This window comes from Lycium barbarum, chromosome 7 (genome assembly GCF_019175385.1).
Source record: "Lycium barbarum isolate Lr01 chromosome 7, ASM1917538v2, whole genome shotgun sequence".
In the NCBI taxonomy this organism is placed as follows: domain Eukaryota; kingdom Viridiplantae; phylum Streptophyta; class Magnoliopsida; order Solanales; family Solanaceae; genus Lycium; species Lycium barbarum.
Window position 1 is genome coordinate 38,493,753 of NC_083343.1, and position 72,089 is coordinate 38,565,841.

A 72,089-nucleotide genomic window follows, 5' to 3' on the forward strand; every position below is an offset into this window, starting at 1 on the left:
GTGGCAATTTTCAGATTATATGAGAGTTATGCCGTTTCCGGCATACTTCCTGTACATTGAAAATAAGAGTCTGCCCCTTCCGGCAGAACTAAGTATAAAATAGAGTCATAGTTGTTCCTTTGTCCAGCATAACTTTTGTGTTTGGTTAATTTTAAACTATACATTGCTCATAAAACTAAGATTGAAGTGTGTGTTGGTAAAATCTACTTACTTTCATTGTGAGCATAAAAACAGTGTCATAGTTATGCCCTCACCGGCATAATTCCATGCTAGTTAAAATAAGAGTCTGCCCCTTCCGGCAGAACAAAGTATAAAAATAGGGTGATAGTTTTTCCTTTATCCAGCATAACTTTTGTGTTTGGTTAAAATTAAACTATGCATTGCTCACCAAACTAATATTGAAGTGTGTGTTGGTAAATGTACTTACTTTCATTGTGAAGCCTCTACTAATCTTTTCAAGCAGAATCTTTTAAGCCCAACATGTCAGGTCATGGGACGGTCCTGTTGCGTCCAATTTTCTCTGGTAAAACCAATTTTGCAGCTTGTTCTGGATGTAATCAATACATGCCATTATTGGCAACTCCCTTGCTTTCCTCAATACAGAATTCATTGTCTCGACATTGTTTGTTGTGAGCATGTTGTAACGCCTGTTGGTGTGGAATGAACGTGCCCATCTTTCCGGTGGTTCTTCTTCTATGTATTCTGCAGCTTTTGGGTCAATTTGTTGTATCTGTGACATATAGGTACGAAACTTTGCCTGTTTGTAGGTAGTTGTTGCATTGTAGAACAGTGATAGGATCACTTCGGATGGGAAATATTTTTACAAGTTCTTCTCCATGTGGTAGATGCATATTCCATGCTGGGTATCTGGATACAGTTCTTTGATTGCAGTTGCAATTGACGAGTGGCGATCGGAAAGAATTGATAGCTCTTTGCGCGTGCCAAACACCTTTTTCACGTGTCTGAAGAACCACCTGTAGGATTCATTATTCTCAGAGTCTGCAATACCAAATGCGAGAGGAAATATGATGTTGTTTCCATCTTTTGCTACTGCTATCATGAGCACACCGCGGTATTTTGATTTCAAGAAGGTTGCATTCACCATCATTACTGGTCTGCAGTGTTTCCAACCCTCAATTGATGCTCCATACGCGAAAAAAGCATATTTAAACTTATTGTCAGCGGTCTATTTGATGTTAGCAACTGTTCCAGGATTTCTTAATTTCATCATGTGAAGATATTGCGGTAGAAGTGTGTAGTTATTTTCTGGGCTTCCTCTTATGACATTATAAGTGTGTTGGAGGGAACGCCATGCTTTGTGGTAACCAATGTGCAAGCCATATCTGCTTCTCATTTCTTCAATGACAAATTTGGGTGTTATCTCTTGTAGTGTATGGCGTACTAGGTCTGTAATGTATTCCGCTATGACTTTTGAAGTTGCATTCCTCATGTCAGAGGTGATGAAATTTATTGAACAACTATGTCTCTTTTCAAAGTTAACTACTTTGAAAAGTTCTGATCCTCTGAACCTTGAACTGTGGAAATGCAAAATGCAGATTGGATCAACACATCTGATGTAATACCGTTGCGTGCATGACTTTTCTACCTTGTACTGTTGATGACGAGTAATTGCAATGTTATTCATGCACTTTTTCACGGTATCTTTGTCTTTGAATAAAATGTCAACTTCTATTTGATCAATCGATGCACTAGGTGTCAAAATTTGTGTATCATTTTGTATCCTCTTCCTTTTTAGTGTCTTTGTTTTGTTGCATGGCTGTGTTTGTGTCTCTTCAACTGTCATGCTCGGAGTAAGTGATACAACATTCATTGAAGTTGGATGCTGAGAAAGGTCATTGTTTACAACTTGCTCAATGTTTGGCGGTTGCCATTGTAGCTGCTGAGGTGTCTGGTTAGGAGTTACTATCTCGCTCTGCTCAAGTGGAATCCCAAGGTTATGTCCAATAGGGCTGTGTTGTTCGTCATCCAATCCAACTTCAGACATGTCTTCTTCATAAGCAATGCAGAGTTGTCTGTCAATTTCCTCTATGGTTTGTCCTTCTGTCATTAGGATAGATTCATTATGATGTTCTTGTAATGGGTTGTTCTCCGCATCAGCTGAATTGAACTCTAATATGAAACGGGAATTCCTGAAGTTGTCATTGTTGTTGAGCAGGTACAAGCAAGTGTGAAGATCAATGTCGTTTGTTACACGCATCCCTTTGGATGTTTTCTCACTGGTGTCAAACCATATGTTGGCCTCTTTTTGCTGAGTATCTTGTGTATGCCTTGCAAATATTTGTTGAGTGAATTGTTGAAAATTTACACCATCATTGACAAGTATTAGCTTGGTTTCATGATTAACATAATTGTAGGCGGCGTCCCATTTGCCGTTGAAGGCTACGTAGATGCATCTTGGTATCATTTTTTTTGTTAAACTTCCTGCATAAAGAGAGATTCACTTGAGAAAAAATCAAAATGAAATGTATTTAAGTTGTTAGTTTTGAAAATTTAAGTTCTGACCTTCCCAGCAGGCTTTGTATGTAAAGTCATGAAGTATGCCTGAAACGGCATACTCTACCATTTTGTAAACAGAAGTTCTGCCGCTACCAGCATTCTTCAAAAATGGAGTAACTGTTTCTGCAACAGTTATTCCAATGAAATTGCAACAGTTATTTCATGAAACTGAAAAACCTCCTCTGTCTTTATCAAATTTAAATCAAATCCATGCAACAGTTATTCCAATTTAAAATGGACTAATTTATACTTCTATATAAACCAACACAACTTTTGGAAGAAGGAAAAAAAACACTTTACTTCTGAAAACCAGATATAATCACATACAAAATGAACCAAAATCAACATATTGTACATGTTAATGGTGGCCACGGGCAAGCACATGAACATGCCCATCCTCATAACCAAATTCATCCTAATATTGCAAATTTGCAAATTACTCATGAAATTGTTGATATCAAAAGAGACAGAGATTTTCTGAGGGCTCTTTACGGTGCTCTAAGTATAGAAAATGATGATCTGCGAAGAGAATTACGATTTGTAAGGCAGAGGTTATTCCAGCACACTGGCCAAGTTGACGATGGGGCAATTTGGAATGGGTACACGTGAAATTAGAACTGATGATGGTAGTTTGGTACTTATGAAGTTAGGATTTTATGTTTTGTGGATATATATATATATATATATATATATATATATATATATATATATATATATATATATGTTAATGAAGTGTAAGTTTTTTTAGGTTTGTAGAATTTTACTTTAATGGCTTCTAAACAGAAGTATTGCCTTCTACGGCATACTTGTTCAGAAGTTTGTTCAGAACTTTGCCAGTAACGGCATACTCTGCTACTTTGTAAATTGTACTTTTGCCTTCTCTGGCATACTTGTTATGAAATTGGTTCAGAACATTGCCATTAACGGCATACTCTACTCTTTTGTAAATTGAACTTTTGCCTCCGCCGACATAAGCACTTTTTGTTTTGCTGATGATAATGCAGTAACTGTTTTTGGTTAAAAAAATAAAAAAAAATGAAAACCTCCTCTACCTTCATCCAATTTAAATCAAATGTCTGCAACAGTTATTCCAATTAGAGGATTGACGCAACTGGACTAATTTATACTTCTACATAAACCAGAACTTTTGTCTTCTCCAGCATACTTGTTATGAAATTGGTTCAGAACATTGCCGTTAACGGCATACTCTACTCTTTTGTAAATTGAACTTTGCCTCCTCCGGCATAATCACTTTTTGTTTTGCTGATGATAATGCAGTAACTGTTTTTGGTTAAAAAAAATTAAAAAAAATGAAAAACTCCTCTACCTTCATCCAATTTAAATCAAATTCCTGCAACAGTTGTTCCAATTAGAGGATTGACGCAACTGGACTAATTTATACTTCTATATAAACCAAAACTTTTGTCTTCTCCGGCATACTTGTTATGAAATTGGTTCAGAACATTGCCGTTAACGGCATACTCTACTCTTTTGTAAATTGAACTTTTTCCTCCCTCCGGCATACTTGTTCTAAATTTGCACACAGTTTACCGTAATTCAAGTTTAAATCGATAAGCATTGCCTGATTTAAATTGAATTTACTATAATTACAATTTCAAGTAAATAAGAATTGTATACTAATTTAATTAAGGTATAAAGTAATTAAAATCAGAACAAAGCATTAAATCCAATCGATTCTATTTTGCTGATTAATTTTATCATGCGTAATGTTCAATTTGAGTTGTATGTCATCTGTTTCTTAATAATCAGGTCGTAGAAGATGATCTTTTTCAAATATTAACAATCTAAACTCAATAAAATCGTTAAATTGAGTTGAATTAGGATTTGTACCTTTTACTGATGTTGTAGCAGCAAAATCAATGGAGAAATCTGGCTTGAAACAACGATTTGAATAATTGAGAAATCTAGCTTGGGAACGAAGTTGGGCTGGGTTAACGATAGAAGGATTTGAGAATAACGATTTTTGTTGTGTTTTATATGTAACGATTAGGGGTAGTACTGTCTTTTTACCATATTAGTTTTGCTCGGAAAGGCAATAATTAAAGACCACCATTTTGAGGGGCAAAATCTAAAGACCAACCCAAAAGAGGGGCATTCGCGCCAATTGCCCTACTCAAAAAAGCTTAAAACAGCTTATAAGCAACTTATAAGCCAATCCAAACGGGCTCATAATAAAAAATGGTCTGGTAGGAGCATCTGAATAGTGTACAATTTGTGATGTTATTGCTGCTCTGTATTGAATTAGTCAATTTCTTAAAATTGGTCCCCGTGCCTTCTATTTTGCAGCAATTAAACTTATTTTGAATGATTTGGCTCTTATACAAATAGTATTTTGGTATTCGTCACGAAGGGATGATAGTATATATTTTGACTGCAGGAATGAACCACAGAAAATAGAAGATATAGTTAAAAAAATATACTCCCTCTCCAAAAAAAATTATCCTCCTTTCCTCTTTAGTCTGTCCCAAAAAAATTGTTCTCTTTTTATATTTAAAAACAATTTAACTTTATATGATGATTTACAACCATACAAATATCTAAAGCTTGTTTTGGACTACACATTTCAAAAGTCTTCCTTTATTTATTAAATTTTGTATCAAATCAAAAGAGGACAGTCTTTTTGGAACAAAGGGAGTAGTTAAAAAAGTAAGACAATTCTCTCCTTTCCCAGTGTTGGAGTTTGCCGGAGAAGCGTTGCGGCCTCTTTGTCATCAGCATCCAATGAGGGGAAAGAAATAGAGGAGAAAGTGAACAAGTAGGGTTTGACTAAATTTATTTTTATTTTGAGCTAAGAGTTATTTCAGGTCATTTGCTTAAAATTGAACTTTTTCCAGCCTTTTTCTTTTTGCTGGCGGGCTGATGGGCACACCATGTCCTTTTTCCAATCCCAGCACACTATACTGAAATTGTTTTGTGCTTTAGTCAGACTAATTTTTTTTATTTGCAGAGATCTTTTCCAATTACATTTCAAATTACAGCTAAATATTAATAACCGGCTCATAAATTACCAATCCACCTAATTTTCATTGGCCATTCCGCTTTTCTAATTTCACCCACAACCCACTAGAAGTAATAATACAAAATACCTAATTTTTTCCGCTCAATACATTTCAAATTTCCTTCCCAAATAATAGCCTCCATACTGTCCATGGCAACCCCAGGACAACCCTCTAGCAGAGAGAACAAATACCGAAGAGAGGAGTGGGGAGGAACACGATCGCTATTATGAGAGAAAATAGAATTAGTGAATACTTGGGAGATAAAAGAAGGCATAAGACGTTTGCTGGGGGTGGGAATCGGGTATAGAACATATTGACCACAAACTGAAGTTAAGAAAAAGGTTAGGTTGCTCATTGCAATATCAACTCAGAATAATCAACTCATCATGAGTCACCTGAGCAACCCAGGGGGCAGAATAGTTATGCTATCCTCATTAAGCGGTAAATTCATCTTTACAAATAATGGTCTTATTCTATGACACTTTGTCCAAAGCTAGCAGTCATGTAAACCCTCTTAATGAGATTTGGGTAAAGTTACTGCAGGTATCAAATGAAACAAAAAAAAGTAAAAATTGGCACAAGAATTTAAAACCAGGTACCGGAAGAAAACTTTTAAAAAGATTTGAGTACTCGTTGAAATCAAAGTTCCAAAGGTTAAATTCAGTGTAATTTTCCTTTACATAGAAGTACTTATAACCCAACCATAAACATTATTACCTTGTGAATACGTACAGTGAATTCTTTACCACTTTCCACTTCCCGCGTGATGCATTCGACAAATACGTACATGTAACCGGATCCCCATTTGACCAGAAGATAATTACAAGGACCACGTCACATTGCAATATACAGATGAAACACTTGCTATGACAAAACGAAACACTGCTAGCAGTGACAGATAATATACCAGTGCTCTTGAAACGCACGCAACTCCAATTTTAACGTAACTGTATCTAAAAACTGAGCAAAACTTGTGAAAGCAGAAGCTGTCTCACAACTTTTACATTTTGCATAATTATACAACATCTTTACATATGTGAGGAAGGAAGTTTCAAAGAACTAAAGAATTGACCATACATGATAGTGAGGTTAGCAAATCAGAAATGATAAAAGTAACCTAATATACAAGAATGGGCTCTATCACATACTCTAATTTACAGATACCTAGGGCTTCCTTTAACCATATACAAAAGGGTGGTAAAGCTTAATATTATCTCCATCCCCTGCTGTAAAATGATATTGAGGTAGAGAGAGAGAGAGAGAGAGAGAGAGAGAGAATAAAATATCAAACGGGTGAAAATCTCAAAATGCCTATATGGTCATATTCTTGTAGATGTACTCTCAGGAGACCTGTATCTATTTTGTTGAAGTATCAATAGTTCTTTCAATATCAAGCATAGGTTTTATTCTTCTCTCAACCTCATCGCTAAGTAACTTTTGCTCTTCAACAATCATAGAAAAAGCAGCTTTGCAAGAATCCTCATCTCGAAAAGCCAGAGTCCACCGCCCATCGACCAAAGCTTTTGACTTAACTTTAGCATGGGCTGTATGCTTTGCAGCATCTATGTAAGGTAAAGACGATGGACGTATTCGAAGGTGTAACCATCTCATGTGCTTCTCGTCAATTCTGGGCTGAAGTGGGAAAACAAGAAAATGACAACCTTGGACGATATGGATTATAACTACTGTTTTTTTTTTCAAAGAATATTCCAGTCTACCACAGATTGGAAAGTACTCCCTCCGGATCAAAATAAGTGTCCACTTAGCCTTTTTTTCTTGGGTCAAAAAAAGTGTCCACTTATCAAATCAAGAAAGAATTAACCTTGTTTTTCAGATTTGCCCCTATTAAGTGTTATATGATCAAATCCCAATGCCTATTTAATCAGGGGTAGTTTAGTCAAATTACCTATTTTTTCCAAGGAGTTAGTATTTTCTTAAGGGGTGTGCAAATGGCTAAGTGGACTCTTTTTTTTTATCCGGAGGGAGTAATTTGCAAGATTTCCATTTCAATAGATCACTGGAATTAGGGATCCCATTGCAAGGTCGATTTATCAGATTCATTCCTGAGTAGGTTGTTTTCTTTCTTTTCGGTAGTTCTGAAACTACTCAATGTAAGGTCTGAGTTTTATTTAAAGCAGCTGCTTCATTAGGATAAGGAATGGGACCCGCCGGCCTAATCATTTTTACTACAAAATATACCTAATACCACAGGACATAACTTATTTATTAAAAAAGAAAAAAAAAAAAAAAAAAAAAGGAAGATAGCAGAAAGGTATACTTATATTAGGAAAAAAAGAAAAGGTATACTTACATTGCAACCCCCCAGAGGTGCAACTACACGAACCACACCAAAGCTTGGCCTCACAGGTAATTCATCTGCAAGGATAAGCCATCCAGAGGTTCCTACAGAGATGGCCAGAAAGTGGAAATGACGTTCTTTGCCCCTCTCAAATGCTATTCTACAAGGAACCGCATCAACTACAGAACAACAGAGCAAAGCAGGTTTAGAATGTTGACAATAGGTTCCTTCATAGACTAGTTTATATCATACAATTTGGTCTAGCAGTAAAACATGAGTAAGATTTGGTGTGGCGTTGGGGAGTTATGATTTTTTTTTTATTTTTTTTTGAGGTTCAGGTATCCTGTTATAAGAAGAATACAGGAAGAACAAAAAACAGGAACTGACCGAGACTTAATTCAACGCTTGGTTTTGGACCCAAACTATCAACGCCAGCCCTTTTTGCTCGGGCTGTTTCCATGACATCAACTGTAGGATGTATAGGAGGTTGATCGGGCAACACTTTTCCTACTGAAAAACTATGAAGCTGATGCAGTAGTACAAACACCTATAGATTATCAAAACAAAGATTAGCAGGATATCAACTGTAAACCCAAGTTTATAAAGGGAGATTCCCGGTCGATACTGGTTCTCCATCTCAAGCATGTGGAGGCCCCAAGATATTCAGTAAATATCAGCATTCATCTCTACGTTTCACTTTTATTAAACAAGTCAGATAAGATGGAGTCCAACCTTAACTATCTCGCACAACCTTTCACCTGCAGCAAAAGACGATTCGCCAGGAGCAAGTTCTGCCATGGAAAAACAGTACAACTAAATTAAAAGCAGAAGAGTCAGAGCACCCCAATCAAACATACAGAAGACTGAAAATAATTAGAAGTTACTTCTCATAACCTTTAGGTAATTGAAGCCAAAAGATCGAGATAGTAAGAGAGGAACAGCCATACCTTCAGAAAGGGGCTTGTGTGATGGCAAAAGCATTAATTTGGGATCTTTCCTTGGAGAAGATGCTTCAATAGCTGCAATTGACATTCTCTTCACATTAGTTAATCATCTAAAAGGAATTAATAGAACCATTTAATAAAAAAATAAAAATAAAATAAAAATAGAACCATTAAATAACGGAATGTATGGACATAACATACTTCTTTTGCACTTCCTCCACTCATCACAAAGTACCATAATTAGCAGATCAGGCCAAGTTCCTTTCGTTTCATCAAGAATACAGCTAGTACAACTGTGGAATGAATCCTTCACACATTACAAATGCCCACCTCATTAACAACAGCTATAACAGGTTAACCAAGAAGAGACCTATTACAATTAAAGTTGAATCTGTTTTTATCATTTGGAAAAGAGAGAACAAAAGTAGCAACCCTCATATGAAGACCTTTGAAAATTAGAAGTCCAACAAGATACAAATCTTACTTCCACAGTCCCAATTTATGTGACGGTGTTGACTGGGCATGTAGTTTAAGACAACAACAAGAAGCCCAGTATAATCCCACCATGTGGGGTCTGGGGAGGGTAGAGTGTACGCAGACCTAACCCCCACCTTGAAAGGTAGGAGGTAGGGCGGCTGTTTCCGAAAGACCCTCGGCTCAAGAGAGGAAAAACAAGACAAAAGGTTAGATAGGACCAAGCATATCGAAAACAATTTGAAAGCAAGGAATAACAAAAGCGAGCAAGTCATGGTAGAACAGTCCGGAAAGAAAGGAGCATGTAGTTTAAGAATTGAAAGAAAACTTTAACAAAATATATGCGAAGTACCAAAAGTATCCTTTTAAATAAGTGGCGAAGAGAGTTCTCCACAAGTCTTTCCATTTTAAATAAGTGATGGTAAGGGTCCCAACAAGTCAGGCCATTAAGCGTAAATAGGAATAAAATTAAGTAGTTTCAAGATAAAAGTGTCCTTTTTTTCCAGACAGAGTAAAAAAGGAAAGTGTCACATAAAATGGGACCAAGGGAGTGGGGTGAAAGAGGCATAATCCTCATAATTTTGAAAGACTTGCTTTGTGCAATCTTTCATGCTAGAAGTCTTTGTTGCACCAACTACTGCTAACATAAGTAGATAAACAATCAACCAACATAGATAAAATAAATGAAGAAGTACAAGAGGTAAGTTTCTAATTGTTTTGACTTACTTTCAATAATTTAACATGATGACTGTTAAAATCCGCCTCACTGTATGGAAGCAACTGGCGCAAAAGCCAACCACCATCCCACAATGTTTCTGCAGAGATATTTGACCTGCAGAATAGACTGACCAATGCATCGAGTACCTATAAAAGATGGTTCCTTATTTGATGATATTTTAAACCTTAAACTAACATAAATCCAATACCAATTACAAAGAGCTACTTAGTAGAACTGTAACTAAACCTTCAAAACTAAAGATTGAAATTTGTGTCCCGGTACAAGCTAACTCAATGAATCATGAGAACTAGAAAAATTTACGTAGCACCTTTGAATTTCATCACATGTAAAATTGACTTTCTTTTTCTTGCCATATGATGACAAGCTTAAACTAGAACATTGGAATTTCTTAAATATTATCCAGCCTAGATAAACTATACAGCCTTCTATTTGGTGTCAAGCTAAATGTTCATCAACAATAAGGTAAGCTGATACAACAAGCAAAATTTCAAGTACCTGGAGGTTAGGAGACAGACCCTGGAGTTAACGCGAGACTAGAGGTTTGGAGACAGACCTTGAAGTCGAAAGGTTTCAAGTTGAGCAGGACTAAGACAGAGTACTTAAGAGTGCAAGTTCAGTGGCACAGGACGAGGACGAGGACGTGCAGCTATATACTCAGGTCATCCCGAAGAAAGAAAGTTTCAAGTACCTGGGGTCGATCATCCAAAGGAATGGCGAGATTGATGGCGATCACATATCGTATTGGAGCGGGATGGATGAAATGGAAGCTCGCATCGGGGGTGTTGTGCGATAAAGAGGTGCCACCTATACTAAACGGAAAGTTCTACAAAGTGGTGGTTAGATCGACTATGTTATGTGGGACGGAATGCTGGCCAGTTAAGAAACATGTCCAGAAGATGAAGGTAGTAGAGATGCGGATGCTGAGATGGATGTGCGGGCATATCAGTAGAGATAGGATTCGAAATGAAGTGATTCGGGACAAGCTGGGTGTGGCCCCAGTGGTGGATAAGATGCAGGAAGGGAGGTTGAGATGGCTCGGCCATGTGCAGCGGAGATGTGTTGATGCGCCAGGGAGAATGTGTGAGAGGCTGGCAGTGGAGGGCCTGAAGAGAGGGAGGGGTAGGCCAAAGAAGGCCTGGGCAGAGATGATTCAGCAGGATATGGCGCTACTTCAGCTTACCGAAGACATGACCGGTGATAGGAGGGGGTGGAGGTCGAGTATCAGAGTAGAGGGCTAGTAGGGGGCCGCGCGGATTTCTTTCCCGTATTAGGAGTATTATTATCTTTGTTCACTCGCTATTTTTTCTAGATCTCTCATATAGCTTGCTTGTTTCTTTCTTTCTTTAACATCATTTATCCTATTATATGTTGCTACTACTGGCTATTGTTATTGTTGTCTTGGCACCTCATCTTAAGCCGAGGGTCCATCGGAAACAATCTTCCTATCTCTCAAGGTAGGGGTAAGGTATGCATACACTCTACCCTTCCCAGACCCCACCTTGTGGGAATATACTGGGTATGATGTTGTTGTTGTTGTTGTTGATACAATAAGCAAAATCTTTATGTAAGATAACAAAGACGTCTTGAGATGGATCCATAGCTTGTAGGAAATTTATTTCATACACAACTTATAATAAGTTCCAAGGATAACCCAAGATACATAGATTATGTGTAGAGTTTTAGTGTGGACTTCACGTATTAAATGCCTAATTTTCTCCATGGATGGAAACAAGGGTTCAACTTTTCACTTTTCATATGTCAAATTATGATGTTTTCTTGAAAAAACATTTCAACTGTTTGTTTGCAAAACTTAGGAAAAAACAATAAGTCTCTCTGAACTTTGGAGAAAACTTTCAACTTCCTTCGAAAATTGAAAAGCTACATAGGTTTTCCAAAGAAGTTGAAAAAATTCTTCCAAATTTTCAAATAAGCTTTAAATAATTTCAAAGTGATTTTCTAAGAAAAAGGAAAAAACCAACACACACACAGTTTGAGAAACTGAAAAAAGGAAAATATTCTTCAAGCATTTTTCTAGAAAACGCCAAAAACAGGTTTGATTCAACTAGAAACCAACACTTGAGTACTGCTCTCTGTTCCATTTTATGTGGCATGTAGTCTGTCTCAAAAATAATGCCATCTTTCTATATCAAAAAACAATTTAACTTTAAAGTTTCCATTTTACCCTAAATGAGATGATTTACAGCCACACAAATTATTATTTTTCGGATAACAAGGGAACCTACCCTTCGGGTGCGCGTAGGGTAACATGCGCTCATGTGCAATAGCTCGCAAATCACGCAGGAGATATAACCCGCACTAGGCAAGCCCCCATGCAACGAGCTTAACCCAGAAGGCAAATCCCCTACTGTCATGGGCAGGGGGTTTCAAACCTGAGACCTCCATTATGGAAGCCCCATGCTCAACCAACTGAGCCACCCTTGCGGGTATTTATAGCCGACAAATGTCTATGAAAGATAACAAATTTCAAAAGTTAAGTCTTTCTTTCATTCTTTCTTAAAATTCTGCGGCCGGTTCATAAATGGGACAGAGGGAGTAATATTTAACCCGGTGAATAGTGCAAGAGACAAAGCCCGATGATTTTATGGCCTTTAATCAGAAACGATGGCCAATTTTGAAAACAATGTGAGCAAGACTTTCAGAATTTTCATTGGAAGGAGAGCTTGGAAAGGAGCTTTACTGCTGCTACCGTCACAAATTTAATAACTAAACAGAATAAAGCAGAAATGATTTTAGGTTAATTAGCTTACTAGCTAGAATCTATATTATTGCCGAAACACATGCTTTTGTTAAGGGAGATAAATAATGGATGTAGTTCTTTTAGAGCTATACTGCTGCTACCTTTACAACTTCAATAACAAAACAGGAGAAACCAAGGAAATTAGATTTCAGGCTAATTTGCTACTAGGTAGAATCTATAATATTATTGCCAAGAAACATGCTTTTGTTAAGGTAGATAAATAATGGATGTAGTTCTTTTGGCTAATGAATGCCTGGATTCTAGGATGAGGCGGAAGGAAGCCTAAGTTATTAGATGATTGGAATTAGAAAAGCCTATGAACATATCTACTTAAAAGTTTATGAAAGTTATGGGCATTGTAGACAAACAGATGAATTGAATAAAAAATCTAGTGAATCCCACTTACTCCAGAAGTGATTCGAGACAATTCGAGAAGAATAAAATTAGCTAATCTCAAGAACATGTTGACAAGAGAGGGTAGCTCAAGTGGAAAGCACCTCCACCTTCTAATCTTAAGGTTGTCGGTTCGAGTCACAAAGGAGAAAATTACCTAATAAAAGCTAACCCAAGAATATGAAGCTTGACACTATAAAGTTCAATGCTACCACCACATTTCCATTTAAAGGTTCTCTATTCTTATTAATGCCAATCCAGAAATTTTCTTTCTTTCATCCAAAGGACCAATACAGGGCAATCCCCTAAAAAATTCTTATTTCTACTTGTTTGGAGTTTCGAGTAAAAAGGTACACACAACAGCCGAAGATTCTTTATCCAGACTGGATCCATTTCTCGTCTCCCCCAAATTAAAAAGGGGCAAATGGAGAAAAAATACACACATATATATACACACACATATATGTATGCATATATATATATATATATATATATATATGCATACATATATGTGTGTGTGTACATACACACACACATATATACGTATATGTATGTATATATATAGATGTGTGTGTGTGTGTGTGTGTGTGTGTGTATATGTATATGTATAGATATACATGTATAAGGGAAAAACAATAGACATGGAAAATTAACGGGAAAAGCAAAGCTCCTCCATAAGTTGCTTGTTTTGCCTGGGAAACTGCATATGAGGCTTGCCTAATTCAAGACATCTTGGAAAGGTGACGGATGAATATAGCACTAGATGCTTCATATGCTCAAAGTCATTTGAAACTCCAGAACATTTGTCTCTGCACAGTAACTTCAGGTGGCAGATATGGGTTCATTTGTAAATCCTGTGGAGTACAATGGGTTATGCCAAGAACAGTGAAGGATACTGTTGACAGCCTGGAAAGGGCAGAACGAAGCAAGCCATTGGAGACCGTTTGGAAGACTAACGGGGCATGCATTCTACTGAACGTATGGAAGAAATGTAACTGCAAAAGTTTCTAAGAAAAGTCAGAGGCTGTACAAAATGCAAAAGTTTGGGTATAAGATGAACATGTAGCGTTGACACATTGAGCACTTCATTGACTCCTGTGTTATCGAAGGAGCATTGGCCCTTTTCATCTTTGCACCTTCTTGGCCATAATTAATAAGGACCTCCATTTATATAAGATCTAGCTCTCCAGCTTCTGTTGCAGTTGCAGTCAAAGAACTTGCAAATGAAACAGGAAGACAATCCAAATGCAATAATAACTGAACACAACCTCAAGGCAGAGTTATGTCCAATGAACCACTTCTTTCAGTTCCCTTAACCAGCAAACGTTAAACACAATCACTTCTCCGCATGCTTACAATATAGTTACCAAGTAAATTTCCATTTTTAATGATTCATGGAAGACAACATGTGTGGAATGTTGCTAAAGTATATTATAAAACTCAGTTCAAGAAAAGAACAGAAGAAAAATGGGCGACATCAAAAGATAACACATGAGTCCATGGAAAAAATACATACTTGAAGTCTCTGTCTACGAGGGCTCACTGTAACTTCCTTGCACACGCATAACAATCCATATTGCTCCTGTCATAACATCAAGCTAAATACAATTACACATGGCAGCATATATGACAGCACCAAGCCAGACAAACAATAGAGCTTATTTCTTTTTTAATGTCTTCCTCCTAAGACAACATAAGCAAAAAAGCGACTAAAATCTATGTTGCTCGGACTCTTAAAACTGCTGACGGGTGTGTGTCAGATCCTCCAAAGTAGTGCATTTTCGGAGTATCCGACACGCGTGCGGCAACATTTTTGGAGAGTCCAAGGAACATGGACTAAAACAGCTTAGGCATCATGATCTATACTTATTTTATTAATAGGTAATAAGATACTATGATATATACTATGATATATGCTTATTTTCTCCCCAGCTATGTGATGAACTCCTATTTGAGATTAATCGTCACAGCTTTGATCGTAATTCATCAGTCGTAATAAAACTTTTCAAAACCTGATCTCAATCTTAAAAGAATTCTTCAGTCATTTCTATATGTTCAAGTTTTAGTTTTACATTGAAAGTTAATGTCATTAATTCCAACTCAAACCAGGATAGTTTTAACCACAAAAAAACACTATATCACACATGGCAGATGGAACATATTTTTTGTTGTACATCAATGCTCGAGTCAATAGTCCTATTGCTTTGAACAATATTTTTCACATGGATACTATGAAGTAATAGGGCCACAAATTTCAAGCGTTAACATATTCATGAGTCAAGACACTTCTAGATATCTAAGCAGAGCTTACAGATGAAAAAACAGAGTTCCAACATAGAACTACATGGCCATTTGGGTCTTAAAAGTTCACCACTTACTAGTGAAATTTATTCCCTACAAAATAAAAGATTTTGCTTATAGAAGACAGAAATTCATGGTATTGAAACCCAAAGAACCTATCTCTCTTTTGTTATTCTTCACCTTTTAAAATTGAATGTGGAACACTGCATGTCTTCTACTCAGAATAGTTGCACCTTACTACAATGCTCTAGGATTTCCAATTTATTTACTGAAAACAATTGCTGAGACGCATTCAAAACAACAGTAAACAATCCAACCAAATACTAAGGTATCACTTGATATAGTGTAGACTAGCCAGTCAACTAGCTGTCAGAGAAAGTTGAGCTTTTGTGACTCAATCAATCCGTCTACTCCAAAGTACAGACTGGACTATGGATGAGCTGCCCTGGCATATTACATGGATGTCCATCTGTGTGAACATCTTAAGTGAGGAAAACTAAAAAGATTTCATGTTCTCTAATGAAAAGGACCAGGCACTAAGATTAATGGCCTTGGATTAACTATCGGATAATTTCATCTTTTTCATCAAATTCCCGTTAGGTAATCTTTTGTTTTTGGTGACGAGTATACTTCAGTCACACAACAATGAAAGCGCAAGAACTCGCCATATAATTTCGGTGATAGAATACTACATCATTTCCCACATATTCCATGCCTGCCATAGATTGTGATGACATCATTTTATTTATAATGGTTTAATACCAGAGAAAACATCTATAAAACTTGCCTGCCGAAGATTCATCAAGAAAGTGTTTTTTTAATGTTATTGATACTGGTTTAATCCCTGAGAAAACTACAGGAACCGCATGAGTGTTTTAGAACTTGAACGGAAACAAAACCACCTAAAAGGGCAGCCCGGTGCACTAAGCTCCCGCTATGTGCGGCATCCGGGGAAGGGCCGGACCACAAGGGTCTATTGTACGCAGCCTTACCTTGCATTCCTGCAAGAGGCTGTTTCTACGGCTCGAACCCGTGACCTCCTGGTCACATGGCAGCAACTTTACCAGTTACGCCAAGGCTCCCCTTCATCTGTGCAAAATTAGTTCTACCCCTAAAAGGCACTCCTATTCCTTACATCTAAGTTCTTTACAAAAAACGCCCAAGACATCTATACTACATGAACCTCATGAGATACCAAACTGGACTACCCTCTCAAAGGCTCTCCTATTTCCATCATTCTAAGTACCTGTATAACAGGAAACGACCAACATCTCATGCTCAATATTTGGTGAGCCAAGTGGGGAAGGACGAAGTGGAGGGAGCAGTTATGGATTATTATGAAAATTTGTTGAAAGAGGGAGCAGAGTGGAGGCCTACTATGGAGGGTTTGGTGTTTAATCAAATCGGAGGGGAGGAGGGTGAGTGGTTGGAGCGGGCATTTGAGGAGGACGAGGTAAAAAGTGTGTTGGAGTGTTGTGCGGGTGACAAAGCTCTGGGCCCAGATGGTTTCTCTTTGGCTTTTTTTTCAGTATTGTTGGAATACAGTCAAATTTGATGTGATGGATACTATTGCTGAGTTCCAAGATAGTGGTGAAATCGAAAAAAGTTTGAATGCCTCGTTTATTGTCATCATTCCTAAACGGGAGGGAGCCACGAGCATGAAGGACTATAGACCTATTAGTCTAGTGGGAAGTATCTACAAGATTATTTCTAAGGGGCTTTCCTTTAGACTTAAGAAGTGTTGATGGAACTGTTTCTACTTCACAAAATGCCTTTGTGGAGGGCAAACAGATTTTGGATACAGCATTGGTGACAAATGAAGTGGTGGATTCAAGGAGAAAGCAAGGAGTACAAGGTGTGCTATGCAAACTTGATATTGAAAAGGCATATGATCATGTGAACTGGAAATTTCAAGATTCCATCTTGTTTCAAATGGGATTTGGAGAGAAATGGAGGAAGTGGATCTATTTTTGCATTTCTTCGGTGAGGTTTTCCATGTTGGTGAATAGTAATCCATGCGGTTTTTTTGGGAGCGAGAGGGGTTTGAGACAAGGAGACCCTCTATCATCGATGTTGTTTATTTTGGTTATGGAAGCTCTGAGCAAGATGATGGATAGAGCTGTCCTGGGGGGTTACCTGAAGGGTTTTGATGCGGCGGTTGGGGGTGTAGGGGCAATATCGGTGTCTCACCTATTGTTCGCAGATGATACCTTGGTTTTTTGTGATGCAGTTGAGACCCAATTGGACTATTTAGGCCAAGTTCACATCTGGCTTCAGGCGGTATCAGGACTTAAAATTAATTTGAGGAATTGTGAGATTATCCCTGTTGGAGAGGTGAATAACATTGGGCTCGAATTTGTCATTGAGAGGAAAAGGATTAAATTCTTTTAAGAAATAAAGTTTTTGATCGGAATACGAATCAAACTGAAGGACCCTGGCTCAGGATGAACGCTGGCGGCATGCTTAACACATGCAAGTCGTTTCGTTTGGTCCCCTGGGTACCTTCTCCGCACTTATAGGTAAGCATTTCAAGTAGATAAGATCATAAAAGAAGAAATGGGAAGGATGCCATTATGCTGAATCACTCTCTCTGCCCTACTTCATGCCAATCACTCTCCTTCCTTCCCCAAGGGCCAACCATGGCATTCGATGCATCAACAATTTCATTGCCTTCCTCTAGAGCATCGGATTCAATAGCAAGGGTTATTCAACTAACACCGGATTCTGTAGCAGAGGAGAGCAGGAAAGAGACAACAGCGGTTATTCTAATTGAATGTCAACCCGCGTATTCTGATTCACTTTACCCAATAAAGGGCTATGCGAAATAGGGATTGCTGCTTCCACTGCGCTACCTTCCTAAGCCCTTACTCTTTTTCCTTTTGCACCTGCCTTGTCGAAGTAGAAGATGTGGCATTAGTTTGAAAATACTTTCTTAAAGTGGTGAATCGGCTTCTCCCTAACAGGGCATTCTATGCATCTTCAGCTAGCTTTCCCCCGGGTTGCTTGCTCGTGTCTTGAATTGCAGGGTTGGAGCTCTGCCGACTACATACCTCGGAGTACCGCTAGGTGCCTCGAACAAGGATCTTACGGTGTGGAATCCGGTTGTTCAGAGGGTCGAGAAGAGACTAGCAGGGTGGCAGAAAAGATATTTGTCCAAGGGTGGGAAGGAAGTGCTTATTAAAAGCACATTATCGAGTATTCCCACTTATTATTTGTCTTTATTTCTTGCTCCAACTTCGGTCATTAATAAGTTGGAAAAGAGTCAGAGAGATTTCCTTTGGGATACGGCGGATGAGGCAAGGAAGTTTCACTCGGTGGGGTAGGACATTGTCACGTCTCCTAAAAAATGGGGAGGCCTCAGAGTTAAGGATTTAAAGTCTTTAATAAAGCTTTATTGGGCAAATGGATGTGGAGGTTCAGCGTGGAGGTACAAGCTTTGTGGAGGGGGGTGATAGTTGACAAATATGGGATTATGGAAGGGGGCTAGAAAACTAGAGATACTGTTTTGCCTTTTCGTTGTGCTTTATGGAGAAATATCATGAAGGGATGGGATAATTTTGTGAAAAATATCTCATTCAAGGTCAGAGATGGGAAGAGGGTATATTTTGGGGGGCACAACTGGTGTGGGGACATATTATTGAAAGATGATTTCCAGACTTTGTATAGAATATCTTGCCAAAAAGATTTGACAATTCAACAGATTAGGGGAACTCAAGGTGGAGAGACTTTTTGGGATTTGAGATTTAGAAGGGATTTTCAAGATTAGGAAGGGGAGGAGTTTCAAAGATTGATAGAATTGCTTCATAGACAAGTCAACCGGGTGGATAATCCCGATGTGTGGTGTTTGGCCCAAGGAAATAATGGAGTGTTCTCGATGAAGCCTTTTTATGAGAAACTTTTGGTTAGGGAGGGAGTTGATTTCCCATGTAATGCAATATGGGTTCTAAGTGTGCCGAGGAAGGTGTATTTCTTCACTTGGCTAGCCACTAGAGAAGTGATTTTGACGGCGAAAAATCTTAGAAAGAGAAAGGCTATTTGCGTCAATTGGTGCTACATGTGCAATGAGACGGGGGAGGACGTGAACCATTTTCTTCTACATTGTAGGTTTACCATGGGACTGTGGTGGAACATGTTTGGGTGGTTCAACACTTCTTGGGCAATGCCAAGAACTGTGAAAAAGTTGATGGTCAGTTGGAAGAGCAAGAGAAGGTGGAGAAGACAAAGGGCTTGGAACATGGTTCCTCTTGCATTGATGTGGGTAGTTTGGAATGAGAGAAACAAGAGAGCTTTTAAGGAATAGAGTCAAGCTTTTCTCAATTGAGGAGTAGTCTTCGCTCCCTTATTTTCTTTTGGTGCAATCACGAAGTTCCTAGTTGTATAGAGGATTGGGTGGAATTTGTACAGTATCATATTTTGTAGATTCTTTATCTTTTGGTACATCCCTTGTATATGGTCGTTCTTTGGCCATGTTTATGAATGAAAATACTTTTACTTGATCCAAAAAAAAAAAAAAATTGGTTGAGAATTATTCATTTCATGTGGAAATGTTAATATTTTTATTATGGAAACTTCATTATTTCCCTGGTAAACTGAATGCTAAAGTAAGAAAAAATGACACTCACACCTAATGAATAGATCACTTCAGTTCATGAAATGAAAATGAGTTTGCAATTCGCTATCTTACCTATAATACAACTGACAAGTGTTGGCTTCTTAAGATCACATATCACTTTACTCCTTTTCTTAAAAAGAATTGATAAGAAAATGGGTCTTGGGCCTAATTAACCACAAAAGCTAGCTCACGAGGTGAAAATTGTCCAAGACCGTATAAGGAAAAAATTACAACATTCCACACCAATGTGGGACTCTAACAAGTATCATACATCACTACTCTAAAGGAACTTTCAAAAATAATAACAGTTTCATAAATTAGAGAGGATTTCAAAAGCTTCAATAGAAAAACTAACAAGTAAAGATTTAAAGGTTAGATTTGCAACTAAATAGGAAAATAAAAGGACAACGATTCAGATTATTAAATGTCTACAATAACACTTCCAGCAGGGCGAGATGAATTTGGAATTCAAAATGGGTTGCTAACTCATGGTTATTCTCCATATGTACAGGAAAGCACCAAATATAAGAAATTGAAAACAAGAAAAGATGAGAAAGAGAGCCAATACTGCAATAGTACCTTCAACTTTTGGAAGTAGCAATCCGTTTCACTACCTATTCCATCCTTTACCATATTTTCTGAGGAAAAAAGTTGCTCTTCAGCAGATCCTTCACCAACCAAAGCTTGCTGTAGTCACAAAACAAGGCAAGGACTATACTTACAAATAATCAATCAAGTTGTTAAGCAATACATTCTTTACCACAAAGTGCATGTCATATCGAACGGAAACAAATAAGGATGAACTAGCTAAAGAAGGCACAGACAAAATGTAGCCACTGGCGTACTGCTAAGCAATAAGTTAGGTCAGCTTTTTGATTTTTGAATAACCAAGAACTCTCCGAGTGCCAGCAGCGCACAATTCGAAACTCAGTAGATAATGGAATACCGGCCCTTCTCCACTTAAGTAACCCCCCCCCCCCCCCTTCCCTGCGGCAGGGTTCAAAGCCATGTCATGCGCCTAATCCACACATCACACATTGCACTCTTAGCACTAGACCAAAGCCCTGGAGGCTTATTGATTCTATCTCCTCAAACTGGATTTTAGATAAATATGAGGAAGAGATTTCAGGAATGCTAAATTGAAAGATCTCATCCTGGTCACTGCCATCAAGAGAACTGCCAGTGGAAGCATCTTTACAACACAAATGCTCAATAGTCTCAGCTAGAACATTGTACAGACCCTATTTTCTAGTTGATGTTATTATTTTTTGCATAAATCAGTGTTGAATGTCTACCTCCCACAACATACATAGATAGCTAATCATAAAATTTGGTTCCAGAGCAAGAGGTGATAGAAGCTAAGTCTCTACTTTCTTTTTCTTTTTTTTTGCAAAGTTAAGCTACAAATTTAATCGAGTGAATCAGTTAAAGAAACCCTTAACTATCATCGTTTTGCGAGTTTCATACGTAAATTATTGGGTGTTCACATAACCTCCCTGGACGACCATGAACTCATACTAAAATACTCCCAGAAGGAATATGACATTCAACATTCAAAGAGTTCCAAGTGGCAATACACATGGAAAAAAGAAAAAGAGTGAATAGGTTTAAGAAAAATCTAAACTATCACCATTTTGCGTATTTACAAAACCCCTCTGAACTCATCGTGCCAGGTGAATTCATTTTTAAGACTTTTTTCATCTATCACGTGCCTCTCCACAAGTTATCCCTAATGTTTTATCACATATTCCATTAGGGGATTCTTGATAAGGGAGTTATAGTCCGGGGGTAACAACCACATACCTAGTGTATTCCCACAGGTGGGAATAGTTTAGGTATGAAACTCGCAAAATAATGATAGTTTAGGTGGGTTTAAACCTATTCACTCAATTTTTTTATTTTTATTTTTTGTGTGAGAATGGTAATGTTGTATTCCTCAGCATTAAGGACATGCTGGAGACCTCCAATAAAATCGGCCCAAAACGACAAGAGAAAACTAAAATAACTATAGAGAACCTAAAAAATCTACTAACTGTTCAGCTTCTTCTAAACCTTCCACTTTACACCAAAAGTAAAAAATATTGATACAATTTTCTTTGATTTTCTAGATTGAACTAGAAGTATCCTCAAAACATTTGTTTTTTCTTTCTCTCCAAATTGACCACTTAGTTTGAGACAAGCAGAGGAATAGTGACCATAGCTGTGCTATAACTTTGCAAGGGAGAAACAAGTGACTGTTGGTTTCCTCAGTCTCCTTGCAAAGGAAACATCTAGAAGCAATATGGAATCCTCTTCTTTGTAATTTTTCATGAGTGAGACATGCTCTTTTAGCCACCAACCAAGCGAAACACTTTACTTTAGTTGGGACTTATACTTCCACCCCCGGGTTGTTCCACCACTTCCTTTTTATATAAGCCTGCCCACAGAGAACTTTCCATCGCTATCAATGGACCTGATATACCCCCGGGTTGTTCCACCACTTCCTTTTTATATAGCCTGCCCACAGAGAACTTTCCATCGCTATCATACTTCCATCTTATTGTATCTGGTTCTGTAGAAATGCCTTTAACTCCACTCAGCCCTTGTAGTAACTCAGCAACTCTACCCACTTCCCAGTCATTCAAGTTTCTTCTGAATGTAAGATTCCAACCTTGAGGGGACCAAGTGTCAGTCAGCTACTGATGCTTGCTGCAAAAAGAGAGCAAATCTGAAAATGAGTTCATCAGAGGCTCATGTCCAATCCAGTTCTCCTTCCAAAAAAGGATCTTGGTACCATTGCCCACCCTGTAGAGAACACTTCCAGCCAGCTTAGTCCGGAGATATCTCATTGTCCTCCATACTGAGACACCATCGGTGCTAGACACTGTTAGAACACCAATGAACACTCTGCCCATATTCGTTGATAATTACTTCCTTCCAAAGTGCATGATCCTCGTAAACAAACCTCCACAGCCACTTTGTCAACAAGCATTCATCCTGTAACCCCAAATTTCTAATGCCAAATCCACCCGAATGTCTACTTAGCTTAGCAGGGCAGTTTCCCATTTCATCAAATGCATACCTTTGTTCTCTTTATTGCCCCGCCGTAGAAAATCTCTCCTCAATTTATGAAGTCTTTCTTCCACCTTAGAAGGAATGGAGAATAAAGACATGACATAAGTTGGCAATGAATCCAAAACTGAAATAATTAGAGTGACCCTTCCTCCAAGAGATAGATATTGTGCTTTCCAGTTAGCAAGTTTTTTCTTTAATCCCATCCCAAATTTCCAGCTCCTTATGTTTGTTGCCAAAAGGCATCCCCAGATAAGTTGTTGGAAAATTCTCAATTTTACATCCCAGAATGTTGGCCAGACTTTGTATTTGTGGGACTTCTTTAACGGAGAAAATGCTGCTCTTCCTCAAGTTAACAGCTAAACCAAAAATAGCCTCAAAGATCCCCAAAACCAGCTTCACAGAAAATAATAGTGTCATCTGCATAAAGCAAGTGACAAATCTGCATCTCCTCACCTGCTTGATTGCCTATCCTGAAACCTTTTTAACCAAAAATTCTGAATAGCCACCCTCATCATACTGTTGAAGCCTTCCGTTGCTAATATGAAGAGAGAAGAAGAAAGAGGATCTCCCGGTCTGAGTCGTCCTCTTTCTGAGGGAAAAAAACCAGCAGATTCTCCATTAACCAGAATTGAGAACTTGACAGTTTTAATGCAAAAACCAATCCACTTCAACGACCTCACCAAAACCCATTTGTTTGAGAATATTGAGAAGGAAATCCTAATTGACATGGTCATAAACTTTCTCTATGTCTAGCTTGCACATGATCCCTGGATGTTCATCTCTGAGTCTGGAGTCCACACATTCAATAGCTATGAGTGTTGCATCCATAATTTGTCTTCCTTTTATGAATGACATTTGATGCCTATTGACTGGCTTGCTTACCACCCTCTTCAACCTCTCTGCTAGAAAGTTTAGCAATAACTTTATAGACTCCACCTATGAGACTTATAGGTCTAAAGTCTCTTAGTTCAGTAGCCCTTGTTTTCTTTGGAATAAGTGCCACATAAGTAGAATTGAGGCTTTTTTCAAAGACCTGATGAGCATGAAAGTGTCTGATAGCATTCATAATATCATCTTTTAGCAGATCCCAAAAATTTTGATAAAAGCTCATTGGGAACCCATCTGGGCCTGAAGCCTTATCACTAGCACAAAGTTTGATGCAATCCAACACTTCAGTTTCATCAAATTGCCTTTGTAACCATTCCTTTTTCCTCCATATTAATGCTTTCAACCCCTTAGAGTGTAAGCTCAAGCCTCCAATGTACAATGTCTTTGTATAAATTCTGGTAGAAACTGATGATTGCCCTTTTTATGTCTTTTGGTTCTGATACAGAAGTCCCATCCACTACTAGAGTATCAATAGAATTGAACATTTTATGTGTTGTGGCAATTCTATGGAAGCATTTGGTGTTCTTGTCCCCCTGCTTGAGCATTACACTTTGGATCTCTGTCTCCAAGCTATTTCCTCATTTCTGGATATTTCCTCAAATTCCATGGATAAGTGGATTTTTTGGAGAAGTTCATCCTCAGATAGGATTCTCTGCTCCTAGACCTCTTCTAGGCTAGATAACTGGTGCAAGACATCCACCTTTTTCGGTTTCCAATTTTTCCTATCCTCCAAACCCCATACCTTCAGTTTATCTTTCAACATCTTCAACTTTGTGGCCAGAATGAATGACCCTGTTCCGGTTACACTAAAAGAAATCCACTATTCCTTGACCTTGTCTCTGAATCCTTCCACTCCCATCAACCATTTTTCAAATTTGAAGTAAGATTTCTTCAGACTTAAATCTTCACAAGATAGCACTAAAGGATTATGATCTGAGTATAGCCTTGGCAGAAGATCTTACTTGATCTGTGTAAAGAGTTCCTCCCACTGATGAGAATATATGAATCTATCTATCCTGGAAGCTGTCATATGATTCTAACCCCTTCTCCAAGTGAAGGACCCTACAAATAAAGGAGGATCCAAGAGCTCCATCTCATTTATCAAGTCAATGAATTCAGTCATGGCCCATGTAATTCTTTACATTCTAAGCTCTCATTTGGCTATCTTGTGACATTTGAAGCCACGACAAACCACCCATGGTCCATCACATAAACTCCTTATAGAAGCCAACTCCAACCAAAGCTCTCTTCTGATAATTATATCACAAGATGCATAGACTGCACTAAAAAACCCGGCGATATCCTTGTTAAGACCCTTAAATTTACATGTAATCACTTGATTACCAGCCTCCACCAGCTCCCCTTTCCATAACCGTGTCCCCCATCACCACTATCCCACCACTTTTTCCGATAGCATCTAAATGTATCTCCCCCAGCCATCTATTATGCCATAGTTGCTTGATCACTTGTGCCTCTGCCCCCATCAGTTTAGTCTCTACTAAAACATAAACATCAGCCCCCTGCTGCTGAATTAAACTCCTAATTAGACTCCTTTTGCTCTCCCTATTCACCCCCCTCACATTCAAGAGAGAATTATAACCTTCATTGCGCAATGCCAGGTGTTATCCTCCCCTGTTTCTTGGTTCCCCATTTTTGAACTTCACATGAAACTCCAGGTTTCTAAGCTCCTTTGGAATTGTGTTTTTATTATTGTTATAGTCTTCTTTGATCTCTTCTGTTTTCTGTCTCAGCAATCCCCTATTTCTGGTCAATTTTTAGGAAAAGCTCAAAAGCCACTTTGTCACACCCCCCAAACGCCGCGTCAAACAATTGACTGAGACTAAATACATTACATTACACCATAGTGAGGCTCTATCTTCAATTGCTTGCTCCGTTAAGGAACCATTAATTTGGAGAGGAAGAGGATTGTCATCAAATGCCATCTGCCCATTAGAGTTCTCACCATGGTGAACTCCTCCCCTTATACTGCCTTTATAATTGTCGCCAGATATTGTATCCGCTAGACAGGCCACTTGCAAACCAGAATCATTAGTATCAAAACCCTCGCTCCCCCCAATATGTATTTGTTCCACTACTTGAAGAGACTTTGTCGCCCTCATAAGTGTTTCCAGCTCCTCCCAAGCGAGAGACGGGCATGTTCAAAAATTTGATCAACAAAAGGTTCAGCAGTGGGATCCCTTTCTTTTGGCTTGGTTGGAATATGGGCTGCACCAGGCCCATTGCATATCTTGCAGTTAAAAAGGCCCTACCCCTTTTCAATCAAATCTAGGACCAAATTTCAAATAAGAGTGACCACGTGACTCTCATTAATGAGCACGTGATCACCTTTGTCCTTTGGGTCTGTATCACCAAAAGAAGCAATATTCAGAGGGATTAACACTTTGCTTCTTTGCCCAGAACTCTCAGCAGTCTCTATCACCAGCTCCATGTCTCAAGGAACAGCCTGTTCCTTTTCTATCATCATACTGACACCTCGATTTAGGTGCTCACCTTCCTTTTACTTTTTGAATCTGGCCGGAGCTTCACACCAGACCCGCAATGAGAAAACAAAGTCGCCGTCATTGACTTCAACATGCGATGGTATTTTTTCCATCGGCCCCTTTACCCGCAAACGAGCCCACCTCAGGTGATTTTTCAGTTGAGTTTCCTCCTCTGTCTCGATCCACCCGCCACATTACTCACCTATTTCTTTCATCACCTTGTCGGACCAAAATTGTAGTGGGAGCCCAAGAATGCGAGAACCCAGAACCAATCAAATTGCACATGCTCTGGAATAGCTCTAGTCGTTGGTGACCACCAGTCCAGCTGCAAGTGATGATTCTTCCTCTTCCAATCACCCATTAATGTGTTCTGCATCCCTTCTTGACTGGAACTCAAACAAAAATTGGATCCCGTTCATATCAAAGACCTGAAGATTATAAATCCTTCCCCATGTTTGTTGGGCCCAACGTCTGACGTCATTGCGGGTGGGTATTGCGTCACAGTATGGGAATCTACCAACCAGACTTCTGCTCAGAGGATCTTTGACTTCAAGAACTTTGTTCACCACTGGATTCTGGGCTGCCAATGTGTGGTGTTCAGTTGGAGGTCACCTATTCTTCTGTTTGCATCCTTATATCTCCTCTCTCCTTTTAGTCCAAAGTAATAGCTTCCCCTTTACCTGTGTTCAGATCCTGTAGCTCGGAATTTTTATTAATGAAGATGTCGATTTTTGAAGTGAGTTCCCCCCACCCTTCATTAAAGGCATTTTCCGGAAGGATGATCACAGATCCCGGATCACCATTAACTATAATAACCAACACAAATTTACCATATTTATTGAACTTTAAGGAGCAGTAAATATAGGTAGACAAGTCTCTGCAATTCCAGGATTTAAAGGTTTTGCCTTTAATATCAGATGCTTCTTTAAGCCCTCTGCACAGCCACACAAGCACCCCTCTACACAGTTCATCCTTCTCATGTAGAGTCTAGCACTCTCCACCCATTCATACCAAATTTCAGAAGAAGATTTGGTCTCAGTAAGGTCATATGACTTCCCCCCTAGTCTGAAATAAATTCTATTCTCCATGAAAATCAGAGAAGAAGAAGAAAGGAAGAAAAAAGAAAGGAAAGGGACTGTTCAGGTGAAAGAAGTTCACCAAAAAAGGAGATCCCAAAGGCCAGTAGGCCCTTAGGAGGATGTTGCCGGAGAAGACAGAAGGTGGTCAGAATGTTCTGGGTTGTGGTCGGAAATTTCTGTGTTGTTTCGGAGTGTAGGTAATTTGTTGTCAGAAGAGGTAAAGTTCAGGAAAGGTGTACTTTGAGGAGGACAGAGATCGAGAGAGGCTGGGGGAGGGTCTGGAGGAGATTTGAGGAGAGAAAATGGTTGGGTCATGTCGGACGAGGGGTTGGGTCGATCGGAGCAAGGGATCGAGGAGAGAGAAAGATGGAGAGAGTTGATTTACGGCTTACCTTGATCTGCGTGCCTGAGAGAATTGTCTCATTTCTACAAGATAGATAGATACTTGATGATACTTCCCGTTTGGACAATATATGGTTAAAGTTGAAACAAGAGTATTTGATGTAGAATTTGAAAATTAATACTCCCCTCTGTTTCAATTTATGTGTCTTAGTTACTATTTGGAGAGTCAAAAAATATTTTCTTTGACCATGATTTTTTCAAATATTTAAAAAATATTTTGAATTGTTAATTATTGGTACTTTTTTTGTGACAACGGAACCCGCAGCCACTATCCTGCAATATCCCGCAAACCACACAGGATAGACAACCCGCACTAGGCAAGCCCCCGTGTGATGAGCTCAACCCAGAAGGCAAATCCCCTGTTGTCGTACGCAGGGGGTTTCGAACCTGAGACCTCCATTATGGAAGCCCATGCTCAACCAACTAGGCCACCCTTACGGGTTGTTAATGATTGTTTCTTATAGCACTTTTTACGTAGTTTCTAAAATAAATAGATTTTATTTCAAATAAATTGAAGATCCTATGTCCGAATTTACAAAGAATAGTTAGTTTAACCCTAGTACTCTAAATCAAGCCACATGAATTGAAATGGAGGGAGTACTTGGAACTCAGTGTTTGGACATAACTTTCACTTGGAGAAAACGTCAAAGTTTTGTCTGTGAAAATCATTATTTCACTTGAAATGCATCTCAAACAAGTTTTCCAACTTCAAATTCACAATATCCAATTGAAATAATGGACAAAATGGTAAAATTAACATTGATTTGCAAATACTATTTCATTACTTGCAAATAGTATTTGGTTTGAAGTTATGTCCTATCACCTTAATAAAACAGTTAGAAGAACGATAAAAGGCAAGATTCTGCACCATCTAAAAAGTATTCCTGAAACATTGAAGAGTTCAGAAAGCTGAATTTGTTGTTTTTCTTGAAAGCTGAAATAAAAAAAGCACCTGATCGGTAAAAGATATTCTAACCCAAATCCAGCAACTATGCAAAAAGGGTGTACATGTATGTTCACATAAATTCTAATTCTTTAATATTGGATCATCAAGATGACTGGAGGGAGACTGATCAGGGCCAAATGACTAATGGAAAATCAGTGGGACTAAAGCTCCCTTCTCTCGCCATTTTTCCTCAAAATTTTAGGATGCTGAAAGTTATGAATTTATAAACTATAAGAGTTTATCGAGGATTATCCCGAAAATATGCTTTAAGCATGTAACTACACTCCAATCAATAGGTCTAAACCTGCTGAGTAGATCTCCAGAAACTTAGTTGAGGATAAGAAAGTTTCTTGTTGAATAAAATTTATCAATGCTGAAGAATACAAATTACCATTTTCCTAAAAAAAAAAAAATAGTTATCAATGTTTAAGATGCATACGCGGTAAACTTTGAAAGTAACAATAGCAATTAATTGGTACCGTTACCAAGGATAGTAAAGTGAAAAAACTAGTGGCACCAAAAATTTATCCTCTATTACAGGAAACAAGATATAATAGGACAAACAGGACACTCAAAATATTTTATTAATAATCTCAATATAGTATAGTGGGTACCTCCAAGACACCAAAGTTGTGGTGTAAGATTCACGATAACTGAGTTCGAACTTCAGGGATTCTAATACTCTCTGTTCTTAAAACGTGGGGACAGGTTTTCCTCAAGGGAAAAAAAAACACATTCCATAAAGCTCATCAAAGATCAGGAATTGAGAAGTTTCAGAGTAGATTCATGTCAATGCATATTTAGTTAAACTTTTATCTTAATCAATGTAGCACAACCCAATCTCCAGTTAAACAATTGTAACTAGATTCAAGGATCGATTTTTATTTATTTATTTATTTGACAATGGTAACAAAATTCACGGATCGATCTTAACAATTTTGAAATGTTAGTTTCACATGTAGTTACAACTCTGCCCAAGTGAGCTTCCTCACATTGCCAGTCCGAAACCCGGATAAAGGACGAGTGTTGTAGTAGGCTGGTAACTAGCATAAAATTAGAACTCTCACAATACAAATATTGTTGGGCATGCACACCTACGCACGCGTTACACTAAAATGTGATGGAAATAGGAAAGGGGCTCCATCACCACGCTACCTGGGTGTGAGGGAGTATGAGAAGGCTTCCCATACCATGGATGGGTATGGGTAAAGAAGTTAGTTATGTCACATCAGCCTGGATGTGGTGCAAAACCGGAAATTGTTCCCACAATATGGACGGGTATGAGTAAAGAAGCGGGTAAAGATAGTGACGGTTTTGACCAAGTACACGAGGGATATGGGTATGACACAAGAAAGGATTGAGTAAAAGCTATCCTAAAGTTCACTTTAGCTTATGGTTTGGTGGTAGCTAACCCATTTAAAAAAAAAAAAAAAAAAAAAACGAATTCTCAGCTATTAACACTCAAGAATGGGCGTAGCCTTAGTCAAATAGTTTTTATCCAAACTACAAGACGGATAGCATCTCTCATGTAGGATTGTATGGTTATACAAGGAGAAGCTCTAACCACCCATCATAGGTTGTTGGTATTGCATGCATAGGGTAAGGGAATAGTGAGAAAGGAGAAAACTTGCAAGCAATCGAGAATTTGGTAGTGTGCATTAAAGGGTGCTAACTAGTTGGCGTTTCAAGAAAAAACTATGGGAGGAGTGAGTATGGGACTTAGAGGGGGACACAGACATCCTGTGGAAGAAAATGTCAAGTTGCATTGAAAGAGTAACACACGAAGTGCTAGGTGTGTGTAAAGATGTAGGACCTCGACCCCAAGAATCGTCGTGGTGAAATGAGGAGGGGCAAAGAGTTATTAGAGCTAAAGAGTGCTATAAAATGTAACCAAAAGTAGAAGATGGAAAAGCCTTCGAAAAGCATAAGAGAGTTAAGGATGAAGCTAAGGCTATTAGTAAAGCTTGAGGGGAGCCCTAGATGTCTTGAACCAAAAATTATGGACAAGAGAAGGGGAGAAATAAAGTCATAAAATAGGACGAGCTAAAGAGTGCTATAAAATATAACCAAAAGCAGAAGATGGAAAAGCCTTCGAAGAGCATAAGAGAGTTAAGGATGAAGCTAAGGCTATTAGTAAAGCTTGAGGGGAAGCCCTAGATGTCTTGAACCAAATATTATAGACAAGAGAAGGGGAGAAATAAAGTCATAAAATAGCACGACCAAGAGAAAGAGAAGTAAGGACTTGAATCAGGTAAAGTGCATTAGACGATTCCCAACAACGGTTAATAGAAGATAATGAGATAAAGGAGAAATGGAAAGGCTATTTTCATCAATTATCCAACTCGAACCACGATACTGACTTTCTGGATCTCTAAACATTTGTGCACAGTAGGAACTTTTGCTACACTCATAGAATTAGACTGGCAAAGGAAAAGGATGACAAGAAAAATATTAGGAGCATAAAAGTTTGCTCCCCAAATAGTATCTTCTTAGAGGTTTGGAAGTGTCTTAGAGAGGTTAGAGCAGGATAGCTTACCAAGCTATATAGATACTAAGATGTGATAGGATGCCCATCGAGTGGAGGAAGAGCACCCTGGATCAAATTTATAAAAAGAAATGAGACATCCAAAGCTGTGCGAAATATCGTGGCATTGAACTTATGAGTCATACAATGAAACACGAAAAAAAGTGATAGAACGTAGACAGAGAGACATTACAAGAGTCACAATGATCCAGCTCGGATTTATGCCTGGTAGCTCTGTAACAAAAGCTATGTTTTTGCAAAGGAGATTGATGCAAGTTTATTGCAAGAGGAAGAAAGATTTGCACATGGTTTCTTGATCTAAGGAAAGCATATGATAGAGTATCTAAAAAGGTTCTTTGGTGGGTATTGAAGAACAAAGGAATTCACATTTTAAATATATAAATGCCATTAAGGACAAGGATGAAAGAGACGTCACTAGCGTGAGAACAGTAGTAGGAGATACAAAGGAATTTCTAATAATCGTGGGTTTGCACCTAGGATCAGTATTAAGCCTTTACTTGTTTGCCCTTGTGAGGGATAAGCTAACTAACACAATACACGATGAAATTCCATGGTGCATGCTATTTGTCAACGATATTGTGCTAATTGATGAAACCAACAAGGGTGATAAAATGAGAGAAGGTCATTGAGATCATATGGTCATGTCTTGCGCCGATCCCTGAATGTACCAGTCCGTAAATTTAAAGCCATGGTTAGTGAAGATATTGAAAAGGGACAAATAGACCAAAATCACTTGGAAAGGAAATTATATCGAATCACCTACAATTGTAGGATTTATGCAGACATGAAAACGATAGGGCACAATGCATCGTTGAGAATTGTTATAGCCAGAGGCGGATTTAGAGCATGCCGAGGGTGTTCACCCAAACACTCTCGGCAAAAAATTACAGTGTATATATAGGGTAGATTTTCTGTGTTTATGTACATTTATTAACTTTTGAACACCCTGAATAAATGCAAAAGTTTAGCTCAAGCGGTCCAGGGTGTTCAAAATTGTCATTGCGTCCTAGGTTTGATTCTCATTGACAACATTATTTTTTATATTTAGCTTTTGTTGTTTTTTCCAACCCCCTGAGTGAAAATTCTGGATCCGCCACTGGTTATAACCACATTCGAACTTCTAATTTGTGTCCTATACTTCCCTAGGAGTCGTTTAGTCTTTCGGAGATTTATATGTTAGTCGAAAATTTTAAAGAACTTCTAGTGCTTCTTATGTTTATTTTACTTAATATTTTTTAAACTTCATTTTTTTTTTTTTGGAACTTTTATTTTATTAGAATTTTGACCAGAGAAGAGTATGATTGAAGTAACATGGAAAATGGGAATACATATAGCCGACCACTACTTGCTTGTAACTGAGATGTTGTTGTTGTAATAGTTTCACATTTAGCTACACTCTATTATTCAAAAAAAAAAAAAAAAGGTAAATCGGTTCGATGAATGATTTTGTTAGTCAAGTGATAGTACATTCATATACAGGCAATAATTATTATCTAACATCATAAGGTACCTAGATCTTAAACTACGTTATTGTTGGATAGGCTTTTCATATTCAGACCTTTCACATTCCAAAAATGGCATGAGACCTACTTTAATAGCAACTAGTGGAAAACAAATCTCCAACTTAATTTCAGAAAGGTCATTTTCCATATAATGATTACTTTACAGCTGTAACATACCAACAAGAGTTTCTTCTGTTGTTTTCTTTGTGGAAGAATTCCAAGAGCGTCAAGCATTGATTCTTCCAGCTCTGCAGGCATAAAGGTTCTTATAAGAGTCAGGCAAAGCATCTGAAGGAAAAGAGCAATAAACCACTTATATAACCTTTAGTCTGCAACAGTGTAGCCAGCACGCTTAAAGAACCCGAAACTTGAACATCGTCACCAGCAGTAATATAAGAAAGTAAGGCCTCCCTACAGAACAGAAAATTAGCAGGAAAAGCAATATGTTTAAGTGATTTGGCTGCTCGCTCTACTGGTTTACAATGTATTTCTACTTAATGGTGTAAAGACACAACGAAAGAACCAAAGCGTTCAAGAAGTTTTACACACTACTTACTGCTAGACCATCTAAATAAAGAGTAGAAGATAGAAAGAAACAAGAAAGTAAAAGAATGAGAAAAGAAAGACATCTGTTTTTCAGTCAACTCATGCTGAGCTGGTGCTAGTGAATATCATTCTAAACAATAACATCTACAATCCTATAACTGTTGCATAGAGTAGAGAAACAGAGAAATATCCAGAACACAATGATCAAGAAATCCTACAGACAAAAACATGCTGATAAGAAGTAACGAGATATGACAACGATTAAATTATCAAAAAAAGCTAAATGGTTAACAAAAGTGAAGTGGAAATCTAAGTAGGGGTTCAGCCAGATTCCAAATATTTTTCACTTTATTTGGATTTTATCATTTTATGAGGTTAGAGTTGAAGATGGAGTTGTGTTTGATTATACTTTTTGCAAAGAATATTTGGAATCATGTTCATGTTTGGATGTGCTTTTTCTTAAAAAACATGAAATATGATTTATATCCCATAATTTCTAAAAACTAGCAAAACCACTAGACTAATTTACCTGAAACAAACAACCCAATCTGCTTTAAAAGAGTAATATCACATAACGTCATAGATTGCATTTACAGAATTACACTATTACAGAAGTTAAAACAGCAGCTGCATTAACCATTTGGATCCCACATACGGGCTACCACATGCTATTACACTTTGTCAAGTTTCAAATACTATTACAAAGATCCATTAGATGGGGTTGTATTTTTTTTTAAAAAAAAAAGGATGAATTTTCCAACGGTAAAAGGGGAGTTGGAAAACTGAGTTAGAGCAGTTGTTCCAATTTGAAATCCGCTCCGAGTTGAATTTGGAAAAAATGGACAATTTCATAACCAAACACTAATTCTGGAAAAAGTGAAAAATTCTCATGGACAAACAGGTCCTAAGATTCGATGACTGAGTTAAGGTCAACTGTCTCAGAAGTTCATAGAATTTGATAATCAGACAGGTTTCAACTATTTATTAAACAAGACTCGAAGAAGTTATTGGTTTAACCATGAGAATCAGGATAGGAGGTTCCAAAATCTTGCCAGAAGTCGTGACTTTTGATAGAAATTCTTCTTGAAGCCGAGGGCTTAAGTTTGTTCTTCAGTAAACGTTACATCCCTGTAGTTATCGGTTACTGTTCATCCAAGACAACAATATTGGTCACGATATGCTTTAATGATAGTTCCACCTAGTGCAGTGTTAGCAAACTTTGCTTTGCGTCATGCATCTAACAAATGGATAGCTCACCTACTTGACAAAACAACAAAAAATTAAGAATAAGAAGTGGAATGTGAATTACCTTAATGAAGAATATGTACTCCCATGATCTAGTTGTGGAACGTCATCTTCTGGGTGACTATTTAAAGAGCTGGATATGTTTGGAACCAAAACCCGTAAACTTTGACCATCAGAATCTGATCTGAAGCCACCATTTTCTGAATCTTGATTTCCATGTGACATACCATTGTTAACCATGAAACCATTCAGTTTAGCTTCAGACCTTGGGACGAATGTTTCTATATCACAAAGAAGAACAGCAGCAACAATATTCGCCAAATCTTTTATCTTAACAATGCGCAAGATGCAACAAAGTAAATACAAAGAAGTTGCGGTTCCAATTCCTGTATCCTGCATTAACAAAACATGAAAGTTAATAATTAGACGTACATAAGCCACAAAAAACTATCAGCAGATAAAGTGCCAGCAACCAGCATAAAATGAGAACAACAAATGCCCAGGGAGGAAAAACAAGAAACCAAATCCCAAGGGGAAAATCATCGAAACCCCATAACCTACAGCTCCTTTATCTCGTGTCACTAGCCCCTTGAGCTTGCACTGTTGCCTAAGTACAGCCACTTCTATTTACTTCCTTTAAAAGAACTACAGAAGCTTTACATTTTAAACCCAATCCCAAACTTCTATTACATCTTAAAGTCACTTTTAATGCTCGGATAACAACTTTGATTACGAAGTGAAGAACTTAACTGCGATCATCAGTTTCAACTTTAGCAATTCAAAGGAGGAACAAGATTAAGGATAAAAGGGAGATAAACCAAAGAAAAAGGAAATAAATTGCTTTGGTGCAATTCTCCCCTCACTTTCTATTTTTCCATTTACCTGAACTGTAATAATAAACAGAAATAAGACTTGCTTCTGACCCTTAAGATACTACTTTTTGTTTTAGTTTTGGATAACCGTGGTATCCGGGATAGCTTGTGTGCACCCCGACTGTTCCACCGGGTACTTGCAACCTCCCACCAGAACAGGTACAAGAAATTGTTTGCCAAAAGTGAAAAACGAAAATCTGTTTGATTTGCTCCAAATGTTGGACATGTTTGATCTTAGAAAATATACAACAGAGAGAAAATAGAAACTCTTGAAATTTTTCTAATGGAATTAAAAAAAAGGCTAAGGCAAAAGTGTTAGTGTTGTGGTGTGACCACCTATCTAAAAGCTCACACACTTTAACATGGTATTAGAGCATGCAGAGGTCCTGGGTTCGAGTCTCACATCAAAAAGAATTTCCATGTGCTTGGCCCAAAAGAATCAGGGTCTCATGTGAGGGGGCGTGCTGAAGACATAATTTGATGAGATGGTCACACACTTCAACATGGTATCATAGCACACTTTTATCTGCTTAATTATATCTCAAACGCCAAGCACGTGGTCCTTACGCTGGTACCCCTTGGCTCTAGTTATTGGTCGGCAGAGGGTGCTTGGGATGACCGGGATTGTGGAAATTCTTTTGATAATGCGTGACGGTAAGACTCAACACCAAGACCTCTTCCTGTATTGATACCATGTTGAAATGTGTGACCATCTCATATAAAAAACTTTTTTTAATATGGTAAACCACACCCATCCTTATCGCCCTACTAAGGAGCTCAAAGGGTGGACCTTTACCACTTTGCTCACTTGATGACTTGATCCTCATCTTATGATTGGAGATGAAGTGTCCCACTAGGCAAAAATGCTAATTTAGAGGCCTGATCTGTAAAGGCAAGGACCTTATGTAAACTTTCTAAATGTTAGGACTTCTATCTTTTTCACTACACATGTAAAGAAAGAGAGGGGGGTTTAGACCATTACACTATCTTTAACTACTTCCATCCGTAACGAAGGAAGTATTGATGGAAATATCAGCACCTTCAACATGAGGTCTGTTATTAGCCTCCCAATGTCTGGAATCCCTGCTGAAATAACATCACTAAAATAATAGAGGTTATCCTCAATCTCATCAACAGAGGAATGGATAGAACCACTGGTATCAGGACCTAGACACCTGCATCATAAATACATGAGTCGCACAGCAAATAGGTTATGCATAACCAGTTTCACAGGACAAAATAAAAATAAGAAACTACTTACTTTGAAGCATTAACCAACTTGTCCAAGTTGATGCATTGCTCCCCGAAAAATTTGACTAAATTTGAGAAATAATCAGCATGAGGATCACTGGCAACAAATTTATTAACAGCCTCATCGCCAACTGTGCACACGTTAAAGATTATTGAATATACTACCAAAACCACTGCGAATGAGGGAGAATATAGAGAAATTTAGAAGAAGTATAACAAGGAAGCTCACCATGATAAACATTGAGGGTCAACGCACGTACTGCAGTTCGAATCATGCTTTCTTCATGAAACGCAAAGCGTATTGCCTCAACATAGAGCGGAAATGAGACCACTTCTTCCTATTCAAAGAGGTAGACCAAATGAAATGCAAAAGATGAGAAATACAGAAGATAAAAAGAATGGGATGGATGTTATTTTGGAAAAGAAGATAGAAGAAAATGATTGAATTCCAAGTTCAAAACAGATTGGTAGAATATATTGAACTAAGTTAACAATCAGCAAAAACAATGCAAGTCAAAAAAATTGCCCTGCAAAAAGCGGACAGTGCACCTATTCCACCGTTCAAACTACAGTTTCCAAGCAGAGGAAAAATCAAAGATGCAAGAGAGACCTCTCCTCCAATTCCCTCATCTTAGCTCCCCATCTATCATATTTGACTTTCTCCACTCCTAAAGCTCCCAGTTTTTAAGTAAGGACCTCTAGTATGCCCATTTATTCACTTTGTTCTTCTAAGGTCCACAATGAGAAAGCAAACCAGCAAATTGCAGCACAGAGATCTCTTGGGTTAACAAGTAGGGCCTGAACGAGCTGAGTTAAGTCGAAGGATATTATATTGGCATGCCTAGAATTCAAACAAACAGCAGCACAGAATTCTCTTGGGTCAACAAGGAGGGCTGTGAACTAGTTGAGCTAAGTCAACGGCTATTATATTGGCATGCCTAGAATTCAAACAAACAGGATAGTAACCTCAAAACTTAGGGAAGCTGTTCTTTACAAATTAAACTTACATTATGAGTCTTCACAAGGAGGGAAATGGTGTTTTTGTTCAACTTTCCACTTATTGCTCTTTGTATATGCATGCATCCAGAAAACCAGCGTCAGGGAGAAGCATTTTGACGAGAAATGTATTTCAAAGTAAGGAAGCACCTCTAAAGTGGCTAAGGTTTAGGAATCACACCTCAGAAAGGATATGTAATAAGACAAAAGCTCTTCATTACGAAAGTCAAAAGAATATGTTATAAGGTGGTTAATGTGCTCATTACTAAACATGTAATCTGCAAAATTTGGGAAAAAGTGTCAGACTAACAAAATGCGTGAAGGCAAGATTATCGATTCAACACAACACATTTCAACAGTTTACTTACAAATAGAATGCTCATTTTTTAAGTTCTGGATCACAATACTCATCGTCTGCAGCAACTGAAGCGAAACAATAACAGTTCTACTAATTCTTAATATACGTACAAACTCCCCCATCACCTGCTTCTCCATGAAAAACCTGCAGAAATGCCCAACATTACATCAAAGAAAGCTTGTTAGGTCTACCTCAGGCTAAAATAATTACTATTCACCAAAAGGGGAAATCCTTAGTGGAGACATACTCGAAATAAGCCACATCATGCTGATCACCATATGTTATCAACTCTGAAATTGATCTTAGCGCCTCAATCACAAAATCCTTCATGTCACAAGAAAAGATTTAATTGTATGAAGCATAATCATACCTTATGGCAGCGCAGCATAAAATATATAGTTACAGAAACCAGAGATAAGGAGGAGATGAGAAAGGTAAAGTAATTACCTTGTTGACTTCATTAACAACTTGAACTTTCATCAGCTGATCAGTCAAAAATCTGCACAATAAGCAGGAATGCAGCTTAAACCTCAGACTGATCAGAGCTGTTATAGTAAGATGGACAATCATCTGAGCATCATGTACTAAAATTCTAAGGACTACTTTTCCACTGCAACTTAAGCAGCACAGTTTGTCCACACGTATTATCATGTTTACCGAAACTTCATTGATTAGAGCTAGCTCACATTGGCAGTCCCTAACCCAGATAGAGGAGAAGGGTTGTGCCATTGCCGTAAACTGATATAAGCCAATTCACGATGAAACCTCACACTACAAATATCATCAGGCGTGCTCACCGAAGCAAACGTTAGTGGCACCCAGATGTAATGAAAAATAGAACAGGGATACCATCACATCGCCGCCTGGATGTGATGGAGTATAAGCTAGGGTCATCATATCATGGATGTGTATAGGTAAAGAGGCTAGTCACGCTACATCAGCATCCAGATGTGGTGCAAAATGGGAAAAGGTCCCCACGTCATGGACCAATGTGGGTCGAGAAGCTAGTCACGCCACATCAGCGTCCAGATGTGGTGCAAAATGGGAAAAGGTCCCCACGTCATGGACCAATGTGGGTCGAGAAGCTAGTCACGCCATCTTTATCAAAAACAAAGAAGTCAGTCTCGACACTTCAGCGTCCGGATGTGGTGCAAATTAGGAAAGGGTTCCCTATCCCTCATCACAAAGAGACGAGGGTAAAGAAGTTAATCCTAGAGAGTCAGATTTGGAAAGGTAGCTTGAATATGGGCTCTTTGACAAGAAAGTCGATTGAGTTAATGGATACCATTAAAAAGAGGAGAATTAGTCTACATGTCTGAGGAAACTAAACAGACATGCAAAAGGTTAGAGAGATGGGCAACACGGGTTATAAATTATGATATCATGAGATAGATAAAAATAGGAATGGTGGTAGGAAATGTTTCGAGCTAGGACTTAAGAACGGGGTTTTAGAGGTAAAGCAAGTTGGAGATAGGATTATCTCTTCATTTTTTTTTTATTGGTAAATATTATTGATGTTAGGAAAACCAGCACTAAAAATGTGCTATGGTTACACCCATAAGTGCATAAAAGAAGACAACAAATGATACAGGCCCACCTCTCAAGACTTATTATAGAAGAAAATATCGACCAGAGGATAAAGAATTGAAGAGGTCTTGATAAAGTACAACTTCTGCAGTTTTTGAAGTGCAAATCTGCAGAAACCCAACCAACAAATGCTTCCTAAACCTGCTCCAACAGTTTATTCTATTCCTAATTTTAGTTGTCTGGTCTTATCCTATTCTCTGTTCTATAAATATGTAATTAGGACTAGTTATGTATTTTGGAGTCTTGTCCTCTCCATGCGGACAACTTAATTGTGGTAATTGTGTTTAAGATTCTTGCACAAATTATTGCCAATAATTACCTTCTATTGTTCTACTTCTTATATTCTCTACTTCTAGTTACTATTAGACTTGGTATCAAAGCAAAATGATCAAAAATGGTTCACACCAGATCTTCTAATTCTCAAGAATGACACGCCCAACGTTGAATCTATTGCCCAACAATTATCAGCCATATCAGCAAAGCTTAACACAATAAATCCAAAGGCAGCAGAAGTTGTTATATTGAAAGCCCAAATTAGCCACACCCAACAAGAGGAAACCAGTTGTTGAACACGTGATGGAGGACTATCCGCTTGGCAAGAAAACGACGACATTGACAGTCCGCGGTGGTCCTGGAGGCTACATACAAAGATGGAATTTCCCAAGTTGGAACATGGTGACCCTAAAGGATGGATTTTGAAGGCAGAAAAATATTTTCGTTACTATCAAACTCCGTATGATCATAAAGTCGATATTGCAACGATGTATCTCGGAGGAGACGGTCTTGACCTCTCCTCTTGGATTAATCGAGAGCAAACTTTGTTTATTTGGGACGAACTTGTTAATGAGTTGCAAGAAAACTTGGTCCTGCGGAGGTCAAAATCCGGACAAGCATCTCTATAGTATCCAACAAACATAAGTACCATCAAGAATTTGCAAAGTGTCCGTCAAGAGTCACAAATTGGCCAGATCATGTCTCTTAAGTGTGCTTTTAATTGGGTTATAAAGGAATTAAAACCTTCTGTAAGAATTGACAAACCCAGAACAGTGTACAAGGCCATGAGTTTAGCCCTTGAATTTGAACAAAAATTAGGCCCACATTGTAGCATCAGAGGGCTCAAGTGAAACACACTCAGTAGACCCAACCCATAAACACCTTTTGCCAAAAAACGTACCAATAACCACCAAATCTCCTTCTTCCACAAATCAGCATGCCAAACCAACCAGCCAGACAACATGCCAACCCCCAACAGGTTTGAGTATGGGATGCTGAACGGCAAAATCAGATAGCCAAAGGACTCCGTTACCGATGTAATGAAAAATTTGCTCGGAAACAATTGCAAATCCAAAACTTGTCACTAATGGAGTTCAGGGATGGCGAACAATTAGACGATGATGTTGAGACTAATGTTGACGATGCAGGACCACCAAAAAATGACTGTTGAAATTTCTTTTCATGCAATTTTGGGGAACTTCTTTGGTGCTAAAATGAAACTTCAAGGATCAATCAACCGCACCAATTTTGTATTCTTGTCGATAGAGGGTCGATGCATAATTTTGTGGAGGAGCTTACAATTCCAATAGAAATCATTCCAACCTGCAATGTATAGATTGGAACGGAGATATAATTCACTATGTTACTCGGACTATTCAAAAATATTGGCGGGTGCGTGTCGGACACTCCAAAAGTAGTGTCTTTTGGAGAATCCGACACGGGTGCGGCAATGAAAGTGAAGATTCCGCGCAACTTAGATAATTCGCTGCAACAATGATTGTCGAAATTTGAAAGTTCAATTACCATGCCTAACCATTATGCAAAATCACTACCCTTTTTCCATCAAGGGTGCTGATTTGGTCTTTGGTATAAAATGGTTAGCCTCGTCAACACTTTGCAAGCCAACTGGGAGGACATGTTCATGATTTTCAACTAGCAAAGGAAATGTTACAAGCTGCAAGAAGTCAGGTCGGCCAACTCAGCAACAACTACACTTCAATCTCTTAATAAAGTTTAAGTGACACCAAGTAACCAAGTTTAGTCACTTTTCGATGATTCCAATATGTGCTCAATGAGCCAACTTCTCTCTGGCCATTTAGAACACATTCTCACACCATTTACCTTGTTATCAAATTCCAAACCTCCAAACATTAGACCTACTCATTACCCCCATGACCAAAAGACTAGAGAACCAAGTAGTTGCTTTACTGGAATCTGACTTCATTCGCCCAAGTTCAAGCCCCTTTGCAAGGCCAAGCCTACTAGTTAAAAAGATGATTCATGGAGGTTCTGTGTTGATTATCGTAGCCTTAAAAAAACTACACCAGACAAATATCATACACCTAATATCGATGAGTTACATGGGGCTACTATTTTTTCAAAGACTGACCTCCGTTCAGGGTACCACCAAATTCATGGCCAGCCAACTGATATCCATAAAACTTTTTTTTTTCGAACTCATTTTGGGCATATGAATTTCTTGTGAAGCCTTTCGGACGTACAAATTCTCCCTCTACCTTCCACTCCACAATGAATGACCTTTTAGACCATATCTCAAAAAATTCATCTTGGTTTTCTTTGACGATATTTTGATCTTAGCCCTAACCCCTAGAAACACCGTCAACACCTCTAGATAGCACTTCACCTCCTTTCATCAATTCTTATTTCGTTAATATTTGTCCAAAAACCTTACTTTCCTAGCAGTCCCCAATCATAATTGAGGTCTTGGATAGAAAGGAGGGCCACTGTGACTCATATGCCTCCAGACCCATATGAATTAGAATATTACGGTTGTTTCGTAATCCATGGTTGAGAAGTCCATATCTAGCAATAATAACATCTCTCCATAAAGCCCACTTCTCCCAATTAATTCTCCAAAGCCATTTGTGTTGGAAGCTGATACTTTGAACCCTCAATTCTTTGATCCCCATGGCCCCAACCTTCTTTTCAGTAGAAACCATATCCCATTCTACCAGGTTGAAAGACTCATTTTGTCTATTCCCCTAGCCACAAAATACCCCTTCATAATTTGTCCATTATTTTTGGCTGACACTGATGCAGGCAATGGGAACGGAGACATAGTATATTTGGATACAAAATCTAGCACACTATTGATTAGTATTAACTACCTCTCAGTGAGAGATACTTTTGATATTTATGTCTATCCATTTTATGATTTTGATCACAGATTTATGAATGAAACAAATGAAATATAGATTTATATGTTCTTTAAACCCGAACGCAGTATTTCGTATATGATTAAAAGTATGACTTTTAGGAGGAACCGTAGATAATTGAGAACAATATTCATCTCCCCAAGTTGGGTGGCTTTTAACCAGAAACCATATGTAGTGGCGTAGGATTATAGTTTGAGTTATATTATGGCAATCTATGACGAGTCACATCAAGGTCGCGAAAAGTCTCGGGTTTGCTAGCATACCTTGTCTTATTCGTACGGCTAGGGATGTTAAAGAAAACCAACAAACCGCACCAAACTGGCAATTCGATTCAAACCAGAAAAAAAATGGATCAGAAGTTCGGTTTGATGTGGGATATCACTGGGTATGTTGTTGTTGTATGAAAGTTTTGTGTGTTGAGACATATGGCATATATAGACTGTGACAGGGTTATGTAATAGGAGCCGTTTGCCGATCATGGCCTCCTGGTTTTTGAGTCGTCACATTCATCGTCCAAGCTATGTACATGTTGTTTCACTCTCACAATTTAAAGGAACAAACAATACTTGTTCCTTGTAAAAGAGGTAAAATGCAGTCAAAGAAGAGGGGCAAAAATAAGCAGAACTGTATAACCACTTTGACTTGAAGAAAAGAGGGTAAATCCACTTTAGCTCCACAGTGTAAAACCAGTTTGACTTTTGTTCACAGTATTACCTTCTTTGTATATATAAATTACAACAATTATACACTTAAATAAATTCTCCATATGAATCTAGAACATTGCAAGGATCAATCTATAATCCAGTACTAGTATTCCAAGGGAGTGAGAGTTACCTGAATTCATCCAAGGAGAACCGGTCTCTGGATCTCCAAAAGGAGAACCACATGGCGTGACTTCTAGTCTAGCAGTAACAACAATTAGCAATAAATTATTCGCCACAGCTCATACCGTGACTTCAATTGAAGAAGAAGTCACAGCGTCTTCCGATCATCGATTACCTCTCTTCTTCACTGTAATGTAACACAGAGGTATAAAGATGGAGATAGCCCAAGAGAGGGGGTTAGGGTTTGAGGAAATTTGAGACACAAACACCCACAAGTGTGTGTGTGTTTGTGCGTGCGAGATCGGAGAAGAAGGGGAATATGTCAATAGAGGAAATTCTCTCCAAGTGTGGAGCTTTCAGCCTTTTCTCTCTCTCGCCTGAATCCCCGTGTGGATTTTACTATTTCCCAATTATTTTGCATTTCGGATTCGGATAGGAGCTGGCATAAACGGTATTTGCTTCGGGTTATTACTATTACTACTATATTAGAAACCGGTTGGTCCCTTTTCGTCGTCCGTTGTGGTATTTACGTAAATAAGTTCAAAAGTATGGATTAGTTACTATTCCTTTTAAAAGTATGATCCCACTTGATTTTTTTACTTTCACACGCTTAGTACTATTCCTTTTAAAAGTGTAGGCCCACTTGATTTCTTTACTACCATTTGACAATTGCTTTTTGGTCACGTGGGCTTCACTCTACTTTGCAATTACAATTGACAATTTTAGCTATTGTCAATTTTGGTGCTTCCTCTTTTAATCGTTAATTTACTTTATGCAAGGGCTACACAATCTTCCTTTTTCATTTGACGAAATTTAGTTCTACATTAATAATATCTGTTTAGTAAATTCTTTTTATTTATTTCAAATTCATACTTATAAATAATTAAATTTAGAAACATGTTACTTATTGGAGATTAAAATTCATTTTGAGGGCATTTATTTAAGCCATAAGAAGTCATGTGTGGGGTCCTCAATGATGTATTGATATTTTGCGTGGACCGGATCATTACTGCTCCATTTATATGAGCATAAAATAATAAATATTTATGGTAAGATTTTTTATTTATTTCTTTTGAAGAAAAAATTTCAAATATAAGGTATGATTAAATTTTACTTCCACATTTGGTTATTGTACAAAATAAACAAAATATTTAAAAAAAAGGTGTTAATTAATATTTAAAAGATTTTTATATCTTTTAATAAAATAAAAGTAAATTATGTTTAAAGTGTAGGAAATTATTACTAATAGTCTGGTATAAAAAAAAAAGTATGGTCCCCATATTAAACACCAACTAATATTAAAAAATTCAAAAAAACACCAACCAATTAAGAATTTTAAAAAAAAAGTGTGGTCCCCATATTAAACACCAACCAATATTAAAAAAAAAAAAAAACACCAACCAATATTAAAAAAAAAAAAAGTAAATAAAGTGGAACCCACCATCTCCAAACTCACGAGAAAAAAAAATGTGGACTCCTTATTAACAAAATCAAGCAATATAAAAAAAAAAGATGAATCCCATATTAAAAAACAAACAATGTCAAAAAAAAAAAAAAATTGCAGACTTTCTATTCATAGCAAACACTAATATAATAAAGTTTTAGATACAGAGCACAAACTACAATGTTATATTAATCGTGTTTTGAACACAGTATCCCATATTGACAAAATCAAACAATATATAAAAAAAAAAAAAGTGAATCCCATATTAAAAAAATATACAATGTCAAGAAAAAAAAGTGCAGACTTTGTATTCATAGCAAACACTAATATAATAAAGTTTTAGATACGGAGCTCAAACTATAATGTTATATTAATCGTGTTTTGAACATAGTATATATATATATATATTATGCATAAAAATAGTGCAAACTAATAATGTCCAAAAGGGTGGGCCCCATACTAAACAACACCAAGCAATATAAAAATAAAAAAAATATATACACGGCCAAAGGGGTTCTCCAAGAACTCTCTTGAACTTTTTATGAAATTCCCATTTTGCCCCTAGCCTTCCACAATATTACCATGAACCATTTTGCGAATTTCCCTTAGCCTTTCTCAATATTTCCATACTACTAATGTTCATAAATAATATCCATAACCAACTTGTACATTAGAATAATTTCGGAAAATAGTATTGCCCTTAACTTACTACGACTACCTTGAAATATCCGAACGTACAAAATACGGGATATAACATCCTCCCCCCCTTTAGAACATTCGTCCTCGAATGTTCAACTGATCTTATGGGGTCTTGTAACACTTCGGGGGGGGGGGGGGGGGGTCCCTTTTATAGTCGTTCTTCTCTTCATGCCCATTCCTTATCTTTCACCCTATTCTCCTTATACTCGAACTCCTGGGTCTTTACACGAGTCCTCATTCCACGTCATGGGTTTCCTTTTCTGGTACTTGAAAATATTGTGATCCCTTTTTGGCCTAATATAATATGGTCTCCCCCCCCCCCCCCCCTTTAAGGGGCTCCTTATATGCCAACAGTCCTTTTATGAAATCTTCGTTTATACCTTATTCCTCATCTCGCTCTGTGCATAACATATCGAAACTTCTTATCCCAAGTTTTCTTTTACTTCCTGTCTATGTCATCATTTTGTCCACATTTCCATACCCTTCCATCCACTATTCGTCCTTTCACTTGCTTAGCTCACTTGCTCGTAATTCTTCTTTAACTACGTGTTTGTGTTGTAGCTGTGCGTCCATATTTCTCAAGTGTCCCGCTACTTTTGTTCTTAGCACAGAATCCTTACAAATTTCACTCTCCCTATCCTTGTTCATCGAACCTTTAACTACATTAATACAGCTACACATTTATTCTTTTATAGATCTCTCACCTCAACATCATCGCAAGCCTAAGCATTCTTTCTCTTACTTCACGTCCCCCTATCCTAGTCACTATTCCTTTAGCCCCACTTATTGAAACCGGTCCTCGAACCTCCTACACTCCTCTCCTGTTTCCTTTTACCACACTCTATCCCTTTTCACAGGCCTACTTTGAGTTCTTACCCAAATAGTCTCGTGTTTTGCCGGTAGTTTCTCTCGGGAGCTTCACTCACTGAGGTTTCTTACCTTTTACCTCCTTCCGACACTTTGATCTCTTTGTTTTCCATCTATTCACTCTCTTTCTTTTTCAAATATCGTTATACTAGAATTTCCAATCTTAACCTGTAGTAAAAATAATAGCAGCTCACCTCGTAACACTGGTACCATTTATTTTTATCGTCCCTCGAATTTCGGTACCCTTGCGTGATTAATGCCTTCCTTACCGTAGCGCCGGTTGCTGGAACTCACATATCCACCGATACAATCATATGTGGGATATCCTACACATTCATATATATATATATATATATATATATATATATATATATATATACTATCAACTAGCCCACAAAATACTTCCAAACGCTATTCAAGCCTATCCAAATTTCCAGAGCTGTGGCGCACTTTCTGTCTCTTCTCCAGTCTAGCCTGCCTTGTCTTACGCAACCTCTTAAGGTTTCCAGCCATTCATATACTCTAGCTTATCCTTGGGTTACTCTAGCTTCTCATTTGTCTCTTATGTCTGGATATATAGAATTTCTTGCATACTTCCCAGGGGATCACCCATCCTAGAATTGCTCCCACCTTAGCACGCTTAACCTCGAAACTTTGATGGAATCCGGTGCCTTAATGCTGATATAATCGCGTCCGCTTCCTTACATGACCTCCATTACATAATCTGGAGCAAGTCGAGGTCTTATAGATTCCGAGACATTCCCATAACACGTCCTTCCCTTTACAATTACTATTTTACCCTTCACCTTCGTGTATCACTACCTTTCGTCCTAGATTCCCAGATTCCTTATGGTAACGAATATACCTTCGTCGCCGTTACTTACGCATACCCGATTATCAGCCAGTTCGAACTTCCACTCACCATCCCTACCTAATAATCCACAGCAAAACTAATTGTCGACTTTCTCTGAATCCTTTAACAGACCTTACTCCTACTAAGCCTCGAACGTTATTCATTTTAATCCTCTGGGCTACTAATCGTCTTTCTCGCTATTATTCTTCGTGTCATACCAAATCCATAACCTTTCTGAAACAACTCATCCCACTTATCGTCCGTTTATGATATTTCCTTTCCACACTTCCTTCTGTTGGACGTACTTAACTAAATGACCTGATTTTTGAACAATTCCGACAGAATCTCCTTTGCAATCCTTACTATTCCAAATCTGTACGCAGCAAATATCGACAATACCTTACAGGGCATACATACGTATACGACACATCTCGGCCATCCAGAGCCTCCAGTTTCAGGTAACAGAACAGAATATCAATACTTACCCCTGTGACTTTCCATATCGCTTCTCACCTTCTTCCGTCGTATATAAGGCTTATGTAAGGAATTTCTTTTTCCTATGACTTGGCTCTATCGCACGATCTAAGACAGAAAGAAGGTCAACAATCCCTAGATGCCCTACAGCCTCCTGTTTATAAATGTGGCCGGCTTCACACCCATAAACAGGACTCTACTGGACACGACTTTGCAAACAACCCCTAGGACGACCTGCTCTGATACCACTTTGTCACACCCCAACCTTACTAGGGTGTGATGGGCACCCGACCCCATATTCGGAGCCGAGCGAACCCGCTGACTCTTATTACATACATAATCTTTTGGACCCCTTGAATTTCACAAAAGTGAAATACATACAAAGGGCTTCCAGAACATTTTTTTTTTTCCGTCAATCTCAAATCAAGTAACATCTGTAATCATATGAAATTTATAACATAAGGCGAAAGGACACATCGGCTGACGGAGCCGCTCACAAGACTGACATTCTATACCCTCGACTCTGTTTGCAAAGCCTCTAACTTCGAACAAGACATCATAGCATAGTACTCTGACCCGGCAACACTCCAGGGCAAATGGAGCTTGCCAACTCCGCTGGAACATCTTCTATACTAGCTTTAACTCATATGGGTGTACCTGCGCGGCATGAAACGCAGCCCCCGAAGAAAAGGGGTCAGTACGAGCAATGTACTGAGTATGTAAGGCATGAATAGTAACATAGCAAGAGATGTAATTATGAACAGTAACAGAATAGAGATATAGAGCATATCATGAGATAAAAGAGTAACCTGTACATCTGAGTGCCTCTTAGGCGGATGTCATGCATGCTTGGCTTTCTTTGAAAAACATTTCTTTTCATATATATAGAAAATAGAACATGTCATATCATAGCGCCAAATACGTCGGCTCCCCCACATATGTCCCGCGTCCGGGCATCCCGCGTCCGGGATGATATTACGCCAACTGACCAGGTGGCAATGCGTCTATAGCGCAACATATGGCCCTTTCCCCATATCCCCCATATACATATACATATACATATATCATAGACATATATCATATAAGCAGCATGCATGAGTGCCCAAAGAAAGTCATGTATCCATCGGAGTGACGTAAGGTCGGTAACCTCCGATTACATTATGGAATAACCATGGCCGCTTCGTCTCACCTTGAAGGAACAATTATTATAAGATGAGACGAGCAACGAATAACAACATACATAAACCAACACCTGAAGACTCAGAAACAAGTTTCGGGTTGATCCGACTTAGTATAAGAAAATTATGAGCGTTTGAAGTACAGAACCTTTTACGAACGTTTCGGAAGCTAGTTTTGGAAAAATCAAAGCAATAACCATATCAAGTACCTTTAAACATGAGATCATTCTTACCATAATCATCTTAGAGATATTCTCATCCTCGACATCATCAATGTCATTGTAAAACATATCCATCGTTTTTGTCATAAAAGCTTACAATACCATAAACCTTTGTTTTGGAAAACTACGGACATTTTTGGAAAACATTAACGGGTTATCGGAAAAGAATCATGCCTTGAAATCATAACCATTTAACTTTTGAAAACAAGGAGAATATGGAAGCAATTTTGAAATCATAGCATCGGGATCATTCCTTTGAAAGAAATGGACAAGCCTTAACATACCTGCTCCACGTCCTATTAGCTAGTCTACATTCAAGAAGATTGACGCAACATTAGATTCATTACCATATACTTGTCTTAATCCTTTAAATGAATTCACTTATGATCTGCCGAAATTTCGGCAGCATCTCCCCTGTAAATACACCATCCCCGAGAATCTAACTCGGCCCAAATCATCAATCAACAATCCGAGAATTCAACTCGGCCAAACTATCAACAACAATACCAACAATCATGCCAACAACATCAACAACCCATTCAAGACGCATTCTAACATTAACAACCTTTGTCATACAATTTAACGACATTTCATTTATATTCAATTCAATTCACATAACATTCAAAACGACTCAATCAACACACTACTTCACCCGACACCTTCCAAATTCAACAAGAACAATAACAACATATTTCCTTCTTTCAAATTCAATCACAACAACCCAACTTACAATCTTCCAAACAAATGTCTCACTTCCAAGTTCATAAACTACACCAACAATCTATACTTTAGCAACATCACTCATACAAATGTAAGAAACCATACTAGTGTCACTTTATCTCATTCAATAATCCCACAACAACTACAAATTCATTTCAAGTCATCAAACCTTTATTCTCTTCATGAAATCCACAACAACAACAATCAAACTACTAACTAAAATTTAATTCATCACATCCTACCATCATCACTCTCATTCGACCATGGCACACACATACCTATTTCATGAATTTCATTTATTTCCCAATACTATAACATGCATAAATCATTCCTACAAATATAAGAAACCATACTAAGGTCACACCAACTTCTTCCATAATCCACAAACAATCACAACTTCATTTCAAGCCATTAAATCCTCATTTTACATCATAGAATCCACAACGACAACAATCAAAATACTAAATAAAATTAATTCATCACTTCTACACAACACAATACATACACGGCCAACACCAACACATACACGGCCACAACAAAACCTCCATATTTTCATGAATTTCATCCATTTCTTCACTCTACAACATATACAAACCATCCACAACATATAAAAGAGGATCAAACCTTACCTTTTCCACTTAGTTCTTCAACTTGGCTAGAGTTGTGCCTTGCAAGAATGAATGGTTTTCTTGTTCCAACAACCACTCCACGTTTAAGAGGGCCTTCCACTTAGTAGAAATGTTAGAAGAAAATAATTTTTGATCAAATTCTCTCCAAGGTTCTTGTTTGGTTCTCCATGGCCGAATGGCCTCTATTTGTTTTGTTCTTGAAATTTCTTGAATTGTAAGGATAAATAATGGTCTTGGTTTGGTCATCTCTCTACACACACACACACACACACACATATATATATATATATACACGACCAAAGGGGTTCTCCAAGAACTCTCTTGAACTTTTTGTGAAATTCCCATTTTGCCCCTAGCCTTCCACAATATTACCATGAACCATTTTGCGAATTTCCCTTTTTGCCCTTAGCCTTTCTCAATATTTCCATACTACTAATGTTCATAAATAATATCCATAACCAACTTGTACATTAGACTAATTTCGGAAAATGGTATTGCCCTTAACTTACCACGACTACCTTGAAATATCAGAACGTACAAAATACGGGATATAACAGACGTAATCTGGATATATATATATATATATATAAACGCTGACTATCTTGTCTAAACTGGGCACACACACACCCAAAATATATATATACACAACTGAGCAAGACGACGAAGCTGCTATGTATGTTGTACAACAAAAATGAGAGCCGACAAGGCTACATAACATCCCAACTACGTACTACAGTCTACCGACTTCTAGGGAACACGAGCTGTTGAAAGGATAGGACAAGGCCCCATCATACCCATATATAGGTATCAAAAGAGCATACCAGAAGGGACTGTAGCTCCCAACCAAGTGGAGCGCCCTGACTGCAGCTGAGTGGAAGACGAGCATACCAGAAGGGACTGCAGCTCCAAACCAAGTGGAGAGCCCTGACTGCAGCTGAGTGGAAGACCTACTGAGCTGCATCGTTTGTCCGGCTACCTAAACCTACGGGCATGAATGCAGCGCCCCCAAGCAAAAGGGACGTTAAAACGAAATAATGTACTGAGTATGTAAGGCAATGGAACAACTAAAACTGAACTGAAAATAATACAATCTGGAGGCCAAAGAATGCCCTGAAAATCTCAGCTAACCTGTCTCATATGAAATGCAATATAATACTATTAAATATATCTCACTGACCAAGTGGCCAGGCAACTATAAAATCTCACTGGCCAAGTAGCCAGGCAATATGTCTCACTGACCCGTCGGCTAGGCAATTTGTCTCACTGACCCATAGGCTAGGCATATCTGTATCACTGACCCGTAGGCCAAGCAATCTGTCTCACTAACCCGTAGGCCAGGCATATGTGTCTCACTGACCCACAGGCCAGTCATATCTCTCTCACTGACCTGTAGGCCAGGCAATCTGTCTCACTGACCCGTAGGCCAGGCATATCTGTCTCACTGACCCACAGGCCAGGCAAAATAAAAATGTCTCACTGACCAAGTAGCCAGGCTAATGAAAAATACATATGTATATCATGCATACGCTGAAAAACACTGATACTATAACATGTCTCTTCTATCTCTTTATAAACTCAAGGACATAGGGAGTGGATATGGCCCCTCGGAAAGAATAACATAACACTCAGAAACTATGCAATAATATGACAAGCTCTACTTTTACAAATCCCTAGTCATAAGGTTCATTACACTCTTACCACATATGGAGTCATGCCAAGAAAATAAAGAGCAGCCTTAACATACTTGAAGCTTACTTCCCAACTTTCCACCTACTTCATGTCTCGTAATCTACATAAGATCATTCGCAGTCTCGCAATCTACACATATAAAACCATTCATACTATTGTTAGACTTATCGTTATGTGCTTATCTTAAGCCTTCAAATTAGATTCCTTTTAGAATCTGCCAAAATTCGGGCAGCATCTCCCTGTTTATATCCTTAGCCCAAAATCACAATACTAATAACCAACAATAACAACAACACTAACATCAACAACATCATCATCAGTACCAAAATAATCCATAAAACATCCCACACGATGTTTATCCGATTTCTCAACCAACATATTCATTATACGGTCATTTAATAGCTCTATCTTCGTAGATAAACCTAAACCAATATCAATAAGGAGAGATTCATACCTTGTTCTCACTAGACCAAAAATATCTTCAATATTTTCTTTGAATCCAAGCTAAAATCCACCGCAAAACGATACTATAATCACAATTACACGTTACCCAAGCCTCAATTTAATACTCCGCCTCTTGAAATCACTCACAAACCCTCGACTTTATGATATACACTCACCCCTATATGTTTGCTGAGCTTTGGGAAATATTTTGGGTGAAAACAAAAGGGGTTTGCCCCTTATATAGGGTGTTTAAGTTGGTTTCCACCGACTTAAAATTTGCCCTTCGCGTTCGCGGCCTCAGGTCGCGTTCGTGAAGGGTTAATCCCTTCTCCTCTTCGCGTTCGTGGCCCTTTGGTCGCGTTCGCGAAGGGTTAATTTTTGCTCTGGCATCCTAACTTGTAACGTCCATAACTTTCTACTCCGATGTCCTATCGACGAATGGTTTGTTGCGTTGGAAACTAGACTTCATGAACTTCAATTTAGGGTTTTGCTTTGCTCCAAAACTCCTCATATACTAAAATGTATTCTTTCTCCAAGTTGGACCAAAATTGCCCCTCATATTTTCTCCAAAATCCAACAAACTTAATTTTCTTGATTCACTTGCCCTTCAATCCTTCCGTAGCTTATTATATGAACTTAAACCCTCATAACAATAAGATAAGCGCATGTAATATCATATATCCTAAAAGTACTCCAGTATCCACAATTACACAGCTAACACCTAACGAATCTTAGTATACAAAACTACGAGGTGTAACAATAAAATTGGAATTTTATTTGAAAATTGATTTACCCATAAATTATATAGTCTAGATCCAGAAAATCACCTAATTCCACCCATGAATCGATCCCCAAATTGAGATTTTTCATTCTTTTATCTTTTGGGCTCAAAACCCCAACTTCTACAACCCAAACACGGATAAAAACGATAACCAACAGAAATAATCATAGGGAAACAACAAAATAAAGGTTAGATACTTATCACCTCGTTGAGACGAGGACAACGCCGTGAAATCACCTCAAACGGAGCTCTAGAAATCAAGATGTGATGAAAATACCAAACAGACTAAGCCTGAATTTTTAGCACAGGGATCTTTGCATTTGCGACGGAATTTTTGCATTTGCGACCATCGTATTTGTGACCGGATTGTCGCATTTGCGACCACACCATAAACCAACAATTTCTCTGACATTAAAATGGTCATAACTCCCTCATATGATGTCCAAATCCGACGATTCTTTTTGCTATGGTTTCGTAATCATGATACAGGTCTGGTGGTTCAATCGAAACACAAATCAAAGATAATTTTCCAATATGATACCCTTTTGGCCAAAGAAACAACGCTGAAACTTCAAACACGAGTGCAACACAACCCAAATCCATCTGGAACTCATCTGAATCTCTCCAAAACTTGCAGACTAGTCCAAAATCATCAAACAAACTTGTTGAAACTTTCAAAACATCGACATGGGGTCGTCCTGACCTGATGTTATTAACTCGAAATAGTATCAAAAGCTAGAATTTCAACCAACCACCTAATCACACCCGGACCTCTCGGGAACCGAACCAACGACTAAAATAAGTCACAAATCACATTTCTAGTCTAATGGAGTCAATAAAACTTCAAAAAAGACTCATTTACCCTGGTGTTGACTTTGGTCAACTATTCTCATTTCTTGACTTAAGGTTTTTCAAAATATTCTTTTCCTTACCCATAACTTACCCAAAAGCTTCGGGAATCGAGCCATCCATTCGCGTAAGTCATAACGTCATTGTCACGACCCAACTAGAGGGCCATGATAGGCAGTGTATATGTATATGTATATATATATATATATATATATATATATATATATATATATATATATATATATATATATATATATAATGTTGAGTTAAAAAGTTAAAGTTAGCATTCATGGTATCCGCCTTATGAGGCAATCAGATGTACATTATCTTTTTATTTCATGTTATGTTCCCTATCTCTTGTTAGGTTGCTATTCATGCCTTACATACTCAGTACATTATTCATACTGATGTCCTTTTGTTGTGGACGCTGCGCTCATGCCCGCAAGTAGGCAAGGAGATGGATCAGATCCGTAGGTGCTTTATTAGCGGATTCTAAGGAGTACTCCACTTACTTCGGAGCTGCAAGCTATTGGTATTGGTCTTCATGGTCACTTGTATTCTATGTAGAGGCTCGTAGACATGTGTGTGTACAGTTAGATGTTTCATAACCCTAGCGGTTCACATCGTTATATAATACTTTAGTAGCCTGGTCGGCTGGTGATGATGGGCATAATTGTTGAAGATTATATATAGATGTGCAGTTATGTTGTGATATATGTCCTTACAGATTATGATATCTACGAGTTATCTTTATGGTCCACCCAGAAATGATTATGAGATGTATATTCAGAGGTGCTCGGTGGGTTAGCTCCGAGTGTCCGTTATGGCCCTTTAGTTGGGTCGTGATAGTCATTGTGAAGCTAACAAAACCAACAAATTTCCAATCCAGGTCTTATTTCTTCCCGTGACCATCTTTTCGCCATAAATAGGCATATTAAATGCAAAAACCGGCTTAATTGTCAAAAACCAATGGAATCTTCATATCGCCAATCAGAGCACGTTTTCCCCAGACGATCAATTCATCCATATAATTAAATACCGGCATTTCCCAAACGGAACCTTTTCCCAAAGTGGACCAAATGATATTCGTTTGACTTCAAATTTTGCAACCAAGTCAAAATAATTATTACGGAGCTTTTGGAATAGATGACACGTAAAATAGAGCATCCATTCTCAAAACGACCGACTGGGCGATTACATCATCTACCACTTAAACAGACATTCGTCCCCGAACTTATAGAGAAAGAAGGTATCTGAACTATCGAAAAGCTGGGGATATTGTTACACCTTGGGAATTCCCCCGTGAACGTACAGTGAATAGACTAACGAAGAATACGAGTATATGATGTTGTAATAAGAAGGGAACAACGTTTGACGACCCTAAGTAAGATTTCAAAGGCAATTGCAATGAAAGGTAGGTTATGCTCCACAATGACTAATTATAGGTTTTGGAAATGTGAAAAGTTGCAGGTTTGCATTCTGGCCAGTTGGTCGTAAAATGAAATACGGGCCGTAAAGTGGTATACGGTCCGTAAACTGCCATGTCGTATTTCAGCTTCCAAAAACTTCAACTTTCTGTCAAATGCTGGAATGGTTAAAAATGACTTGGAATACGGACCGTAAATTGAAATACGACCCGTAAACTGAGTCGTAAACCACCATGTCCTCAGCCTGACTTTCTGCTTCTGTCATCCTTAAATACGACCACAAAACACGGTCCGTAAACTGGAATACAGACCGTAAACTGTGTTTACGACCACTGTGCACTTTCGACGACTGTTCATTTAAGATCAGATTTTGGGTTATTAATAAGAGATCAAGTTCATTATTTCATTTCCACATGACACCCCCTTCTCTCTAAAACCTCTCTCTACATTTATTCCACTAGGATTTAAGGATTATTAGTGAACAACAACATAAACTAAGTGAATCAAGTATAAGAAAACCCATTAAGGGTCGTACAAGTCAAGAAATCTCATTGGAGATAAACTAGGGTTTTGCTCAAGTGGAGTATTATCAACCAAGGCTTGTTCCTACGACATCTAAGGTAAGATTTATGACGTTTCTATGTTGTTTAAGGTATTTAAGAGTTGAAATGCTTGGATTGTAGAGAGTTATGGCAAAATGGGTCATGAATGTGGAATAGTGCCATTTTAGAAATAGTTTGAATTGAGTTATGAGTCTTGATGTATTGTGATGTAAACGTGTTATAAATGATGTTGAGAACATGAGATGAGCAATGTACGTGAATGGACATAGTTGTGTGTTATAGCCATGGATATGAGTAATTGAAAGTAAGTCTAGAAATGTGGATAATGTGGATGAATAATGATTATTGTTATGGTATTGTGAATGCATTATTGACGTTTGGGAGTTGATATACACTACGGAGGAATGTCGTATAAATAAAGGAGAGGATGTCCCATTTTCTCTAGTTTTGGTCAGATATGCTAGCTATCGATTCTAATGATAGTATGACTTTAATGAAGGTAGAAACGCTAGCATTGGAGGTGAACGCGTAAGTGTAAAATAGTGAACGGAAAGGTATGTAAGGCTAACCCTTCTTTCACAAGGCATGGTTCTTTGGCCAAATATCTAAATCTTCTATGAGACTATGATATCCTTCAAATGATTTGATCGTCCGAGCTAGTAAGCTCACGATTCGTGATACACCACGATTGGACTAAATCCCTCGTATGACGAGTAAGCCTATAGAGATAAATGTGATGAATGACGATAATAGTAATAATGATGTTGATGACGATTATCATAATGATGTAAATAGTAAAGATGCTTATGAGCTATTATGTATATGTGTCTATGTATGACTATTATAGAACCCCGAGCTTATGAGGCCGGGTAAGATATGTAAATAAGTATGTATATGATTACGTAATGCGCGCACACCTCTGCAGATGGTACGGATAACCCTGACGCCTTGGTAGGGCCAGGTAGATGTGACCCTGAAGCCTTGGTAGGGCAAGGTAGATGTGACCCTGAATCCTTGGTAGGGCCAGGTATGAGTAACCTTGAGCCTTGGTTGGCCAAGTACGTATGAAACACCGATCCTCCATGGTCGGGTATGCTATGTAAATACTATGTATATGATATGATGATGTATATGATATAGAAATGAGTATGAATATGAATATGACACGGCATGGATATGAATATGATACGATATGAATGTGAATAAGGTTATTTATACGAATACGGGTACTAATATGGAACAGATACGATTATGGATACGAATATTGATGTATGAGCACAAATACACATTTGAATGGAAAGTTCCTATGAAAGGCAAGTAAGTGCCCATGACGATGATATTACCATCTCCCATCTTGTGCTACTTTTCATGATGTTCATTACGCTTCTATATTAGTATTGATCATGCTTTACATACTCAGTACATCCTTCGTACTGACGTCCTTTTGTTTGTGGACGCTGCGTCATACCCGCAGGTGCACAGGGAGACAGGCTTGATCCATAGCTACATTCTCAGAGGCTACATAGCAGGGCTCCACTTCATTCGGAGCTATAGCTTTTGAGTACTTATTCTTTTGTATACATAGTTATGGGCATAGCGGGGTCGTGTCTCGCTTATGTGATATGTTATACTCTTCTTAGAGGCTCGTAGACATGTGAATATGGTTAGATGTGTCCGGCCTTGTCGGCCTATATTTTGTATATTATTTTGATAGCCTTGACGGCTCATGTACATCGACGTGGTATAGATGCCAACCATGATATGAAAGCATTGTCGTCCAATGGGACTAGCATGAATGGTGATTAGAAATGTATGTTTAATTATGTGGCTCACCTAAATGTAAGTGAAGTGTAAGCCAAGGGGTGCTCGGGGTGGGCTAGCACCAGGCGCTCGTTGCGGCCCTCTAGACGGGTCGTGACAGATATCCACTCCGCATGTCCGACTCGGTCTCCCTAGTAGCCTCCTTGACCGGATGATGCCTCTATTGAACCCTCACTTAAACTATCTCTTTGGATCTCAACTTACGAATTTGCCTAAACAAAATGGCTATTGACTCTCCCTCATATGTCAAATTCTTACCAAGCAACATTGAAACTCATTGAATCACATGAGTACCTGAATGGTACTCCTTGAGCATCGAAATATGAAATACGAGGTGCACACCCTACAAACCAGGTAGCAAAGCTAACTCATAGGTCACCTCGCTAATATGTTGAACAATCTTAGAGGGACCAATATACCTCGAGCTAAACTTGTCCTTCTTTCTGAACCTCATCACACCCTTCATGGGTAAAACCTTCAAGAAAAACCCACTCGCCAGCCATGAACTCCAAATCAAGGACCTTCTGATCCGCATAACGCTTTTGCCTATTCTAAGCAGTGAGAAGCCTCTCTTGATTCAATTTGACCTTGTCCAAAGAATCCCTCAACAAGTCTGTACTCCAAGGACTAACCTCAAACACATTGAACGAACAACCGAAGAACAACGACATCTCCTACCATGTAATGTCTCAAATTGTATCATCTCAATGCTCGAATGGTAGCTATCATTGTAAGCAAACTCTTCCAAAGGCAAGAACTGATCCTAGTCAGGGGTGGCTCTAAGGCTAGGCTAGTGAGGCAGTTGCCTTAGGCTCCACAAATTTGAAGGCCCCAAATTTATTTTAAACTCTTATATAAATAATTATTATAGTTAAACGTGGTATAGTATATATTTTTTGGTATTTGTTTGAGGTTATTTTATTCCAATAAGTTCATAAATTATGATATTTTTCTTCACTTATTAATTAATATATGTACTTGACTCTTCAATTTTATTTTTATCCTTTTTATATAGGAATTAAGTTATATACATCGACAAAATAATTAATTTCTTTTACAATCTTCTCTGAAACTACATGAAAACAAAAGCATTCATGCACTGGTATCCTTTTAGTGTAATTCATCATATTATGTTAGGTTATTCACAATTTATTTTTATATTCACCAATGAGTGTTGCTTAATTGAAGGAACTACAATTATATTTTAAATTGATCAGAAGGTTTAATATTTTTGACACTGTCAATGCTCAAAACTCAAACTATTCTACGTTATGTACATTCATTTCTTTTTCTTGTTTGTGATGAAAGTCAAATCAAAATTTTCACTTTGAGTTCAGGACTCAACATTTGATGATCCACCACTTTATTTTTTGTGCATTTTTTCCTAGCTTTGTTTTTAAAAAAAAAATGCTATTTTTTGTCTTAAATGATTAATTTGTTATTTTTTTTTTGTTTTTTTAGTTTACAAATTTTATAAAAAAATTTAAAGGCCTTTCAATATGATTTCACCTTAGGCCACGAGATCCATTGAGCCACCCCTGATCCCAGTGACCACCATGGTCAATCATACAAGCCCACAACATATCCTTAAGGACCTGAATAGTCCACTCGGACTGGCCATATGTCTAAGGATGAAATGGCGTGTAAATTCCACCTGAGTTGTAAGTAGTATGATCCGGTATGAAAATAGATGACTTATTCAAACGTTCTACAATGACCCAAATAATCACCAAAATTCCTCGAAGTCTTTGGTAATCCAACCACAAGTCCATAGCAATTTGCTTATTCACTTAAACCGCCAAATCTTCCTTTAACTTAGCCCAATAGTCTGATCCTCACACATTTGATCCGGCTCCACTTGGACTCTGAACTCAATTGGCTAATTCCACAATTATCATCATAGTTGCCACGATCCTTTAACTGAAGCCACAATCCATTATCAAGCATGTACCCATAATGCACGCTAATTCTACTTATCTTTCATCCACACATTTCAAAGTTGTCTTTAGTACAATTAATCTATAGAAAATATCATGTCACACACTGAGAGTCTAAATCATGATTCCCTTTTACCAAAAAAGAATTTGTGGTTGTACTGAGCCATTTCCAAGCATTTCCGTAAAAAACTGACATTAGCGAGCCTGCGAGAAAATGGTCACAAATGTGACTCCACTGGTGCAGGAAAAAGGTCCGAAAATGTGGAAATCACTAGGTAGAATGCATTTAATTCCCCATTTCGAACCTAGACATTTCATTCACATATTTGGAGCTTGCGACCTCAGTTTATGGAGAGTTTTTAGGGGAATTGCAAGATTCATCGTGTTGGTAAGTTTCTAATCTTCCTATTTCCATTATATCATCCATTATTAAGGAATGCCATGCTAGAAATCATGATTTAGAATTGGGGAATTGGGGGTTTATGAACCCTAAGTCTAAAATAAAGATTTCTTCAATTATGAAATTGATGTTGGATTTGATTGATTTTTGGTACCTAGACTCCATAGACCATGGATAAACTATTTATGAGTCGAATTTACCATTTTACCCTTCGGGGCATGGAATCCTATTTTGCAGTGACTTTTAAGCCCAGAGCTAAAGTATAGAAATATGGGTATCATTGGATTCGTATAACTTCCTAGAATAATAATTTGACCATATTGAATCCGATTATAAAATGAATGGTTTTGACCTTCAAGGTTTGGAACAGGGTTTTTGGTTAACTTTCTAGGCCTAAATCTTTTATATGGTAATATGGATACCGTTTGACTCATATTCTTATCAAACACTGTATTGAATAGATTGGGATCGTTCGGAGGCTATATGAAAAGGAAATGCTTTGTTGTGACCGTGGGGCTTTAATTTAGGAAAGTTGAGACTTTTGACCTTTATTATGGCATCGTGGCTGGTCTAATTGGATTAATAAGAGGTGATAATAGGGTAGCTAAAGGGGTCCCGATACTTGTGAGATGACGAGCACTTGTATCGGGTACCGGTGCCATGATATGGGTATTTGTGTATTTTCAATTGTATAGTCCGGTCCGAATGCCATGCTTTGGGCATTAGCTGATAGCATAGATTGATTGTATCTATGATTGGTATATGAGGTCCATTAGTTATTGCTTCGTTGCTTATTACCTGTCTTGTGTGTGATTGCATGTTCTCATCACTCCTAAAAATACTTATTTAAAAGTGGAAAAGAGCTAAAGATTGAGTCTTTATTGCTTAACTTGATTTCTTATGGTTTTACATGTCATTCATGCTTTATTAAGTATCTCATGTGCATTTGAGGATATGTGTGTAAGGTTCGAGGGGAAATGGTTCTGGATGGAGTGATGCTGGTGATATGAGCCAGATTGGCTAAGTGACAGGTAATGTGAGCCTACAGGCTGAGTTTGATGATTTGGAAGCCCTAAGAGGCTAGGAACCCGAAGGGAAATGATGTCGGGTTGGTATATGGACCTTGCGAGTCCTACATGGGTCACGATTCATAGTATTTGAACGTGTGTGTATCGAGTGATGGAAAAGGCCTTGCATTGCATAGCATTTGCATATTATGTTATTTCATTGGTTCCTTTTTTGTATGACTTACTTGAGTTGTTATTTTGATTGTCTTAAATGCTTTTTTGGATAATTGACGGACTTGAGGATTTAGAAGCTTTTACCTAGGCTTGTAACCTAAGATTATTATAATTATTATGATTATTGTTATTGTGGACAAATGGCGGTTAAGTGTGGAAGTAGTACTCGTACACCAACCCTCGTCTCTATTTCCGTTAGGGTCGGTCGACGATGTTGCTGAGTACACGTTGTTTCCCGTACTCACGCTACACTTACTGTATCTTTTTGTGTGCAGATTCTGTGCCCGGTAGGAGTGGATCTCGAGATAGGCGGTTGCTCATTGAGGAGGTCATCCATAGAGTTTGGGGTGAGCTACATGATTATCTGTAGCATCGAATTATTCTTCTATCATTTACTTTCTATCTTTTCCTTCTAGACAGTTTTCGGGTTGTATCCCAAAATTGTATTTTCTTTAGTCATTCTTGTACTAGTGACATCAGTGTTTTGGGGTTGTACCACCTTACTTATGTTTTTATGATTATAAGACTTTAAAAATAACTTGCATGATTTTTTGCATTTATTTTCTTATTGAATTGTTCTAAATGGGTTGTGGATGGTTTACCGACTTGGTAGGAGTTAGTGCCTTCACGGATTAGTAATTTGGGTCGTGAATGTATCAAAGCTTTAGGTTCATTGGTCTCACAAGTACAAGTATAATGTCTTGTAGAGTCTTGCAGATCGGTACGATGAGTTCCGTACCCATCTTCGAGAGGTTATAGGACATCTAGGAAACTTCTAATCTTTTATTCCTTATCATGCGTACTTGATTCTAATGGATTCTAACAATTTCTTTGTTTCACTCTCTCACAGATGGTGAGGACACGATCGGCTGCAGTTGGAGACCAGGAGCCTGCATCCGCACCCATACCCTTACCTGCTGTCACAGTTGATCAGGGGAGAGGTGGGGGATGTAGTAGAGGGTGAGGCAGGGCTAGAACCCATATTGCTACAACAGCTAGAAGCCAAGCACCAGTTGCCACTCAGGCCCATGCTAGGGACATGACTCTGGACCTAAAGGAGATTTCAGAGGACGAGCCGATTCAGGCGGAGGAGCTTGGACCCACCTAGGCACCAGTTGGATACATTGTTACTCCTCTTCTTCACACTTGGGTGTGTATCTTGAGCTTCTTTGAGGGTATGGCACAGGTGGGTACACTACCGGCTACTCCAGAAGGTTCTCATACGAGAGTTAGATCTCAGACTCTTGATCCGATGGTTGCTGCAGGGTATTGGACCCCAGGGGCACTACTAGCTGGTGTTGTGGCTCCTCAATTTTAGGGTTTACCAGTTTTGGGTGTTGCTATCCGCCCAGTTGCCCAGCCCACTATGATTTTTGTAGAGCAAAAGAGGTGGGATAAGTTTGAAAAGATAAAGCCACCGCAATACGATGGGCATCCTAATGATGGTACGCATGAGTTTTTGGTTAGTTACGATGAGCGATTGCACAATTTGGGGTTGGTTGGGTCCAACGGAGTTTATTTCATAGCATTTCAGATGGTTAGCCCCGCAGAGCAGTGGTGGAGGGTTTTTATTGAGCCTAGGCCAGCTGGGTCACCTCCACTTACTTGGGCTGAGTTTTCTCACTTGTTTCTAGAGAAATGGGTTCCCCGTAGCGTAAGGGATGGGAAGCGTGAGTAGTTTGATAGGTTGGAGTAGCATGGGATGTCTGTGACCGAGTACGAGATGATGTTTCACTTCTTGTCTCGCCTTGCTTTGACTGTTCTAACGGATGAGACCCAGAGGATTAGGAAGTTTATTATGGGGTTGTCTTATCCCCTTCGACTCGTAGAGAGACATGTGGCAGTTTCAGGAGGTACTTTTCAAGCAGTGGTGGATGCCACTAGGAGTGTTGAGTCCATTAGGCATCTGGAGTTTGGAGATAGGTCGGGCAAGAAATGCTACAGTTTTAGCAGTTATGGAGGTACCTTATTTGGAGGTAGGGTTCACCATGGTAGAGGATACTATCCACAGTTTGTCGACCAGTTCAGGCAGCGATTCAGACTTCGACATGTGGTTTTTCGGGTCGTGGTGCTCATAGTTCGGGGCACGATTCTTAAAGTTTTTATTCTCGACATGGAGGTCGAGGTGGTCATTCCGATTATTCTTGCTCTTCTCAGTAGCCTATGGCACACCGAGGATGTTATGAGTGTGATGATTTAGGACATATCGCTAGGGAGTGCCCAGACTCAGATAGGGTGGCCCACACTCAGGTTCTCAGATTGCTGCACCTAGGTCAGTGGCACAGCTGGCTAGAGGTGGTACATAGAGTAGTAGAAGTGGTTCTTATTCTAGTAGAGGTGGTGCTCAGACAGGCCGTGGTGGTGGTCGCGGAAGTTCTCAGGCCGATGGTGGCCTTGCTCACTGTTATGCATTTCCAGGTAGACTAAAGGTAGAGGCTTCTGATGTAGTCATTATAGGTACTATTTTGGTTTGTCGCCAGTCGGCTACGACATTATATGATCCAAGCCCTACATACTCTTATGTGTCTACTTATTTCGCGTCGGGTTTGGATATGCTATGTGAGTCGCTTGATTTCCTTTTCAGGGTTTCTACTCCTGTTAGTGGTGAATCGAGTGAAACAATTTTGTGCGGTTACTTTGATGGGGATGACACTTGGGTTGATTTGATGATCTCAGACATGGTAGATTTTGATATTATTCTTGGTATGAATTGGTTGTCCCCTTATCACCCGAACTTGGACTGTCATGCCAAAACAGTTACCTTAGCTATTCCAGGAGTCCCTAGGGTGGAGTGGAAGGGTGCTATTAGTCATGCGCGGAAGAAAGTGATATCCTTCCTTAAGGCTCTTCGGATGGTTGAAAAGGGGTGCTTAGTTTATTTGGTCTATGTTAGGAATACTAGTGTTGATACTCCTCCACTTGAGTTAGTACCGGTAATGAGGGAGTTTCCCAAGGTGTTTTCGAAAGATTTACTAGGTGTTCCACTGGATCGTGATATTGATTTTTGCATTGATTTGGAGTCAGGCACCAAGCCCATTTATACTCCGCCATATCATATGGCAACAGCCGAGTTGAAGGAATTGAAAGAACAACTACAAGACATGTTGAGTAAGGGTTCATTAGACCCAGTGTTTCCCTTTGGGGTGCTCCGGTGTTTTTTGTCAAGAAGAAGGATGGATCTATGTGCATGAGTATCGACTATCGACAGCTGAACAAGGTTACCATCAAGAACCAGTATCCCATTCCTTGCATTTATGATTTGTTTGATTAGCTTCAAGGTGTGTCGGTCTTCTCCAAGATAAACTTGAGGTCCGATTTTCATCAGTTGGCATTTGCCATACACTAATTCTAATTTTCCATATACTTTCTTCCTTAATCATACTTATCACTTTTACACCCTATTTGAATGATATAATATAATGTCCCCATAGCCCGTACATGATTCAAGTAGTCACGTTGCTTCAAATTCAAGTCTTACAACCCTTAATCCTTCAAACCCAATAGTAAGATGCCTTTATCTTAATTATTTAGTTCCCAAATCACTTTTGTCATTATCAACCGAAAATCACTCAAACCCACTTGTGGGGTAGATGAAAGTATCATACATATTTTGAAATGCCAAGCCAATCATGGAGATAGTAGTGAACCACAACCTTGAGCGTCTGAAAGTTTCTCTTACCTCACCCGAACCTTGAAACTAAACATTCCTCTAAGCCAAAGGCATCACATATACAATAGCCACATTTCTCCAAATTAGGTGCAACAAACGAGAACTCTTTAAGTAATTAAATCATCACACTCGTCCATCGCTAGAGTCATTTTTATTAGTCGGTCACTATTTCCCCCGAAAGCCTACGACGTGGTCAAACTTACAGATCAATTTATGTTCTTTAGCATTCACTTCATAAATAGAGTAGTCTCAATAAATCAACAAGTTCATAGCTCAAATGACTTTTTCTTATCATCATACCCGCGAGATATCAAGCGAACCTTCAAACAAGACCTTTGCTAAAAGACTACACCTGTCTATTCCCACAAGAGGAAAATCCACCACTTGTGCTCATCCTAGAATTGAGAATGATCCATTTGAATTCACTTCATTACATCCATGTTCCGTCATGTAACTGAAGACTCTTCACACGCACACTACTATGAAGTCCTACTTCTTCATACCTTATCACAAAAGGTCATCTTTCATGTTTATATGCTTCCCAAACTTCTCTTCATAGCCTCATCAACTATTCCTCCTGTCTGATAAACGATTCATCCAAATTTTCCTTTGTCTTCATAATATTTAGTACATGTCACCCAAACCTTTGAAGCATAATCCTCAAATCCATAATACCTACCACCTGGCTATTTCGCTAATCCTACCATTTAAAATTGTCAAATATCTTCCCATCACTTGCTATACCATAATGCACTTCTTCAGCTTCGGAGCTACTAGCCTTCGAAACACGATAATGCACTTCCTCAACTTCTGAGAAACTAGCCTTCGAAACATTTCTATCATATAATCGTTTGCACCTTCACTCTCATTTCCTAGGGGTATCACCGAACTAGAAAATCTGAATCACAACCCTACTCAATTGTATCTTTAAGGCATAGCTACAATCTGAACTTGATCTCGCGTCATTATCACGGTGAAGCATCTCGTACCATATCGTGTGATGTCAAATTGAGCTAGTCGAGTACGAACCCAAGGATGCTTCCTCACCATTAGTGAGAGATTGAAACAAGAAGTTTAGACCTTGAACTAAATCACATATGCACGGAAAGGAATGAGAGAATGTAATTTTCTAAAGTGACCCATAGCCTCTCTAAGATAGGTACGAAGCTCATCGTACCTAGCCATGAGACTCCACTGGCATTGTTTTTGTACTTGTGAGATCGGTGAACCTAAAGCTCTGATACCAATTTGTCACGACCCAAAATCCTAAGGCCTTGAAGGCACCTACTCCCACCAAGTAAGCAAGCCATTCATAACCCAAATTAAGCAATTTAATAAGGAAATCAATGTGCAATATTCAAACAAGTCATTTATAAGTCTTAAATATTCTTGTAATCATAAAAACATGAAATAAGTGCTACAACTCCCAGAACGTGGTGTCACTAAAACAAGAACCACTAAAACAATGATACAAGTTTGAGATAATAGCTTATACACTGTCCGAAACAAGGAGCCAGGAATAAGTAAATGAAGAAAAAGAATATGATGCCACGAATCAGCCAATAGCTCACCCCCAAGCCTTCGTAACATCTCATCAATGAGTGGAGAAGTCTCGAGCCCCGCTCGTGCTAGGAACAAAATCGACACACAAAAAGGTGCAGCAATTATAGAGTGAGTACAAAAAATCAACGTGTACTCAGCAGCATTGTCGACCGACCCTAAACTAAAACAAAGAACAAGGGTTGGTCTTTGAATACTACTTCCACACTTAACCGTTGTTAGTCCATCGTAATAATAATCACAATAATCAAAGGTTAAAAGCCTACTTAAGAAGCCTTTAAGTCCACAAGTCAGTTTAAGTAGCCAAATAAGCAAGTAAATACAATTCAATCAACAGTTTAAGCACGTCATCCAAACAAGGAACCAATGAGATGATATGATATGTAAATGCTATGCAATGTAAGGTCTTTCTAATACCGGTACAAATAAAATGAATGGTGACCCATGGGGGACTCACGAGGTCTATATATCACCCGAAATCATTTCCCTTTGGGTTTCTAGCCTTTTTAGGCTTCCGAATCATCATACTTAGCCGGTAGGCTCTTATTACCTGTCACTAGCCAAATTGCCACATATCATCAGTATCACTCCATCCAGAACCATTTCCCCTCAGACCTTATATATGTATGTATTCTAAAATATGCATGAGATACCATATAAAGAATGAATGTCACATGCACAGCAATAAGCAATCGATCTAAGCATAAAGACTCAATCTTTAGGTGTTTTCCACTTTTAAACGAGTATTTAGGAGTGATGAGAACACATAATCATAAATGAGACATGTAATAAGCATAGAAGCATAAAAAAGGGACCTCATATCCCAATAGTAATCAAAAATCAATCTATGCTATCAGCTTATGCCCAAAATATAGCATTCAAACTGGTCTATACTATGAAAATTACATAAATACCTATATCATGGTGCCCGATACAAGTGCTCGTCACCTCAAACATATCGTGACCGCTTTAGTTACCATATTACTCCCTCTTTATTAGTCAATTTTAAGCCAACCACGATGCTTTAAATAAGGTCAAGAAAGGTCTCAACTTTCCTGATTTAGAGTTCGAAGCTCAAACGATCACCACACGAACTTGCCCATCTTCAAATCCTCTAAATGATCCAAAACTGTTAAAATATGTAATCTAAATAAGTTCGCGAGTACGTAGATACCCATATTGCTAGGATAATAATTTGGGTCCAAAAAGTCACCCATAAAGCCAATTTTGAGCCCCGAAGGCTAAAACTGTAATTTCATTGCAAAATTGAGATCAATCTAGTAAAAATAGTACTCTACGAGATTAAATGAGTCCAATGATACTCATGGTGCTATACTTTAGTTCGAAACCCAAAAATGAACCGACAAAGGTAACCTCGAGCCCCTAAGGGCAAAACTGGAATTTTATTTAAAAATAGGTTTACCTATAACTTATATAATCTATATCCATAAAATCACCCAATTTCACCCATGAATCAATCCCAAATCGAGGGTTTTCATTCTTTTATCCTTAGGGCTTAAAACTCCAATTTCTACAACCCAAACACGGATAAAAATGATTACCAACAGAAATAATTATAGGGAAACACCAAAATAAAGTTTAGAAACTTACCCCCTCATTGTGACAAGAACAACTCTGCGAAAATGACCTCACACGAAGCTTTTGTTTTTAATTAAAACAATCAGCATGTGGCGATTGTGGTCTATTGAAACAAAACAAGTTTTGTACAAAAGACAAAGAAGGAGAAAAAGCTATTCTAGAGCAACAAAGGACAAAAGTGCCTATCAAAATGGCTAGAAACTAAAAAAAAATGAAACTTGGAAATGACTAAGCTGCTGCAAAAAGTCCATTCTTGGGTTGATACCATTACAAGTCACCTTAAAATCTCTCACCAGGTGCTATAAAATCAAAAACCATCAGAAGAATCCTTCAAACTTGAACTAAGTTGTAGTTGTCTTTTCATGTTTCAGGAATAGTCTCTATTTATTGTATGTATTACCAAGTGGAAATGATCAATGCAGCAACCACCCCATATACTAAGATGCTAATGAATTTCTTCCAATAGATAGAACTATAAGTTAATACCACACATTTGATAGAATCTTTTTTAGCAACTAAGTTATAGAAGTGATGCTGATATCAAAACTGTGTTTTCCAACCTTGTTTTTCTGCACTGTTTCCTACCTGATGCACAACAAATTGATCATACTGTGTATCACAGCATTGACATCAATTTGGTTCCCTTGCCTTAAGTATTTTGAATCTAAAGCTTGGCATCTGCATCTTATCAGCATTCAGAATCCCTTTAGCTTTTACTGGATGCTCTTGAAATGATGAATATTGAACCGTTCCTGCAAAATGAACAACCAGGTTAGTAGAAAAATCTGCTAGCTTGTTGCCTTCTCTATACACATGGACTATTTGTATGATCCCATTTTTTCTCCATTCCTTAATCATGTTTAACTTCATACAAATTTTCCAAGGTATTTTCCACTCCTCATCAAGCACTCCTTTCATCAGTAAAGCCTCAGTCTCAAGTATGATAGGAAGCCAATGATTTCTAACACAATATGTGTTACGCCTCTCGTTTTCATCATAGTAGAACTTATGGTTCCTAGTCGGGTATGCCTTAGGAATGGAGACCCATGCCTGAGTTTTGTTTGGTAGAAAATGTCTTACCCCATGCACAAATGTACCATTAGGTATTCCTGGTAACTTATAGGATTGGAAGTTGAACGGATTGAATCGCCGCAATCTAAACTGATTCGGGGAGATCTGCAGACATCAGTCAGCGTCGACGGGCCGTCGACATGTCGACGGACCATCATGACGCACCGTCAATATGTTTTTTCAACCTCGAATCTGCAGGCGCAAGTCGACGGAGCAAGTCGATGGACCGTCGACCAACTCATCGAACCGCATCGCTGGAACTTTCTAGTTCCAATTATAAATGGATGACCCTTGTTCATAATTTTCATTTCCTACCTTCTCCACTAGTCTTGAAAGCTCCAGAATATTCTCTCCACCATATTAACACAAACTTAGGGGAAACCAAGGATCCATTACCAAGAATCAAGAGAATTAGGTACAAAAGAGGCTCACTAGGGTTGATAGAAGTCAAGATTCCCTTTGGTATTGAAGTTAGAGTTTCTCTCAAGTAAAGTATATTCATCAAAAGTTCCTCCTTACATGATCAAAGGTGATTTTGATATCTATTTCATATTATTACGAGTATTTGAGTGGTTGAAAGACTTGGATGCGAGAAGAAAATAGAATATGAGCTTAAATATGGAAATAATGAGATTTTGAGTAGTAAGTTAATTTGAGTCATGATTCTTAGTATCCTATGAGAATAATCTTGTTATGAATGATTCTAAGGATGTTGAGGAAGTATTATATGTAAATGAATGTGGCGTTGTGCCATAACTATTGTTATGAATGACTTTAAAAAGGTGTTTTGAGGATTGAACAATGTTTAACATGAAGAAGTCTATTGATTATGATATTATGGGTATTGCTATGGATGTTTGGGAGACATTTACTATATGGAGAAAGTTGTTGAAACAAAGGAAATGCCGCCCAATTCTCTCTAGCTCATAGTCGCTTTAGTTTAGACTTAAGCACGTTTTAAATGATCTAATTTAGTACGAATCTTCTTGAATGTAGAGTCGTAAGGTTGGAAGGGGAATATTTAATCGTGAATAAGCCATAAAGGTATGTGAGGCTAGTCCGTTTTCTTTCAAAGGAATGACTTCTATATTATGATTTCCACTCTATATTTCCATGACCTTCTTACATCCCAAAAGATGAAAGCTAAAGATCCTTAAGAGCTTCTTATGAGAAAGAGATAAGACGTGTTCCATGATAATGATTTTACTTTTAGAGACTCCAAAGCTTATGACTTGATGCTATTATGAACCTAATGATCTTATTTCATAATTTCCTTGATGCTACACATTGTTGGCCATCTCACCTCATGATACTAGTCCTTCAAGGTGAGACCTAGCGATGATGTTTGACCCATAATATAATCGGAAGTTACCGACCTTATGTCACTCTGATAGAGTTACAGCTTCTGCTTGAGCCCTCATGCATGCTTTATGTTATGGATATGTGACTTTACACCGTGCCTAGTTGGCTGGGCAGACACCACTACGATGGGCATAGTGGGCGGCTATAATGATAATTACACTGTGCCTAGTTGGCCGGGCAAACACCGCTACTGGGCAGCATGAGATGGCTACCCCAGACGCGGGCTAATAATGATCACACCGTACCTATATGGTCTGGCAGTCTATGTATGTATGTATGTGATATGATGTTGTTTAAATTAATAGTTAGCATGCATGACCCCGCCTTGAAAAGGCGATCAGTTACAGGTTATCTCATCATCTTATGCTCTCTTATTTCCTAATTATGTTGTTATACATGCCTTACATACTCAGTACATTGTTCGTACTGACGTCCTTTTTTTTATGGACGCTGCGTTCATACCCGCAGGTAGACAGGGAGACAGCGTAGATGCTTAGGAGCTTTATCAGTAGATATACAAGAGCACTCCACTACTCAAGAGTTGCCGTTTATTGGTATACTCTTTCGTAGATACATATGTGTGGGTAGTAGATGTTATGTGAACCCCTTAGAGTATGTCTTGTATATTATTTTGTAGCCTCATGGGCTTGTACATATACGTATGCTTTGAGAGATATTCGTAGATCATTTCATGATAAGTTGGTGTTGAGAATGATATATATTCAAGATGAGTTTGATGATAAGTCTGAATGGTGGTACTCGGTGGG

General features: G+C 38.3%; 1 protein-coding gene across 3 annotated transcripts; it reads right to left on the reverse strand.

Annotated features, from left to right (window-relative positions):
- Positions 1-6,524: 6,524 nt before the first annotated feature.
- On the reverse strand, positions 6,525-44,262 carry LOC132603394 (protein TRANSPARENT TESTA 9). 3 transcript variants are annotated; one of them, XM_060316422.1, is made up of 21 exons: positions 43,834-44,262; positions 38,690-38,741; positions 38,490-38,566; positions 38,253-38,386; positions 38,066-38,162; positions 37,896-37,953; positions 37,118-37,226; positions 36,899-37,019; positions 36,677-36,812; positions 34,830-35,158; positions 33,297-33,385; positions 33,152-33,222; positions 20,637-20,744; positions 14,661-14,726; positions 9,981-10,118; positions 8,982-9,087; positions 8,784-8,855; positions 8,569-8,627; positions 8,224-8,383; positions 7,849-8,015; positions 6,525-7,169 (listed from the first exon to the last, which is right to left on the reverse strand). In XM_060316422.1, exons 1-21 carry the CDS (start codon positions 43,884-43,886, stop codon positions 6,894-6,896), a joined length of 2,478 nt encoding a protein of 825 aa, XP_060172405.1. In that variant the 5' UTR covers positions 43,887-44,262; the 3' UTR covers positions 6,525-6,893. The 3 variants fall into 3 exon arrangements, with proteins under 3 accessions (XP_060172405.1, XP_060172404.1, XP_060172406.1); XM_060316421.1 differs by having other exon boundaries at positions 36,620-36,812; positions 43,834-44,261; XM_060316423.1 differs by lacking the exons at positions 37,896-37,953; positions 38,066-38,162; positions 38,690-38,741; positions 43,834-44,262 and having other exon boundaries at positions 36,620-36,812.
- Between the last annotated feature and the right edge of the window lie 27,827 nt (positions 44,263-72,089).

Bases quoted from the DNA above. Each gene is read 5' to 3' on its own strand.
- LOC132603394 (XM_060316421.1), bottom strand. From the start codon at position 43,886: ATGTGGTTCTCCTTTTGGAGATCCAGAGACCGGTTCTCCTTGGATGAA. The intron at 37,954-38,065 runs GTGTGATTCCTA...GCATATACAAAG, and splicing joins TATTACATATCCTTTCTGAG to AGCAATAAGTGGAAAGTTGA. The intron at 9,088-9,980 runs GTAAGTCAAAAC...TAATGTGTGAAG, and splicing joins ATCATGTTAAATTATTGAAA to GATTCATTCCACAGTTGTAC.